General features: G+C 42.6%; 1 protein-coding gene across 1 annotated transcript; it reads left to right on the forward strand.

Moving 5' to 3' along the window:
- Positions 1-21,593: 21,593 nt before the first annotated feature.
- LOC135557769 (rhombotin-1) lies at positions 21,594-49,777 on the forward strand. The gene is made up of 4 exons (XM_064991366.1): positions 21,594-22,443; positions 37,131-37,344; positions 47,465-47,590; positions 49,249-49,777. Exons 1-4 carry the CDS (start codon positions 22,422-22,424, stop codon positions 49,352-49,354), a joined length of 468 nt encoding a protein of 155 aa, XP_064847438.1. The 5' UTR covers positions 21,594-22,421; the 3' UTR covers positions 49,355-49,777.
- Positions 49,778-72,089: the final 22,312 nt, after the last annotated feature.

Consider the following 72,089-nt stretch of genomic DNA (forward strand, 5'->3'; position numbering starts at 1 on the left):
GTCAGTGTCAGAGAGAGAGAGGGCCATGCTGTGCTGTGCTGTGTGGGAAAACCAGCCTGGAATTAGGTTTTAGCATTTAAACACTAATTTCTCCCTGAGGAGGAATAAAATCCCAGAATGGTTTTGGGGTATACAATTCCAGGTATAGACTGGGTATAGTCTCCCATTACAGGTAGATTCTATAGTTTTTAGAATAAGTCTGGTGCAGGCAGAAATATTTCAACATATATCCACATTGCAAGGGCAGGTTGGCTACTTCTCTCTGAATCAAAATAGATAGACAGTGTGTGGCCTTGGGACAGCTTTTGGCCATTTCATGTCAGGATTGTATAGTAGGCAGAAGGGAAAGTATACAGTATCAGTTTGTTTTGTGGATGTTGGAGGGGCTGGGAACTAGTCCTGATCATGTACAGTACCAAGCCTTCCGACACAGACAGATAGGGCCCCCCACACCACAGCACCGGCTGCCTGCCGATGGCTGAGCCTCTGACTAAGCTGTTAATGTTCTGCAAAGAATGTGCAAATTGCAGAAACGAGTCCAAGTGTGGGCAGAAAACACTTCTGGTACTTAGAACCAGCGATGGAACAAATTTGGTCAAATTGGTAAAGTGCCCAAAGGGAGGAGGGAGATGTTCCACGGAAAACCAATTCCAAGCTTGGGTGAACTCGGGATAGTTTGGAAACTCTCCAATCTGGGGGCCTGCATTGAATTCCACGTCAGGCAGAAACTGAAGATTAGAATAAGGACCAAAAGAGCAGCAAAGGTACCACACAGGATGGTTCCTATAAAGTTGCATTACAGTTCCACTGTAGAAGCAAACATACACCTGTCACTAACAGCAACATTGCAAAATCATTGCGTATGGTTGCGTGTAGACTCATTCAGTGGGCAGCCATGGCTGACGTAGATTTAGGTGCTGCTTTGAGGAGTCTGTTTGGAAAGCATCCTGTTTCCTGCTTTGATTTATTCCTGGTAGCACCAATTAAGCACAGCCCATTCCTGCAGGAACTGAAGAGTTGCTGATGGATCTGTCATGGGATTGCATGATCAAAGAGAAAGAGAAAGAGAGAGGGAGAGAGAGAGGGCAAAATCTCATGCAATACCACATTTATTAGGGATTTAAGAGGCTTGTACTACATGGTGTAGCCACTGAAACAGTGCAGCTTAAATCATAAACAGCATAATGGAGACCTTAAAATAAAATGTTCCAACACATGAACAAATTTCCAATGAATGAGCTCCCAAGATAATGTCAGTGAGACCTTGAAGCCTCCAAACATGCATTAACCCCCGGACCCCCTCAGTCCCCTCGGTCCAGCTCATAAGAGTCACTGAAACCAGATTCTGATTTATAAAATCATTAAGTTCCTGGGTTGTGTCATATCCCTGCGGCTTTTTAAAATATACTGTACATTTTTAAGCACTGATAAGCCAAAGAACCATTTCAATGTGAGTCAAAATTGAGAGGATGTAAATTATTTGGCCGGATATCATGTTTTTTTCATAAGCTTAAAAAGATCTAGTATACACACTCCCCCATGCACGTGTGTAGGCCACCAGGAGCTAGTGTAGAGGGCCTGATTACTAAAGCCTGGTGATATGTAATACCATGTTCTACCTTCCACTCTACCATCCCCATCAGGACTACAAACAGGGGTTAATAGACACAGGGACAATGCACCATTCAAGACAATAACATCCTCACTCCCCCATTATTAAAGAACATCTTTAAAAAAAAAGTGATATGAAAAATCCTCAGACAACAGCAATAGCAATGCACAGTAGTACACTGTGTTGTATAGTGCTATGTTGCAGGTTGAAGTTTGGAAAGGCAAACATAAAGGTGAGGAGTATGGGGGCTGGGAGGGACACGTTAAATATAAAGTGCGTGGGCCCTAGAGTTAGCATGCCACCCAACCTCCCTCCCCAACTTCTGTCCTGGTGCTGCTTGACTGAGACAGATGGGGAAGGTAAATCAAGGCATCTGAGTGGAGAGCGCTGGTGACAGCGCATTAGGGCCCCTCTGAATGAACTGTCACAAGTGCACGGCGAAAGTAAAGTTTGATCATACGTGGCCGCCGTCCTGTCAGACATCCTTAAAAGCAAATGGGGCCTAAGTGCAGCACAGCTCCGCCGAGGCTGAGATGACAGTTGGAGTCGGAGCAGAAAGGGGGCATCTATGCCCCATCCTCTCCTCCATCCCAGGGAGAGGAGAAGAGGACAATGAGGTGAGGAGGAGTGGGCCAGGATCTCTCTCACCCTGTACCCTGTACCCTGGCCCTCCCAGTAAAAGCATCTGACAAAGTGTCAGCCTACCACATCATCATCCGTATCATTAAGGCCCAGGACCCAACTTTTATGCTGCTCTCGCAAACCTTCAAGGATCCGGACAAATTTTCCCCCAGCATGTGCATTTTCTTGCCAACACTGGAAAATCTAATTGGAAAAAGGTACTATTTTATTCATCAATATGATGGAGCTCTGAGTCAGAGTTGTCAGAGAGTGGCTCTAGGAGTGAAGCACTGCGTGCTACTGGAGACTGGAGAGAGGCAGCACTGGGGGAATACTGTACATTAAATTCCATCCAGCCCATGTAAATGCCACTATATGTAAGTCCTATACACACAAAGCAATTACAGCTACTTAAGAGAAGAGCTCAGCTACATTACAATGATGGCAGTGACTGATTATACAGCAGTTGGCAGATCTAACTCATCTAGCGGACCACCATAATGAACGCAGGATTAAATAACTGTACAACATCAGTCTCGTAAACCCTAGGCAACAGTGACTCTTTTGGCATGGAGGAACTACGTCACTGCCAACGTCACAGCTTACATTTTTACGAGTGCATTTCGGAAATGGCTATTTTTCATCAACTACCTTCACTAAAACTACTGCAAAGGCTTTGTCTGCAAACTTTAGTTTTGAATCACGATTCATTGGGAGAGTTGTTTGGACCGACCCAGGAACAAATCTTTCCTCTTATTGAAGTTTCCAAAAAAGTCCATCATTTTACCTAGACCCTCGTCACTGTTGCCTAGCATTTGGATTTTCAAGACTAGTACAACATGGAGGCCAAGCAGAACTCCAATTCAGATACGACAGATGCCTTGTTACTCCCAAAACGTCATCCATCAGGCTAGAAAACAACATAATGTACAGTAGGAATCATTATGCAGGTACAAGGCACTGTCCCTTTCTATATTTTATGACTGAGTTCCAGGCCCCCAATCAGTCAGTCACTCAGACCAGGCAGCGATGGGGAACATGTTTACCTCACCCCAGTCCCTCACTCAGATGCAGCTCCTTGGTGTTTGCTACTCCACTCTTCCATTAAACCGTGTGTAGAGGCCCGTGCCCACTGTTTAGACTGGCTCTGAGGTGCTTCTAGCTGTAAGAGACTGGCCTCCCCATCCCCTCAAACCCACACTCACTGGGTCCCCTGTGGACCAGCACACCTAATTTCTGATGCAAAAGAGAACTTTCATAAGATGAGAGAGAAACAAACAAAGAAATATCCAGACATAGATTGAACTTTGTTGTTCTCAACCAATTTGTTTGGTGGGGGTTAGTGGGCAAATGGGCTGTTTTACAAATGGAATGCTTTAGACACTTAAAAATGCACTTGATGTGTGGGTAACGCTTGCGTATCCAATGTGGGATTATCATTAAGACATAACAAATGCATACATTTTCAGAAGCCATTTAGAATCCCTGTTGAACCCATCGCTTGTTGTAGTTGGTACCTTAAAATATGACTTATGGTGTAATATACTGTAAGTACTAACCTATATGAGATGATTAAACTAAATAAACAGACTAAACAATTTTTTGTACAGTATATGATTGCACCTAAAGCTCCCAAATCCAGCTGATGCTAACTCAAAAAGGGCCTCATCTCCTCTGGCTTTCCACAGCAACACTCAGTGGACGGGCATCGACCCAGGTCTAACAGTGTGTCTGGACCATCACGGACAGCCATTAAGAGCAATTCAAGTGGACGGAGGAAGCGCTTGACAGGTCCAATCTCAGTGACAGATGTCATTATAACCTGTAAAATGTGATACTGGCACTTTAAGGTTATATCACCTTACCCCTCTGCTCTGGTAGTGCTAGGCCCATCTGCTGGCTCTATAATAAGGCTGGCCTCTTTGTTGTGGGTCTAACAGGCAATCTCTGTCCTCCTGAAGAAAAGACTGACCATCCAGCCCTGAGTGCTTGATATACTAAAGCGTAATGAACATCTCTGCTGAAGAGCTAGAGAATAAAGACAACAGGATCATTGACTTCCTGACGGGACGCCCCCAGGTAGTAAGAGTAGGTAACAACACATCCGCCACGCTGATCCTCAACACAGGGGCCCCTCAGGGGTATGTGCTCAACCCCCTCCTGACTCCCTGTTCACTCATGACTGCACGGCCAGGCACGACTCCAACACCATCTGATCACCGACAACAACAAGACAGCCCATAGGGAGGAAGTCAGAGACCTGGCCGTGTGGTGCCAGGACAACAACCTCTCCCTCAACGTGATCAAGACAAAGGAGATGATAGTGGACTACAGGAAAAAGAGGACCGAGCACGCCCACATTCTCATCGATGGGGCTGAAGTGGAGCAGGTTACTTCAAGTTCCTTGGTGTCCACATCACCAACAAACTAACATGGTCCAAGCACACAGACAGTTGTAAAGCGGGCACGACAAAACCTATTCCCCCTCAGGAGACTTAAAAGATTTGGCATGGGTCCTCATATCCTCAAAAGGTTCTACAGCTGCACCATCGAGAGCATCCTGACTGGTTGCATCACTGCTTGGTATGGCAACTGCTCCTCCTCTGACCGCAAGGCACTACAGAGGGTAGTGCGAACGGCCCAGTTCATCACTGGAGCCAAGCTTCCTGCCATTCAGGACCTCTATACCAGGCGGTGTCAGAGGAAGGCTCTAAAATTGGCAAAGAGTCCAGCCACCCTAGTCATAGACTGTTCTCTCTGCTACCGTTTGGCAAGCGGTACCGGAGCGCCAAGTCTAGGTCAAAAAGGCTTCTAAACATCTTCTACTTCTAGCCATAAGACTTCTGAACATCTAGCCAAATGGCTACCCCCCCCCTCCCTCTCCACACCACTCTCTGTTGTCATCTATGCATAGTCACTTCAATAACTCTACCTACATGTACATACTACCTCAACTAACCGGTGCCCCGGCACATTGACTCTGTACCGGCACACCCTGTATATACTGTTAATTTTTTCTGCTGCTCTTAAATTACTTGTTACTTTTATCTCTTATTCTTATCTGTATTTTTTTCAAGTGCACTGTTGGTTAGGGGCTCGTAAGTAATCATTTCACTGTAAGGTCCACACCTGTTGTATTCGGCGCATGTGACTAATAACATTTGATTTGATTTGAAAGAGAACTGTTAGTGTGTAGATAAAGATGCTCTCAGACCAGGCTAGCTCGTCTTCTTGGGTCTCACGTTTATTCAAATGGAAGGTTCGGAAGATCAAGGTTATTTCCTCTCAGAATAAATCAGAGTGTATTGCACATCCCACTATCTTTGAGAGATACACACACACGTTTATTAGTTGCCAAACACTTGATGCGTCACCCCATCGCCCCGGGCCCTCCAAAGTCCTTGAAACGAGGAGCTGTTAAAAACATACTTTAAGTTTCATCATAGCCACAGTTCAGATGACAATTATGGCAGCCCAGGTTTAATCGTAGCATCAGGTAGTTCATTTTCTCAATGTCAACATGAAGCCCTGTCAAAAAATGAATGCCCTCTTTCTCTGGGCAGATAAGCAAGCTTCAGTACACCAGGCTCATTCAGAGGAAGAAAACATGCAAGTCGCTGCCTTGTGACGGGCAAGTTTTCATTTTTTTTCTCCTCCCCCTCTTCTTTTTCAGAAAGCCACCCAAGAAGAGATTAATCATGAAGGGAAAACTCAACTTCACCCTCTAGCTGCAGGTCACAGTTCTTATTTCGTGTGGAATTGGCTTTGGGAAAGCAGAAGGCCTGCCGGGGGGCAGGGACCTGATATGAGAGGAATTTGAGAATGAAGCAGAGGGGATTGATTAGCCCACTTCATATCCCACACTCCGTAAGCACACTCCAGCTGCAATCTAACACACCGCTGAGCTGAATAGACAAGAGAAATTGGATTCCTTCCTAATATTTAACCTTCAAGTCAGCTCTAACAGCTGTTGATGGGTTGCTCTCCCAGGTAGTTACAGGAGCACATTTTACACGCCGCATAAGAGAGAGAAAAACAGATATGTGATGACTTTTCTAGAAGTTATTCAATTACAATGGTGCAAAGAGCTGGCATGTGGTGGATACAGGACACCTGCAGATGACTAACTAACAAATTGATGCTCTAAATAATTATTCCCCTAGAAATGTGTGAATGTATGCAGGCATACGAGCACAGACATTTCAGTGCGTGTGTAATTAATACCAACAGTTAGGATAAAGGACGGATCTCACATTGCTGTAATGACCCTGGTTTATGTTCTTCGAATGGGCCCATTTTTAGACTGAGCACAATGCTTTAGAAAACATCTACTGTGGCATTCCAACCAATCATCACATTTCACTGACAGATATCAGAACAAAGCATGATGGGATCTCGCCCCCTCACTCTTTAGTCTCAAGTGTAACTACTATTTAAGTCTGATTTCCAAAGGCATTGTACATGAATTTGACTTTGCCCAGATAGACTTACCTCATTCATATTTTGATTGATCAGCAGTGCTATTCGTAGGCACATTGACATATGGGGGACAACAATTGAAATCTAGTGACTTCATTTAAAGTTCAAAGAGATGCAGTCTATTCATATCCCCCGTAACGTTCTCTATGGCAGCCTTTAGAATGTGTTGACGGGAGTGGAGGAGGTAATCATGCTCTTTTCTCAGCTCATTAAGTCAAACAGTTTATTCCAAGCAAAGTGTTGCTCATTTGAATGGGCACAAGAGCGGATGTCTTATGATAATTTAGTGCTTAGAATGGCAGAATATTGAAACGGATTCATTAGTGGAGTCACACGTTTTAATATTAGCACCTTCTGTTCTATTACTGCAGTAATGCCTGAAGACATGGAGAGAGAGGCTCTCCTTCTCCTCAACCAACACTGCAGGCCACATAATCGGGGCAGGGATGCAGTACTGCTCTCGGCCTGTGGCACAACATGGATTACCAGAGTGAATTTGAAGTAAATTAGCTATTAACTGACTTTTTAATTCCCTAAAATGAGTTTGTCGTTTCCATTTTTAAAAGCATATTATAAGTGTGAGAAAGTACTTCAATAAAGTGGTCTGGTACAAATCTATACTTAAATGAAGCATTACATTCAATTACAGTTCGGCTTTTATCTTTGCCTTTAGTTGATATAACCAATTAATCATACTGAGATGTTCTTAATTCATTATGGGTTCTCTTCTCTATGTTTGTCAGTGTGTGTATGCGTTCACGTGCGAGAGAGAGAGAGAGAGAGAGAGAGAGAGAGAGAGAAGAGAGAGAGAGATATTAAGGCGAAGAAATGGATAATGATCTAAGTTCTGAAAATAAGATGTTGACAACGTGTTGCAAAATTTCTTTCCCTACTTCACCTTTTAACAATGACTCTCACTACATCCATTACTTAATTCTACTGAGTATATCAAATAAATGCTAACTCTATCTTGTAGAGACACTATTAAGGTTTTGCGAAGGAGGATGCTCATCCAGACATGAGCTGAGTGCATAACAGTAACAAAGCAAAGCCCAACAAACAGTCCCCTTTTCCTGGAGTTTCCAAACAATGACTATCGAGCAAACACACAAACACCAACTCACTGGGGAGCCTGGGCACCAGAAAACTATCTCACAACACAAATTAATTGGAGAAAGAAAATACTAATTCTGACGTTCCCTGAAGAGAGTCTTTCATCTTATAAATAGTGGCTGCAGAGTAACACAGCCTAGCAGATGATGGGAGTCATTTCCCTCGGTCCCAGGGGCCCAGCATCACAAAGAACACTTGTTTAGCGACTTGCCGATTGGGTCCCAACACAGGCTGTGACTGTGCCCAACTTCACCTAGAAACCTGCTCTATTTACATTCTGCATCTCCAGACGCCCCGCGCCAGGCGCCTTCTGAGGGGATGCTACATCCCAGACATGGCATCAGAAACACACACATAAATTAGTCTCTCTCCCCTATCTCCCCCTCCATCTTTGTCTGCTCCTCTCATCCCTTTAACCCCCTCATTTGTCCCATGGCTTCTTCCTCACATCACAGTTCACGTGGAGGAGAGACTCTGATTCAACTTTTAAGTTTCCTTGTTTAATTACTCTCTGTATTTCTATTTCCTCAGGCTGAAGTGTGAGCTATGCTATGTTCTTTTAAGTCCTGAAACTTACGTTTAATTGAGGGTTGGATACGTCATTTTGAATAAAACAAGAGTGTAAAATAAAGTTCACTTGAACTTACACTTGAAATCCCAGAGCTGCATCCATTTTATAAAACGTAGTGATGTTTTGAGTTGACCTTACGTGTGGTATCGTCTCTGACTCTGCTGAGGCGCTCTGTCAACCTAATTTCCCTGTCACATTCATAGCACATGTTTTGGATCTGCTCCTGTGCCTTTCATTCAGTAGACTAGTTGCAGTAGACTGGTTGCAGTAGACTGGTTGCAGTAGACTGAAGTGGAACGGGCCCAAAAAGAGGAAGAAAAACTGTGCCTCCCAATCTGCTCATCTGTGAGAGGGGAGAAGACATAGCGACACTCCACGGTTGACTCTTTAAACTCTGGCCCCCAACCTCTCCTCTCCTTGTCTGTCCAGACAGTCACACTCCATGCTGGCACATCATTTGCTATCGCTCCAAATGCCCTCATTCATTTATCGTCCCCGTGAAACCTCATATACCAATCACTGACATTTATTTTATTTTTCTAATTAAATATCATTTTGAAGCTCTTTAAATCCAGCTTCATCCAAATACACTATCATTTTTTTCATTTGCTTTTGTACATGATATAAGACATCAACTCAATAATTTATTAAATTACTTTTCCCATTCATTTCCTTCTATCTATAATTGATCTCTTCAGTCGAAATTCTGTTGTTCCTCTTACTCAGCCAGTCTGCGGAGAGGCTGCGTGATATCACTGTGAACACTGGACCGCCAGCCCCCCTCCTGTAGCCCCACCTCACACAGAAACACTCCATTATTCTGGACCTCTGTTTGTATGGCAGGGTTAGGGATGGGCCTGGGGCCTGATTTAGACAGGGTGGTCAAATGCAATGGATCTACCCCTCTACCAATGTTACTCTTTCGGATATGAAAACACATTGGAAGATATCTTCTATAAAGTCAAATAGTCTGAGGTGTAAATATGGACCAAACCTTGAACTCCAGGAAGAGTAGCTGCTGATTTTTCAGTAGCTAATGGGGATCCTAATAAAATAAATAAAATAATATTATTTTTCAAGCATACTGCAAAATTCCTAAAGAGACACATCATATTAGATACTTTCTCTCCTCTGATTTCACTGGTATTGTCATGCCAACGTATATAAATATGAATAAGGAGTTTTCAATATTGATGTTGCTGCTAGACACTTCTATTAAGTGCTCCCATCCAAAATATGACACACAATTATCTATTTAGGGTTAAGACTCAATCTGGCTGACGGAATAGGAGGGGGGTTGTTATCAACATAGGAGATTTCCACATATCTTCTCCCTCTTTCTCCTCCAATTGAGACCCTTCAGTTGAGAGTGCAACGGAGACAATGTCAGGGAGAAATATCAGGAAATAATAACCTGGGTTGTGAACAACAGCGATGAGTATTAAGCTCTGCCCTGATCCTCTAAGCATTCTCAGCAGCCAGCTTTCAATAGCAGCTGTGTAGAGGAGAGAATTACTATATTACTGAGAGAGAGAGCGAGAGTGAGAGAGAGAGAGAGGGGGGGAGAGAGAGGGGAGAGAGAGAGAGGGAGAGAGAGAGAGAGGGGGAGAGAGAGGGGAGAGAGAGAGAGAGGGGAGAGAGAGAGAGAGGGGATAGAGAGAGAGGGGGGAGAGAGAGAGAGAGAGAGCTAAACAGCCTCTGCAAATTGGGCCATAATTAAATGCTTACAAAATTCCATGCTTAGCTCATTTTAAAATTCAAGTGCTTCTTTGAAGCAATTTCCTTTCTTTAATTACAATTTCCTGTCTAGTTTGACATTTACAATGCAATCTTCTGGAACGTGTTTGTGATTTATTATTCCTGCCTCTATCACAATGTCATTCGGAAGAAATTAGTTTATAAAATAAGAACTCAAATTATTATGGCCTTTGACCAATAAAGCTGGCTCATTATTTCAGGCCGGAGAAAAGATGAACATTTCTGACAACCAAATAGAGGGGGGATCAGTGAGGGAAAGCGATTGTTCAATTTTTCCCCCAAAAAGTGCCTTTTCTAATAAGAAAACGGAAAGTAGGGGATATAAAGCAATCTCTTCCAGGAGAAAAAGAGAGAGTTGTTTGATGGTATCCAAGTTCTCTGAATGTGAATGTCTGTGTGGTTCTCACTACAGCTGGTCCACATTTGAGAATATTCATGTGGTCATGCCTGTAATCTCAGAGAGATCCGACAATGCCTGGATGTTGTGGGAAATGAACACAGAGGTTCTTAGCTCCCCAAAACAATTGGCCCATGTATCCCCCCAGCCAGTGAAACAATGGAGGTTCTTGGGGGATGAAGGCATCTCCCGTTCTCTTGGGTTCAATCTGACTAATACTAATATTTGCCAAGGGTCTGAATATCAAACAATATCTTTCTCTGAGATAATATCCTTCCTTCATCTGAGACTCACTGTGAAGGCCTGAATCAAGGACCAGGGATGATCTCAGCCTTCATCCTCTCTTCACCAGCAACATCAAACCTTCTCCTCAGATAGGCCTAATGACATTCCCTGCCACATTCACTACAGTTGTAAGAGATCTGAGCTCAGCTCCCCATAATGTGTTACAAATCTCTTCACAGGTGTTAAATTATATTAAGAAATTTCCCTGAAAAATATTAGCTCTTAAATACAGTAAGTGAAGCTTTCCCATAGTGGATATCCATAGGAATAACCCTTTTCAATTAAAGACAATTCCTACTCTAAATAAAGAAGCTTTGCCAGTATTTCCTATTACGTCATGTGGATGTGAACTGCCATCATGCAAAGTGCATGTAAGAAACAAACAGGTGGGCTTATCTTCTTCATACAAATCAATATGGTCTCTCTCTGAGTCGCTCTGGTAGTGCAGTTTCCTGTGGACTTCCCTCACTCTGGACTATGGCTCATGTTTTAACGCCACACACATCCATCACCAGCCTAAGAATCATATCAATACTCGCCCATTTTCCCATTTGTAGGAGGATGAGTAGATCAATTCATGTAAAGAGAGCCAGGGCTCGACATCCGTTTTAGAGATTAGAACATATATTGGCTACTTGTCTAATGGAAGGCTGAGGATTCATTAAGTCAATGGAAACCTTAATCAATAGGTAAACTTCAAGTAGCCCTCCTAGTTAGTGCTGGGCCCAGCTGACTTCCTACTGCACATCACAACCATGCAGTGAGACTAAAATGCTCTGCATCTGTCTTACAGCGTGCTCAAAAGTTATTCCTTTAATTTGCCATAATGCACCGATGATGGATTCTGATGTATGATTGTCTCTTGTTTCAACTTCTAGTAGAACAATGTCAACTACCGTTCTCTTTGAAGGACACTGATTCAAAATAGAAACAAAGACAGATACAGAAACATGACAAGTCCTCTCTGTGAAGGATAATGAGAACTGCTGGGTTTCACAGGCCTCAATCAACCTAGTCTATGTTAATCACACAAAATATATTTTCCTTCCATTTCTCCTCTACCACATTCTAACTCAATGCCACATTCCCCTGTGATTCTTGAGTGTCACTTGTGTCCACCTGAATTATTGTTTGTGTGTAATGCAGAGGAAGGGAGCTGCGCTATGCCCAGCATGCAGAGGGAAGTGGCCATGCCCCCTGATTGATTGTTAAGTGTTGTCCAGGAGCCCATCGCCAGGCTCCACTTAACGGCCTGCACCGCAGAAAGCAATCAGTGGATGTTACTGAGAGTCTCGTGGGGACGGCCTCAGCCATGATTGATCTTCAGCGGACCTCTGTGGATGTCTGAGAGAGCTGGGCTACGCTGCAGCCTGCCGTCCCTCCATCCGGCCACAGTGGGTCCAGAGTAGCACACCCTCAACCAAGTGATAGTACACGGCAGCACAGCATGTCTCCACTGATGCCTGGGATTCCCATACCCTGAATCAGTGTGAATGTCTGTGGTGTCTAAGAGTATTATTGGTCTTGTACTGCCATACTTGTCCTTGTGGACGTATGTCTCCAGGCACTGTACCTGAAGGCACACCTGAGACACACACACAGACACACACCCCAACTCTCCAGCGGAGTGTCACAGTGTGCCATAGTATTCAGTGACCACAACGTGTGGTGTTAGTCTCATTACAGAGAGTGCAAAGGGACATGGGCAGTAGGGACACACTCTGGCCCGCAGAGAAATGGCTCCTCTTCTAATCTCAAAGGTCACGTTTGGTCATTAAAATATAAAACTGCATTACATCACGGCGACCCCTATGACCCTGGGAGATTTCTCCGGCCTGTTGTTTTAGGTTAGGTCACTGTACTATAGTGGGACAGCTAAAGTGAACTAAAGCTTAGTAGAGGACATATCAGACCTGGACCACAAAACATGTGCTTCAGCAATGTCATGCTTGAGAGAAAAGAGAAACATTGTATTAGGTTTGATCATATCTGGGGTTTGACTTCAAAATCAATATACTCCACGTCCATGAGTCGGTAAATTGAAAATGTGGTAACAACATACAGTTGAAGTAGGAAGTTTACATACACTTAGGTTGGAGTCATTAAAACTAGTTTTTCAACCACTCCACAAATGTCTTGTTAGCAATCTATAGTTTTGACAAGCCGGTTAGGACATCTACTTTGTTGTTTACAGACATATTATTTCACTTATAATTCACTGTATCACAATTCCAGTGAGTCAGAAGTTTACATACACTAAGTTGACTGGGCCTTTAAACAGCTTGGAAAATTCCAAAAAATGATGTCATGGATTTAGAAGCTTCTGATAGGCTAATTGACATCATTTGAGTCAATTGGAGGTTTACCTGTGGATGTATTTCAAGGCATATCTTCAACCTCAGTGCATCTTTACTTGCCATCATGGGAAAATCAAAAGATATCAGCCAAGACTTCAGAAAAATAATTGTAGACCTCCACAAGTCTGGTTCATCCTTGGGAGCAATTTACAAACACCTGAATGTACCATGTCCATCTGTACAAACAATAGTACGCAGCCATCATACCGCGTAGGAAGGAGATGCGTTCTGTCTCCTAGAGAAGAACGTACTTTGGTGCGAAAAGTGCAAATCAATCCCAGAACAACAACAAAGGACCTTGTGAAGATGCTGGAGGAAACAGGTACAACATTATCTATATCCACAGTAAAACGAGTCCTATATCGACATAACCTGATAGGCTGCTCAGCAAGGAAGAAGCCACTTCTCCAAAACCGCCATAAAAAGCCAGACTACGGTTTGCAACTGTACATGGGGACAAATATCGTACTTTTTGGAGAAACGTCCTCTGGTCTGATGAAACAAAAATAGTACTGTTTGGCCATAATGACCATTCTTATGTTTGGAGGAAAAAGGGGGAGGCTTGCATGCTGAAGAACAGCATCCCAACTGTGAAGCACGGGGGTGGCAGCATCATGGTGTTGGGGTGCTTTGCTGCAGGAGGGACTGGTGCACTTCACAAAATAGATGGCATCATGAGGCAGGAAAATTATGTTGATATATTGAAGCAACATCTCAAGACATCAGTTAAAGCTTGGTCGCAAATGGGTCTTCCAAATGGACAATGACCCCAAGCATACTTTCAAAGATGTGGCAAAATGTCTTAAGGACAACAAAGTCAAGGTATTGGAGTGGCCATCACAAAGCCCTGACCTCAATCCTATAGAACACTTGTGGGAAGAACTGAAAAAGCGTGTGCGAGCAAGGAGGCCTGCAAACCTGACTAATTTAAACCAGTTCTGTCAGGAGGAATGGGCCAAAATTCAACCAACTTATTGTGGGAAGCTTGTGGAAGGCTTCCCAAAATGTTTGGCCCAAGTTAAACAATTTAAAGGCAATGCTACCAAATACTAATTGAGTGCATGTAAACTTCTAACCCACTGGGAATGTGATTAAATAAATTAAAGCTGAAATAAATCATTCTCTCTACTATTATTGTAACATTTCATTTAAAATAAAGTAGTGATCCTAACTGGCCTAAAACAGGGATTTTATCTTGGATTAAATGTCAGGAATTGTGAAAAACTGTGTTTAAATGTATTTGGCTAAGGTGCATGTAAACTTCCGGCTTCAACTGTATGTAGCTACTGAATTTCCAACATGTATTTTCAACAGCGACATTCAGGCTGGAATGAGGTCAGCAAACCATAGAGCATGCTCTTTAACTCTCCAAACAGATCATCGCACTGAATTACTCCATTACAAAATCGACTGCTGTTGGATCGCAGGATTTTCTTTGTATGGTTTTATGCTAGCCAAGTGGATGGCTGGTATTTGAGAAGAGAAGTGCAGCATGGTCTTATGCTGCCCAGTTTCTGTGTGCCATGGAAGGCTACCTAATATACACAACCACTATCCTAAACAATGGCCCCAGGTCAGAGGTTAAGCAGGGCAGAAGTAGAGGGGACCAGGAACAAGATAAGACCTAGGGACTTCCCCTTCATATGCTTCTTCTATAATAAGACTGTTACACAACAAAGAGAGGAACGGAGATGCACCTTAGCATAGGCGATGGTGAACACATTCATGTTGGGGAGAAAACCCATTACATTCATTATAATAATAACATAGATGACTTTGCCAAGCAATTTTGTTTTTAGTTTACAATCATGTGAGAGAACCATTGGATAATAACACTGGTGGTAATAATAGCAGCAATGCTAACAGCAGTTCCTCAGGATCCCAGCAGCTGTTCTGCACTCTATATTGGCCGGTTCTTCAACGGGAGAGAGAAAAAACTACCTAGATGAGAATTTTGTGCTTCAGTGGCTATTGAAAGATGAGGCAATAAACTGCTAAACTTGAGTAATCACACACTCCCCGAGGAATACCTCAAATGGGGATGGTCAAAAACCTTGAAATTCGAGCCCCTCGCACGCGGCCTGGGCTTTAACATTTGATGAGATTCATTATTGTCGGGAGCTGAATACAAGTGTCTTCTCATTACAGAACCCTCCATTAAAAGGTCCCACCAGTGTGCATTTCCATGGTGGAACGTCAATGGGATTAAAATCTCAATTCACCCCAGTCAATTCTCCAGTAACACGATTTCATTAAATGCAGGCAGGGAGGAAAATGGACTCAAAAGTATTGAAACAGCTGGAGTATAAATTATAAAAATGAGCTTTCTGCTAACTGAACACACCTTCAGCTTGCAGATGCATTATTATTTAATGTTCAGAAGAGCTGGTTTTATGTAAATTGGAGTCTTCCTTTCTCTCTTGTCCCCTTCTCAATGCCAGGTACTTTGAAACCATGCACAGGGAGAGATTATGCAAACCAATTAACATATGAAAATAACCTATTAATATACTGTCTGTGAACTGTATCCAATCAGTTCCTTTTCACTGGCGTGTGTACAAAACAATTAAAATTAAATTTATACTGCTCTTCCTTAACATATTCTGCAGCAAATGGAATCAGTAAGCAAATGCTGACAAAAGTTTTACAGGCCTGTGTTCTTCCTTAAAGGCACAACGACTATTTACACGAGCCCACGCTAATAAATTCCTCCCTTTGTTTCTCCCTAATGATGTGTGCATTTCAAACAAAGCAGTGAGATCCATACAGGTAGCAGGTGTTAATGAATGACTTACATTATGCTGTCCACTAATTATTGACGTACCATAAATAAAACACAAGACAATCAATTAGTGCAGGACTTGTGTTTGTTAGTCATGGGCAGCAAGTTCCTCCAGGCCAAAGCTTTGCTACATGGGGTCTCTTCAGGGTGTAATTTTGAAATGGGCAGAGTGAGTTCAGATAAATCACATTTCGAATTTTGTTACTAAAAGCTCTTCAGGCAATCCGCTTTTACTCGCAAGGATTACAAGTAAATTAATACCTATGCAATTTCAACCCGAGAGTAGAGCAAAACATTAGCGTAGAGCTGAAATTCCTTTTCCATGAGCGCATGTTAGACAAAAGAAACAGACAGGCAATCATCCCTGCTTTTTAGAAGGACTTTGCAAAAAGCCCTTCTCTTCCAATTCATACAAAGATCCTCCAGTTTCCCAGTCACCAATTGACTGACATATCACACTTGATTTTGACCAGAGCAGGAGAAATCAGTGCATTAACACTGCATGTAGAAGGTACTAACTGAATGATCCTAGCATTATGCAGCCTATGGCCTGGCCCTATCTGCCTAGATGATGCATAATTTGAGCATTAATGCAATTTACATTTTAACACAGGCACCAAAGTAAACTGATTAGTAGATCGTTATCTGATAATGTACTGAGAGGACCCACATGTCACTTGCATGCAGGCAGAGAGACAGGATTACACATGACAAGGTTGGCCTCCCAGACAGACAGAGAGTCGCCCCAGCCCCAGCATCAGCCCCATCCCTGTAGCCCCCGCCCCATGCAGCCCCATGCAGCCTCAGCCCTAGCTCCAGCTGCCTGACCTGCCCAGGAGGATATACACCAGGGAGAGTCCTCCCTTCAGATGTAAATGACTGTCATTCAGGTTTGCCAGTGTAACAATTCTGTCTAACAGGATCCATCTTTATTCTTTAGTCTCAAGGACCTTCAAACAGATCATACAAATAAGAGTGGAAACCTTAATGATAAATCTATGGGGTATAACTAGAGATGGAAGAGGACGTGAGACACCTCAGTCGCTGTTTTTATGGTTCAATGAAAGTCAATGAACTAAGTAGGTCAGACCCAGCTGCTATTGCAGCCATATCTATCGGAGACACACCCAGTGAAGTAGACTGAAATTGACAAACAAAAAATGATATGGTAAGCGGCCTGAGAGAACTATCATAATTTATCCACCATCTTTGGTATAACTAAGCCTGCCTGCTTGCCTCCATTTTGTTTTCAGACATGAGATCACATGGTACATTTCTTCAAGAAAATTAATGAATGCATAAAGTTTGGAGAGCAATTACTCATCAGAGACGTTTTAGCATTCAGTCTGGCATCAAAATAAAAATCTTTAAAGTATTTCTAGTCCGTCAAATGTCTTTTATCTCTGTCCCGGCAGAGTTCCCTCTTTTTCATGGGACAAATTAGTCCTCCAGAAGATGACAGAAGCCCTTTAAAAAAGTGCAACAGAGTTGCAGTCCCATGATGCAATGCTCCCAGTGGTTACATCTGCTCCATTCTTTCATCTCTCTCTATTGTTAGGCGGGAGCTGTCACATTAGGAGAAGAATCATGGCTCCTTCCCACCCCCAAGTCCCCCTTTTCTCCCATTCCAGCAGTTGGCAGGGTGGCAGGCCCATACAAAGGAGCATGCACCAGGAGCACAGAGGGGAGCACCGTTAGAGGGAAAACAGTTTGGGAATTAAGGTCATTAATTTTCCACTTTCAAGGGCTGCCACACAGACGGAGATAAAGTCAGCATAAATATTCTGCCCAAGTTTCTCCTGTTTTTCTCCTCTCCCCTTTTTCATTGGCAGCCCATTTATCTCCATGCTGTCAATTAGAGGCAAAAGCAAAGAACTAATTAGGAACTGTGCAATTTTAATTAGCTGTTTTGATAATTAAACTAATTGGTTCCCTTGTGTTTCTGCAATGTGTGCCGAGCACTTTTTTGATATCTGGGCTGCAGATTTCCCATCCGTTGGTTAATTAGTCACTTTTGCATTAAAAAGGAGCCTTTCTTAATAGCCTTAATTTGCAGTTGAAAAGAGAATCTACCGTCAATAATTTGTGTAATTGGTAACCGTTTGATTGTAATTTAGAGGCACGGCCGGACAGCTCGGCATGTCTAATTCCTAATGACTGGGATTAAAGTTGGATTAAATGTTTGGGAAAGGGATTCTCTCTCCCCTACCCCCACTCCTCAAATGACACCTCATCTATTTTAGATTGGTTCCTAAATTCTAAATGAGTAGGTGTACAGAGGTTTTAACTCACTGTGTATTACTGCTGGCACTGTCAGTGTGAGAGTCACGTTACCACTCAATGTGCCCATACTGTGTGAATTCCTTCCCTGAACATCTTCTCCCAGCTTTAGAGCTCCCAGGACAAAGTGGAATGTGGCTTTAAGTGTTCTCAGGAAACTGCAGAGTGAATTCAAAACATCCTCAAAGACAAGTTTGTGTGTAAGAATCAAGTGACAATATACAATGTTCAGCCACTAGGAGGAGCTGCACCTTAACTCTCTTCAGAGACCAAAACAAATGTGGGTTATTATGGTTCTGTTAAAACGTTTATTTGAATGACGTGCATTTTTCAAACATGATAAAGTATAACAACTGCAACATACCGTGGCAGTGAACAAATCAGTTCAACATCTCACCAAAACACCCCGTTCACTAACACCTGCTGGAGTAACTAAACCCAGCCTTGCCCTGGAGGCCCCAGGAAAAAGGTAATCTATTTACAGCATATGACTTTTGTATTTTATACCTTAAGTGTCTTTCTATGAGTTGATCGAGCATACAACCTCAGCAACATAACAGTAACCAATCCATACGGAGATGATGAGAGCAGAAGGATGACGATGATCTAAAATGAGGTAGGCCTACAGTAGGTTTCACAATCTTCTCCCAATCTTAAACATGATGTAGCTAACCTCTTTACTGCTTTACTGAACAAGAGAAAAACACATTCCGGATGCGCTGGAAGTGTTTTGATTAAAAACGGTTCATCCCACCTAGACAATTTCAAATCAAGGGCCGGGCCTTTAAAACCACACCCCTGAAGCCTTACCCCATCACACATAAAAGGAGAGCACTCTCCATTGAGGCCAAACTGAATACCATGTTTGATATGAGGTTTTAATCTGCTTAGCCATTCTGAACTAGAGAATGGCTCATCCTCTCTCTGAAACCTCCATCCAATGGCGGTGTGCCTGAGGACGAATGGGAACACAACACTGCTCCTCTATCTGATTAGGTGGGGTTAATTACAGAGCAATGTTTTGTAGTGGCTGCATGTGAGCTGCCGGTAAATAGATGGGGCCCGGCTAATGCACATTCAGAAATGAATTTTAATTAACTCTGTATCTGAGAAGCGAGCCACTCAGGGGCTAGTTCCCAGCCATCACTGACCCTGCTGTTGGCGCTGGAGTAGGAAGAGTCTGCACCGTAGCCCCCCCTGTAGCCCCCTGGAACAGAGGAAACAATAGAGTGCTCCATTGCCAGGTGACCATTATTACATGGGGAAACATGATCTGTGTCATAGCACAAATGCAAGTCATTCATAGGAGAGCTTAATCAGGGGAGAGCTGTGGCGTATGGGCCTGTGCCTGACATGTCCTTCATGCCTCCATCACCTGATTAACGCCAAAGTGGGAGCTGAACCTACCTGCCAGTCACATATGTCCTGTGTCCCAAATGGCACCCTATTCCCTACATAGTGCACTAGTTTTCTGGTCAAAATAGCACATATAGGGGATAACAAATCAAATTTGTTACACGCACCGAATACAATCGTGAAATGCTTACTTACAAGCCCTTAACCAATAATGCAGTTTTAAGAAAATAGAATTAAGAAAATATTTACTAAATAAACTAAAGTATAGTGTGCCATTTGGGAAGTACTATGGTCTCAGCAGCAGCCTCATTGTCTATCAGTGTACCAGTGTTTTGTTACTTGTCATGTTTTGTTTTTATGTGGACCCCAGGAAGAATAGTTGCTGCTACAGCAAAAGCTAATGGGGATCTGAATAAACCAATCCACCATGGTCAGTCAGTGGGAATCATTTCAGCAGTAGCCTGACCACAACACCGTGTCATTACGCAGTACTAATATGTTAACATGGAAACACATGTACAGTTACTGTGATGTGATAAATACTTGTATCATTCCAGTCTCTTCATCTCTCTCTGTGACACACACATACAGACTAATAACATTCTTCTTTCCGAATGTTCTTTTTATAGTGAAGTGTTTCCACATTCAAATGTCAAATGGTTATTTGAAGTCAAACGCTGATGACATTGAACCATGTTTTTCCTTTTCGTTCCCTTTTTTGTGTGATTGGATTAATTATGTGTCATTCACTTTTGCTAGAGGTCAGCAAACATACATTCTCGGTCATAAGTCATCAATCTATATGACTGCGAAGATGAAAAGTCAAGCATGTCAACCAGGGAGCCAGTGAGAGAGGGATCAGGCCATTGATTTCAGGGGCAATGCAATATCTCCCCGTGTTCACTACAATCTAGCGCTCTGTGGAGGAAACCACTGTATATTTCACAAGAGCCATGTAATATCTGTAATACATGATTATGTGAGTGAAGTTGATGAAACACAATCCATCTCAAACACACACATTACAGGATCATTTCCACACAATGTAATTTAAATATAGCTATGGGCTTCCAGTAAAGGTACACACCTCAAGCCATCCACTACATTATCACATTCAACGTGCTTTACCATGTCATTTTCACTGTAGATCACTTCTATTTCACCTAGAAGGATAGAAGGTACTGTAGGCTTCCCAAATCAGATCAGATACTGCAGGTGGTCAAGCTATATAATAGCTTATATATATAATTTCCCATCAGTAATGAATTACATTGTAATAAAACAAAAAGTAAAGGCAGACTGAGCATAAACCTCAGGCAAGTAAAGCCTGCTGACAATTCAGTATTGTTTTAGCATACTCCACTCTAAATGACTAATCTTGGTTGGATCGCCCCCTTAATTGGTTACCAGTCTCCGCAATGCAAGTGAAAGTACTGCTATTTAAGGTTCCACCATTAAGCAGTAGCAACACTTTCTTTTTGGCAATAACAGCCAACAATTAAATTAGCGGATTCGAAACTGAACCTCCGATCTACCCACTAATCAAAACGCAGCCCATCTGTTGTGCTGTTTCTTATAAAATGACTGTTTATCTATGTATGATAAGTGGGTCTGGACCACACACTAATCACGCCGTTATATTCCCAGAAATATCCAGATAAATACAATAAGTTATGCGTTTTGTATTCTATCCTGAAAATAATGGATAGGGGAAGCAAGAAATAATATGCACGTGTAGTGCGCAAAATTAAAAATATTGCATAGTAAAACTGTATGTTTGTCTCCGTCTCTGTCTTGCTCTTTCCTGTTCTCTCAAACACACTCACAAACACGCGCACGCAAGCATGGACATACACAGGCATACGCACGCTGGCACCCTCACTCACACACACTGACGCATGCACACGCACTCACAGACAGACCACTCACACCCGAGCGCGCACAACACACACACGGGACACACGCATGCACACTTTCCCTTAGCTGTGCTTTTGTGTTTTGTCAGAATTAATGAGAAAAGTTCCCTTGCCCTAGGGGTAATTAGTGTCCTTGGAGTTAAATAAGCTAATACTTAGACACCTCTGGCACAAGCAATTATGTTTGTGTATTGAATAATTGATTCAAAGAGGGGGGAAGGGCTGCTAATCAGATCTGAGCATAATGAATTGATTTAATTAACAGGGGAATCTGAGGGTCTCTGGGAACTGCGCGCACTTATTCCGTAGCAAGAGCGGGCGCAGCACATAAATTGGAGAGAAAGGCAGTGTGAGTATGCTTTTAGCAGTTGGCAGGTCTGGAATTGGATTTCTTGAATATAGTTACAGTTTCGGAGCAAATGACAACGGGGAGAGAATTTCACAGCGCGGAGGGCTCTGTCGTCTAGTCTAAGCGTTTGATACGAGTACAGTTAGATTCAGGAGATTTTACTGCTTTCCATTCTTTGTTTGCGTATGGAATTTACGAAGACCAACCAACATTGTTTTACGGGTGTAAATTGCAGTTTCGTCCGGAGAGGCAATTTTCTGTATTTAGTAAGAGTAAACTGAGCGCGGACACTTTCTTTCACGATACATTATATTATCAATTGCCTAGAATAACATTCACACCCGCGTTCATGTTACAAAGGTTTCCGTTACTAACGCAGATACAAGCCAAGCGTTCGTGAATTTTCAGCTTGCTGAACACATAAGGACGATTCGGTCGCTGTTTCAAAGCTCATTTCTAAGAGAAGCCTTGCGCACACCGACTAGTGAAGCCTGCTGGAGCCGAGAACGGATCGTCTGGAGCCGGACTCCTCGTTCCTCAGGACGATGGTGTTGGACAAGGAAGAGAGTGAGTAACACCCCCGATGATGGTTATTTCAGCTGGATGTCACATTGGAACAGTGTTTGTTTTTGTACTAGGTAGATAACCCAGCCTACCTCAGGATATATGTTAACCCACATTCCCCGTCTACGAAAGACCCGTCTAGTAGACTTATTTGGATAACCGGTGGTAATTATTTGCGTTTTTTTGTTGTCGTGAAGAACCTTGCTATTTTACTTCAATATCCATTATAAGTTCTCAGCACTCACATACATACACATACGCCTATTTTTCTGAAAGACTACATGTCTTCTGCAATTTGGAGCTTTATGTGATGACTGTTCACATGATGGGCATTGCAACCTTAGCAACACAACTCGGCTGTAAAACATGGTACCACTTTCCCTCTGCCTAAAGTGCTCCTCGCATCCTCTGAAGTTACAGAAGCAGCTCTTTGACATCAGCACAGGATGGGAGATGCAATTCGAGTGCTTTTAACTTGATTGCAAATTTTGGACAGCACCATGCAACAGGGATGGCAGTTCCCTTTCCTAATGCAATACCTGTCTATTTTGAAATAGGCTATGTAGTTTAATGAACAAGTAATCCCATACATTTTTACTTTAGAGCAAACCTGTTTCTCGTGGCGTCCTATTTTGTGTGTAAGTTGATATTTAGTAGCATATTTCATACAATGCATACAAAAAGATAAAGCTAACCAAAAACCTCAAACTTGGAAGAAACTGTTGTGAAACTGGATCACTTAACTTCTGTTATCAGTTTGTGTATAAGTGCTATCCAAAGTTTTTTTTCTATCACTTGTGTAGCTGATCTATGGTGAGGTCTGTATTCTTAATAGGTAGGCTACTTAATACCTTCCCTCACAGCCTTCTAGGACCTAAAATAGGCTATTCTTGTCATATCTCAGAGAATACTGTCATCACACATTTGGTTTTAGCCAGACCCCCCCCCTAAAGTAATGTCTTGCAATTGTGACCCATTATTTATGTTTGAAAATTGATATTTCATATCTCTTAGCCGAGCATCCTTTCACTTACCCATCTAAAAACCAATAAAGGGATTGCAGTAGAAACATACATTGGTCTGTCTAGCTGAATCCATGTTGTGCTAATGTACCCAGATTAACTCAACTGTAAATTGTCTCCTTTTGATGTCTGTCTTACTAAAAGTTTCCAATATGATTCATGATTCAGATGCTTTTAACAACTATTGGCTAAGCAATATGGTAAATGTACAAGGTGATGCAAATGGCATTAGTGGGAAAGGATGCACAGGAGCATGTAATGCAGTCAATACTACATTAACTACTGATGCCCAATTACAGAACCAGGGAGAGTGGCTTTTAGGAGCATTAGGACTTGCAGAAAAGCTGAGATCACCTGCTGCTCATTGCCTAAAAGCTTCACCCTTTGCTTGCTGGGGCCGACAAAGTGCGCTGGCATTTTGGCAGGAATGGGGAGAGAGAGAGCTGCTTGGATCTGTGCTTTCCAATAGCTAGAGCAGGCTGTTAGTGATCCATTGGCTCAGAGACATTGCCTGCATTTTACAGTGTCCATACTAAGCATAAAGCCATTTAGGCTACTGTGTGTGTGGGCTACTTGGCAGTTCAGCATACTTCTTAAATGCTGCATATATTAGCCTACAGTAATGTGATAAGACCAGATCTTGTTTTCTACCTTGAATCACATAAGTTGGAAACTTATTCTCATGATTGCATTTTTTCTTAGGGAAAAAAGGAGATGTTGAGTCTGTGACAGCCTGAGTTTTATTGAAACACTTTGGCTTTAACAGTGCTGAACTTGTGAATATGTGTGAAGTCTCTAGGAGGTCTGATGCCTCACAACGATCTAGGGAAATAACCAGACAGCTCTCTCTCTTCTAGAGAAAAGCTAATCTTGTTTCCCACTTTTCAAATCTCTTTTGAGAAAGTAGGATACAAATCAATTCCCTCTCCACCTATTTTTAAACACTTACACATTTTACATTCATGTTTGACCTACTACAAGGCTCAACTTCACATTGACATGCAGCTCCAGTGTAATAATGGGTTACTTGGAGTTGTAATGAAATTGATTGGTTTAAAGGTTTTTACCATTTCCCCATGTATGAGCTGTGTGTGTGTGTTGACATTAAATGTGAAAACAGTGATGGTGGACTGGAACCACCTGCTCGTATCACTAACATGTAGTGCTATACCAAGTGGGTCATGGATATCAACTAGGCTTTCTGTCCACCTCAGACATTCTGTTCCTAGCTAAATATACCACCTCCCCATAAAACTCTATTGACAGATTAACCCAGTCTGAAAATATAGTACTTCTGGTATTCTGAAGATGTGTAGTGTGGAAGCACCACATCCTGAAATTACTTAATATGTATGTCTCTAGAAATGAATGGCACCACCTTCCCCAAATATTCCAGGTGAACATTTGTATTTTTGCCCTCTAATATAAAGTTTCCAATTGACTTCTAATTCTAGTGGAAAAAAGCAATTCAGCCATTTTCTTTCCTTCAAGGTATTAGGAACTATCAGCTGCAGCAGAAATAATTGGGTCCTCATTGTAGACATGTCTTTGGCTGATCATTCGCACCACTGGGCTTTCTAAGAACCTGGGCTGAGGAGAACCTCCAATCCTAAAACATGATGATAAATTCTTGGTTACCTTTGCACTTTAATTTACGACCCCGTGAGCAGCCTGTCCAATGAAAGGTGTACATTCATAAAGCAATGTTTTTCAAATGAATACAGAGACGTGATCTGTCGGCTACTGTAATAAAACTTGGGCTTCAGGCTCCGATTTTATTTTGAAATAATAAGAATTGCTTCATTCTTTACCGGAGTTACCATGGTAATTCTGTCTTGTAGCTATGTCATATTGATTTAGAAAGTGGACATTTATTCCCTTTCTGCGGTTTGATTTCTAATTTCCAGTTGGAGATTACTTTCATACATTTCTTAAGTCGTTTACTTTTTCTCCTCAGGAATGTAATTTTCTCTCTTGTATTTGCTACTTTTTCAGCTTATTGGCTTGTTCTTACTCTAAATTAAACTTGCCAATTTCAAATATTGAAATTGCACCTGTATCCTTTGCCCAGGGCTCTAAACAATGTTACAAGTTATTCCAACATTTCATATTGTGTGGTCACATCTAGTTATTAAGACGGTTTATCATGCCACCTGCTTCCTTATTGGAACACATCTCTCCTCTTTCACTTGAATACCTTCCCAGTCCAGTGGGGATATCACTGACGTATCAGTGGACAACTGTCTGGTAAACCTTGCTTGGTCAAATGTCTTGCCATTCTACTATTGTAAACCTGAATGATTCGTTATTATCACTAATGAAGACATGTTATGCAATGGCTCATATGGACAAACAGGCCATGTACAGTTTACAAAGGGATATCATTCATACAACAGTTATAACTCAATTACAATGTATGAACTCCAATGTGATGTAGGCATGGAAAACACCCCACACATTCACACCTCTCACTCGCTACTTGTGCCCTCTACGCTCTATGCATATACTGCCATAACTGTTCTCTATCTGTTCAATATGCAACACGACACTTCAACAAAAATATTAACTTCCAACATACTGAATTTGATGTCAGTAAATTTAATTTCACCACTTTTAAACAGTGAGTGCTTGATTCAGTGTGATCTACTATGATCTTGCATACACACAGTTCTCACCAGACCCAATGATATCTCCCACCCCAAACCAGATCCCTATCAGAATTGTTTCACATCAGTGACTGCAGAAGAAGCATGTCCTTTCCCATAATTTCAGTGGAGCTCAAAGGGCTGAATGGGGACTGAGACACGTGTAAAGCAAGATCCTAGTGCACCCACCTTCCTCTGGTCCAAATGGCTGCTCTCATCAGAGGCACACTAACTCAATGAAGCACTCCTGAGCTCTTCGAGCATCCTTTTATCATATCCAGAGGCCACATGCTCTCTCGTTATATTACAACTTCTTACAACTAAGATTAATTTTCCCTATGCATCATGTAAGAAAGAGTGACAATGTCTATGTTTCTGTTATTGTTAGAAATTCTTCTCAACCCGCACTATTATTCAAAATAGTGCGTGGTGGAGGGGGGTGCAAAACAATGTCAGTAAACACGGAATTCTCTAAAGCTCCAAGGATACCTACTCCAACGTTACACAGAGAACCTTTTTAGATGAATGATTATTTTAGACCAACTTTTATGACCTCTCAAAACAACCTTATTTCTCACCTTGAGTCTTGAGATGAATGCAGACATGCTCAGCATTCCGACATAGCCCTTCTAGTAATTTAATAGGATCTCGATGTCATAAACCCCAAGTTCCAAAATGGGGTGAAAATGGCAGCCATATTTATCTGGGAGAAAAATCCAAACCAGTCGAATTGGAAAGAATGCCAGTAGACACATAATCCAGATTTGATTTATGCAGGAAAATTAAAGTATCAGAAGTTGTGTAATGGAATTATTGTCATATAATTACGAAGTTTATATTGGTTTTATAACACATTTCTGTATAAATAACCTCTAAAATACAGTGCACAAAACATTAGGAACACCGTCCTAGTATTGCATGTCCTTTTGCCCTCAGAACAGCCTCAGTTTGTCAGGGCATGGACTCTACAAGGTGTGAAAGCATACCACTGGGATGCTAGCCCATGACTCAATGCTTCCCACAGTTGTGTGAAGTTGGCTAGATATCCTCTGGGTGGTGGACATTCTTGATACACACAGGAAACTGTTGAGCGTTAAAAAAACAGCAGCGTTGCAGTTCTTGACACACTCAAACCAGTGCGCCTGGCACCCACCAAACTCACTTAAATATTTTCTTGCCCAGTCACCCTCTGAATGGCACACATACACAATCCATGTCACAATTGTCTTAATCAGTCTCCTCCCCTTCATCTACACTGATTTAAGTGGATTTAACAAGTAACATCAATAAGGGATCATAACTTTCACCTGGATTCACCTTGTCAGTCTGTCATGGAAAAAGCAGGTGTTCTTAATGTTTTGTACAACAAGTGTAAATGTAAACAGACCATAAATGTCTCTATTTCAGTTTTCTTGGATAGCTGTGAAGGCTATATGATACAGTATCAGTACTTGTTGCATTTACATCTTGTCTAAGTCCCATCAACTGATTTCAACCAGTGTATGGCTGTGGATTGACTGAATGGAATGTTGGCATAATGGCACCTCATTTGAGAAATGTATGGAATCATTCCTCTAAAGCTGGCTGGCTTGCCAGCTAACGAACATATAGTGCAGATAAATTCATTATTTTACACAATCTTATCACAGTGCTGGCAAACCATGGTTGACCAATTCCCTTACCAAAATGTTTGCCCTTTATCCCATTCTTACTACATTTGCACACACTGTATGTAGACTTTTCTATTGTGTTATTGACGGTACGTTTGTTTATCCCATGTGTAACTCTGTTGTGTCGCTTTGCGCTATCTTAGCCAGGTTGCAGTTGTAAATGAGAACTTGTTCTCAATTGGCCTCCCTGGTTAAATAAAAAATCACAAGGTTAATGTCCATTCTAGTATTGTAAATCCTAATTCTAAGACGGAGGTAATGCAGACACGCTCTGTGTTCAGAGGTAATGTCCCAGTCATACATGCTTGCTGACCTTTGATTCATACACAAGTAGTGTTATTCTGCTTCACATTGTGGTCCTTTGAAATCTCCGTGATGGTGTCTCAAGTAGCCCTGCAACAGGAGCCTAATGGTACATGCTGTGTATGCTCTACTGAGAGAGGCTATACAGTTCCATATTGATGATTTTACAGTTGGTGGTTTTTAATTGACTTTCTCTGGTCTTAAAAGTGTATACTATTCTCCCGACTCGTCTGGTTATAGCAGGAATCACTGCAAGGCTGAGATGCCTTGTCTGAGGTGGACTGCTCTTGCACAGATACTCTTGCACAGTACATTGGTTTCGTGTGTTACATTTACTGGTAAATGTTGTCTTGTATTGTCACTGCAACAACCTCTCTCTCCTTGGACTTTACAGTAACAGGTTGTTAGTTCACAATGCAGTGAAAAAGGTCCAAAATAGGATTTGAAAGATATTTAGACATACAAAAGGAATGCTGTTTTGTTGAATGTTTAAATGAGCTAGTGATCGCTGTAAAGAATAATTTGTGGGAATTGAATACCGCGGTGTAATTGTACCAGTCTGTTTGTACATGCACGTTTCCATTTTGAAGCAAATTGATCTGCCGTTATGCCTATTAACTGCAAGACCTTGTATAATCCCTCCTGAAATAGTCCCCTGATACGTATTGGTTCATGTTTACTTGGCGTGTGTGTTGCTCAGTAGGGGTGGAGGCCTTTGGCGGTACTCATTAACTCAACTGTATTTCTCTCTTCCAGGGAGATCTCAGTTTTCTTGGAAGCTGCTAGGGATTATTGAACCCTGGGTTGTGTGGTGACTCAATTATGGCTCAGGTACTGCTTCTCAGTTGAGGATGTGAGTTCAATTTGGCATTCTGATGAGGGAGGTGCTTTAATGTTTTGGGACATTTTAGCTTCTGAAAACGGTAACCCTTCAGACGTGCTCCTTTAAAGGTGTTGCTGTACTGATACCATTTTCATAATGAAAGATGCGCAGCACATTTGGCTGCCTCACATTTGAGGTAAATTGTGAAGGATAAGGAGGAGGCATGCAGTGAGTAGAGGACAGGCTAAAGAACAACCACTTCCAACAGAAGTACTTAAGATCTTAAAGGCAGATATCCTTTTATTTTCTGTTCCGGCAACTAAAGCTTTTTCACTTCCAAGTACTCTCAAATAGAGTCTGTGATACTAATCATTTTAAATGTAAAGCCTATAAGTGACTATTGTTGGCCAAAACAATATGTCACAAATGTATTCAGGTCAAGCACTTCAGAGACATAAAATCTACAGTACACCAGTCTACACCGAAATGGAGGGCAATGCTACTTAAAACACAAGAGACAAATAGCAAACAGCATAGAGTGCTTGCCGAGAACTAACAATATCTGATTGGTTGACCTTCAATAAGTCAAATGTTGAATAACTAATTAAAGGCTGTGATTGCAGGTTTATTTTCCCCTCCTGAAAGCGGGGAGATTGGGCAGCGGGTATTGAAGTTGAGGATTTAATCATGGCTGACAATGAGTTTGCCTACACAACCACAGTTTGATCCATTAGACGTGAGTGGCAGCTGAGATCCATGTACACTTACTATTGTGGTCAGCTTTAATTGAAATTGGTAACGGAGTGTGGAACATAATAACCCCCTGCGTCTATTCATGTACACACACGCTCAGACATAACGGATGCACACAAGCATGCTCGCGCACACACCTATCCTCTTGCAGGCAAGGTTTTTCTGTCCCCGTAACACCAACACGTGACAGATTCCCCTGGACTAGACAACCCAATAATGGAGTAGGCATTTCATTTAACTCAAGAGTTGTGCTAGGGTTTTAAAAATGGCATTGAAGAATAAAGATCAGAATGGCAGGCGTAACACATCTAAGATGTCGACTGTGATGAAACAACATTGGCTATTATAAAGACATCTGGAGAAGCTAATATCAATAACTCCTACAGCATTCCTAGCCTGCGAACACACCACCGCAGTAGGTCAAGGGCCCTGCCTAATGCAAACCCTACCATCAGTGTGTGGACTGTCAATGGCGACCAACCTGTCTTGGTTCCCCTTACAATCCCGGGGCCTTTGAGGCCCTACACTCCTACCGTACATCTAACCTGGCGCATTATTGACCCCATAAGGAGACAGAGCCATGGTGTAGGAGTGAGGGCTGCTTAAATGACGTTGGAGGCCCGTTCCCCGAAACAACTGCCCCTGTGGCGTATTCTCATTATTCAACATTAAACGCCCCTCATGGCTCACCACAGTGTGGGGTTCTTTTTCCCCTCCGTTTCCGACTCACCGCGGACCCTGAATGGCACACCTGTCTCCTGGCATATCCTTTGAAATAATAAGTGTGCTGTAATTGCAGGGGAGTGGGGATTTCATACATCACTTCCTGACCTTGGGAGTGACACAAACTTTAGAGGCTACATTTATGCCTCCTGAATGCATTTTTAATGTGGGCTAAAATGTGTTTGGGCATTATTCTGTGCCGGATGGCGGAAAGCATCTGTGACAGTGCTAATGGTTACATTTTGCCAGGAATCATGAAGTGGCAGATACGATTGTCCCCTTTTATCAAACTCTGAAAAGATCTGGTTGGAGAATAGATGGATTTATTGCCTTATTCAAATGCTAATGCAATCGGTGAAAAAATGAATTGAATTCACACATATGAAGATGCATTCATCATCCGGGTTATTGACAGCCCTGCTGGCAGTCGCCCTAATGGAACTGTGGTGAGGTAGATGGCTCAGAGCTAGCCTGAAAGAGGCTCAGTTAACAGGTTAATGGACATTGAGTTAGCAGATTCAGAGAACTAGCCTAACAGAGGGTGAGTTAGCATGCTAAAAGAGGTTGATTTAGCTGCAGGCTAATAGGGGAAAGGGGGATACCTAGTCAGTTGCACAACTGAATGCATTCAAACAAAATGTGTCTTCCACATTTAACCCAACCCCTCTGACTTAGAGAGGTGTGGGTGGGCTGCCTTAATCAACATCCACGTCATCAGTGCCCGGGGATCAGTTGTTGGTTAACTGCCTTGCTCAAGGGCAGAACGATAGATTTTTCCACCTTGCCGGCTTGGGGATTCAAACCAGCGACCTTTAGGTTACTGGTCCAACACTCTTAACCACTAGTCTACCTGCCACCTTTAAGAGGTTGCCTATCAAGGTAGCTTCTAGAGGTTGAGTTAGCAGCAGGCTCAGAGAGCTAGCCTAACTGAGCACTAAACAAACTGACACTGCAGGCCCTCAACAGAACCGGCCTAACAACAGTTGATTGGCTGGATACAAGGTCAGACCCCCCACTCACTCTCCAAGCCTCAGATTGTTCTCCTGATCTTTCTTCTACGGAAGTTCTTGGAGCTAACCCTGCATAACGAGGGTTAGGAGCGATGGGCGTTTCTCTATTTTATTCTCGCTCTCTTTTGTGTGAGGGCTGTCGACAGCTCACCTTCCAAAGCTGTAATCTCACCATGCTCGTGAACAACCAAGTGTTGGAACAAGTTGGCTTCTGTAATAACTCGGAAACCCTGCCGGTTTCTCGTCTCAAAATAAGCAGTAATGAATATAATTAGAAAGCTGTTCCATATCTCTCTGATACATTTCTTTTTTAATTAACCCCATGTGAATACATTTAAAATAATAGGGGGTGAAAGTGTGGAAAAAAACTACCTAATGAAGTTCTGTTAATTGGGATTGTTTCTGCAGCCAAACCACAGTGAGTTGGGGCCACCAGGAGCTAACAAATCGTGCTGTAAGCATCCCTGCCTCCACAGAAAAGGGCCCATGCTGACTTCAAGTGTAAGAAATGCACCTCTGACGTGATGGAAATGACCGGCGGCCTGGAGAAAAGGCAGCCCTGTTCCAGGCCGCTCTACTGAGACTCCCCACACCGCGCTTGAAGCCGGGCCAGTGTTATTGCAGCCCTAATGCGGTCGCCTCATTTGGAGCGGATCAGGAGTAATTATGGTGGGGAAAGTGGCTGCTGACCACGGGGGTCAGGACACTTGTAACGTGAAAAGAGCAATTATTTCAGAAGACAAAACTCTCCCTTATCCCGGGCAGGGCCAGGGTCAATGCAAGGGACGGCTAGGCTCAGTTTCACCGGGGCTTATTAGCCACTGCAAAGTTTGCCAGTGTGCATCTCGTTAATGAACAATCCCCTCATCGGCACCAGGCCCTGCTCTACCCCACTTACCGGGGCTGTTAATTATGTCATAATCAGAGCATGCAAGCCCAGCAAGCACTTCTCACAGACCCAAGCATTCATAGCACAACCGTCTGGAAATGTGGCTGTACTGTAGTACACTGTAAGAGATCACACCCAGACAGAACCCACAGGATTAGTCTAAAACATGCTGAATATAAACCCATGTGTCATTGACTGTATTGGCCTGTGAACGACTACTGCATGTGTTTATCCTGTCTTGGAGCGATATGCTCCAACTGCGGAGGGAAATATGAATCCTACAAAGTCTTGATTATGCTTATCATTTTGAATGCACTCATTTGTCTCCTTTCAGCTGGCCTATATTCCAGCTGATATTATGACCAGATGTCTTGTGTTTTGTCTTGGCAATAGAGGAGAATTGGTGTCTACAGGCTTAATTACAGTAATGATGTGAGCTGATTGAAAGGGGCTGATTCATGCAGACAATGGCAGGACATCTGCCTGAGATCCCCATTAACCTCCATGGCGGCTGCCTCGGCCCTGTCTGGGACAACATTCTATTCTGGATTGCCATGGCCACAGCGTTTAAAGTGAGAGGGAACACAAAACCCTGGGTTTACAGCTTCAGCCTCTTCCAAGCCACTGCAATATTCACTGGAAATTCTACTTGAACAATGCCACCACTGGTTAAGCAGCTCAAATGGTTAGGCTACACCAACAGGACTGAACATCGCTTTTACCAACCCAGAATCTAGGATTTCATTGTGCCCACTCAACATAGTAGAAAGAAACGCCTAATAATAAACACTAGATTATAATGACTGAATTGAAATGCTGTCCAAGAGAGCATGGTTAATTTTCCCATTATGGAGTTGATCTGTTAGATGGTTTCTAAAGCCTATCATATCCTTATTGAGCAATGCTTAAACAGGAATCCGTGTATAGATTCATAGTGCCTGAATTAATATGTCCGTCTGTCTTCTGGAGGAGTCAGTGAGTCACAGATGAGATGATGAACACCGTTGTTTCACTTGAATGCAGTTGTTAGTAATGTAGCATGTAATTTCTCGAGGCATCTCTCAGCGTCTGTCATTGTGGTTACCAGTCTCTTATTTACTGCAGTGAGCTGGGAGCAGTAATTATATGGGCCCCAGAGATGAGGTCCACTCAGCCCAGCCTCCCCCAGAGACAAGACGCTCCCTGAGTGATGCTATTCTACCCCCTTCCCTCCGCAGGAACCTAGGGAGCCTGCGTCACATCAAGGTGTCCCTCCACCTAATTGATGAAATGTATTTAATTCCAGAGTGACTCCACCCACCAGGTAGTGATGTTCTGTAAGGTACGCAGCACATTTCTATTCAGATGTGCTTATTTAACAGATTAGCATGCAAGCAGATGTATGATAGGAGAAGGAGAAAAGGGGATTGGAGGGCAAATCCTCCCCTATTTCTCTCTCTCCATCACTCCTTGTCTAATCTGAGGATGTACCATGCAGATGTGATAATTGCATTTCAATGCTTTAAAACGTTTCCTTGAGTGCACCGAACAGCTTATTTTCCTTTTAAAACGTTAAGTACATCAAAAGGGTTACCACATAGATTTTATTTTTAGATAGTGGTAAAAACTGATCTTGAAATGGGCTTACATAGAAATCGGATGCTATCTCTATAATGGAAAGTACATGGTCTGACCGTTTCAACGAAGAGGAAAAAAACATAACTGTACATATTGTTAACAGATAAGGTCTTTTAAAAAAGAAGAGGGTGGAAAAAGACTGTCAGCCCTTACACCAAGTATTAATGGCAAATTTATTTATTTATCAGGGAAAATATTTGGCAAGGCGAGAGCTCCCTCTTTAAAAGACAAATGCATTCCCTGTTGAAATATGAGTCATGGTCTAGCAAGGTGTTTTTTGGGACACCAAACGACACAGGAAGGTCAGTGGCACTTGTATCTGTTAAATGGATTGGATTAAGTGGAGGCTGCCTCTTCGGCTGCGGCCGTTTCCTTTTCTAATGTAACTTTTTGTTCTCTGAGAGGCGCAGGTTGGGAAGGCGCTGTTCCACTCAGGGATTTCACATGGTACTAAGTGTGGTGCAAAAAACGATTCTCCTGGTATTAAGGAAATTGACATGACATTTGTTTTATACATTCATTTATTCTGTCACTACTCTTTGTTTAGGAAATGCTACATGCAGTGTAGTTACTACTGGAGTTTGAGGCAATTTTCCACAGGCTGTTTTGGTAGATGACATCAAGCACGTGTTTCTTCCCTGAGACAGCAGGATCTGTGCAGTAAGCATCCTGGCTTCCTAAGGTATCTGAGGCTTTTCCTCTGTTCAGGCAGCACTCTCAGGCCCATAGAGGGAGCACTGTGTACATGGTGGTGGGGAGGAGTGTCAGACTCACTGCAGTTTCAAGTCTGGGTTAGGGAATAGAACATTGCCACATTGATGTTTAGGATGCCTCTCAACATAGGGAGAGCTCCAAAGAGGCTGGAACAGGGACGTGCTGTACAGCCCTTCCACAGAAGGGGTTAAACCCCCTCCCTTGCAGAGTTGATGTAAAGCACACATGTTATGTAACAGGGTGGGTAGATGGTATGTGGGGGGGCGGTGGTCGAAACCAATTATGAGTTGTTCTCTGGAGGTGGGGAACGACCTTTGTGTATAATTAGTTATCTTATTTAAAGCAAAGATTTTGGGTAGAATAACTAATTAGCAGTCATAAAAGGCAAATTAAAGATTTTTGTGTGATCCCTGAGGGAATTGAGGAAACCCCATTTTGTTTTGCTATGCGCATGCACAAACCACACGAGCACGCGCGCACACACCGCACTCTCTCTCCTCATTAAGACTGTTTTTAGTTCTGTGGAAGGCTGACAGGCGAGCACTGTTGGCATAAGTGCAGAGAGCTCCTCTAACAAGCCATGAGATGCAGGTAGAACAGACCACCCTTAGCTAGTGTGGCTTCAATTTGAAGCTTTTTAGCTTCATTTACACTCAACATTGGTATTTATAGCAGGCTTTGTGATCCTAATGCGCCAGCTTCTAGGGGCCCGTTTTGGGGAGGGAGGAGGTGAGGGAGCTGGAGGGTAGGCAGAACACTAATTGATGGTTCCCATCACCAGCGCTGGACCAATTAGCCTCCTCTTTCCACTTGTGATAAAGAAATGGGGCGAAGGCTGAATACCACCAGAGCTCTTATTCACATACAAACCAAAGCCATCAATTTAACTAACAAGCTCACCCTTTCCCTTATTTTAAAAGGAGAGATGCTAATTATATTACATTCACAGTATTACTGATGGTCAGAAATTGCTGAACAAATCTGGATCCAATAAGTGGTGTGTGTGACCGAGAGGAAGAGAGACCGGAACATGTGCTTTGGTATTCAGACGAACAAAGTACTTTGACAAAGTGCTGAGGTTTTTGTGCAGGGAAAAGACGACATGCTCAGAGAGGAGAATCAGGGGCATTGGGTGATACACTGCCTAGCTACCAGCAGAGGCTCTGTTTATCATGGAAATAACGACTATGGTTCCAGTGAAACTACAGGGTGGCTGCACAACACCACTGACATCCAAACACAACTACAGAGGACATCAACACACGCATTAGAGCACTACTCTCCTGTAACTGCCATCTCTCTCAGACAAATATACTGTAGGTCAATACAACTGTCTTTACTAGAACACAACACCTCAACAACAGATCACACCTCCGAGGATAAAGACAAAACATCTAGAAAATGTACTGGTTATCTAAAAGCTATCAAATTCAAAGAAAGCCTCCCAGCATACCATGTCTTTAAACCATCGGGCATTTGCCGTTTTATTGGCACCCACATACAAAGCGATGACCGTCCTTCCTCCCTGTGACGCAGGCTGCGTCCGGTTTTTGAGAGAAATGTGTTTTGAAAGCAGAGAGGCGAGCGGTGGCCGTCGTGTGTTCTATTAGACAGATCAATAGCTCAGTATGTGAGAGAGTCTTAAGAGCTGTTGTCCTGTGCTTTCAGCTGTGGCAGACCTGTTAGTGCTATGGAGGGGTGCCGCCTGCCACTGCCTCTGTACCAGTAGTGGCCTGAGGGGGGCTTTTAGTCCAAACACAAATGTCAACCACACATAGACTATTAGTGTTTAGTGCAGTTATTAAATGGACTTTATTTGTCCTTTAGGAGGCTAAAAGGCGCACTTTAAGGGGACCTGCGTGACAGCGGGGCAATTTGCGGGTTTAGTTACTCAGGCTCGCTCGTTGCTGACACATGAGTACAGATAAGTGTTAAAGAAGGAAAGGCTGTAATGCAGTGAGCCTGGTGTGTGTCTGTGTGAGTGCGCGCTGAGAGGCACTTAGGCCATAACATATCTCACTGGGGTCTGCGAGCAGCGTTCATGTGGTCAGAGGCGTTTTAAAAGGTTAATGTTAATCTATACCAAACAAAGCCCATGAGAAGCTTTTACAGCTGTGGACAGTTCAGAGCAATGAGCGCTGATGAAATGGTAGGTGACTAACATAATATACAGCATGCTGTAAATACCACGGTAAGCAATATGACTCTGTTACGAGTACAGCTAGGCCTGCCTGCGTAGTATGTTCCTGTTGCATTGTATATGGTTTACCTGGTGTAATATAACATCTGTTTCCATGGGAGCAGCAAGTGGAGTGAATGTAGTCCAATGTGACGTGTGCCTATCTGAACGGAAGAGTGTTCATGTTAATGCATATGAAGCAGAGAGGCAGTGCACTTTCTCGTGAGGCTCTGCTGCCTCCAGACACCGCAGCAGCAGCCTTATCAAAAAGAGAACATGAAAAGTCACTGGTGTTCCTGGGCAGTGAATCACGCCGCGGCGTTTGTCTCCTTATCGCTACAGGTGTGCCGATGCTCTCCGTCCAGCCCAAAGGGAAACAGAAGGGGTGCGCTGGCTGCAATCGCAAGATTAAAGACCGCTACCTGCTCAAGGCCCTGGACAAATACTGGCACGAGGACTGTCTGAAATGTGCCTGCTGCGACTGTCGCCTGGGGGAGGTGGGCTCCACCCTCTACACGAAAGCCAACCTCATCCTCTGTCGCAGGGACTACCTGAGGTAAGAGAAGCCACAGTCAGTCGCCCCTCACAGAACAGAAAGGCCGCGCCCCACCTAGGGCTGTGTCATTAAAAAGTGCTCTCACTACCGCTAGTGTAGCGCCACCATGAATGTCTATGAACCTGCCTCTCACTAGAACTGTCTAATTTGGGTCCATTTGTATGTGAACCAGTGTTTGTTTTTTTCCTCAAGCTTTTAGAAGACATTTCCTCCCAGGCTGTTTTAGTAGATCAAGCGCCTGTTTGTTCCTCATTATAGGATATCGATGCTGACTAGATGTGTGTCAATTAAGCCTGAATCCCATTATGCTCATGTGCTGACTCTCCCCAGGCTCTGATCTGAAGCCTTGGGAAGGCAGAGCGGAAAGTTTCCAGTTCCATGTTTTAGCTCTTTTTTTTCTGTTTCAATTTTGTTGCTTGTTTACATGAACACAGCACTCTCCCCTCGCGGTACAGACCTGGTTTCAGTAACAGTAGAGATGGGTCATGTTGTTCTGGGAAGACTCCAGGCAGGCTAGCTTCAACCTCCATCTGCGGCTCAATGTTTTCCCCCTGTACTCTGCCATCTGCTTGCTAAATTAAACATGATCATTTCCTGGGCGTTAAGTCACATTCCCTGGGGCTTCCGAATGAGATCCTACCATTTATCCCCGAGACCATCCCCTGGGGGCCAGCCTAGAGACCTTGCTGCCCCTGTCTTTCCCCTCCCTCTCCCACCCTGCCCTACCAGCAGGTCCCAACCGAGAGGGGCTTAGGGACCGGGCGTTGAGAGGAGCCATTACCATCCATCAGCTCCCACCAAGAGTTAATGCTGTTAAGATGCAGTGAGAGAGGTTCACTAAACTGCTGCTGCCCCCGGAAGGGGCAGATGGTGCAGATGAGGTCATAATAAACAGCGCAAATGACAAGAGAAGGCAAAAATTATTAAGCCAAGAGTGGCACTTTTGATATGGTTAAATATGATCCCTTAAAAGGGCCGGCTTCTCCCTCCCTCTATCTGATTGATTTCTTCTCCCATTATGAAGGCCTTATCGTGGACATCAGCTCCCTGATGAAAATGTGTTCCTATGGCACAGGCCAGAAGGGGCTAACTGGCCTGACAGGCAGCTCTGCAGAAAGCAAACTCAAAGCAAGACCAGGTGAGAGAGGGAAGAAAATGAGGGGCAGAGGGGGCTAGAATGAGAGGGAGGAAGCAAGGGAAAGATGGGCTTTCTGTGTTTCTGCCTGGACCCCGATGGCCTAATGAAATCCAGCCCACTCATCTGCTCTTCAGCCTGAGACAAATGCCTGCAACTTAATGGCTGGAGATGTTTGAGATGAATTCTATTATGGAACAAATTAAAAATGTTCCCTTTCTCAGCAGCAAGGGAAGAGACCGTTTTTAGCTCATAGTTTTAAAGTAGGTGACGCAGGCTCCATACGCCTTGTAATCCCCTCACAGAGCCCCCGTCCTGCACGGAGAGGAACGCTTCCCCTCACCTCCATTAATGAAGTGGAATCCTCCTGTATGGAGCTGCAGTTCATTAGGGACATGCAGCCAGGGTGGATCAAACACTATTTATTTCCCTGGGTTTGGAGCCCTGCCATGCGCACATTAATTATGATAGGAGCTCCGTCTGTGTTCGTCCTTCAGGAGCACCGGTAACATCTTGTGCACGCCCCCCTTCCCCTCGCTCTCCCCTGCCTGGCCTGCCAGCAGCGTCTTCTTCTAAAACCTCAGATCAGAAGTTTCTGAATTCACTTGACATTCTATTCCCTCCGTTGTAAAAGACTGGGTTGGTTTAATAGCAGTTTTACCACACTTTCATTATCACGGAGAACAATAGATTAATTAGGTGTTTCATTTTTGTCTGGGACTCAGGATCTGGCGACCTCGCCAAAGAAGGTTGACAAGCCAGTCATGCTTTTGATCGGCCAAACCCCAAGCCTGACATTGTTTTATCTTCTAACTGACAAATATTTTAGGGGGAACAGACTGTATCAGTCATCTACTTATCAAAGTAGAGCGCTTTTAATTGAAATTTTAAAAGCACTTTTTTTTCAAGCTAATGGACATTGTAAGTTATGCAGTACCAACGGCGCTGCAATGGAAGTAGATATTAATAAGATGTTTTGATGACAGTTACTGTGGATGTATTCATGTATGTCAAACTTCTCTGCCACCCACCGGAGAGACTTTGAGAAAAAAATATATAAACTACAAAACGTCCTATATAAAAAGAAACGTCCTCTCACTGTCAACTGTGTTTATTTTCAGCAAACTTAACATGTGTTAACATGTGTTAAACTTAACATGTGCTTTTCGCTGGCCATGGCAGAACACTGACATTCCTGTCTTGCAGGAAATCACACACAAAACGAGCAGTATGGCTGGTGGCATTGTCATGCTGGAGGGTCATGTCAGGATGAGCCTGCAGGAATGGTACCAGATGAGGGAGGAAGATGTCTTCCCTGTAACGCACAGCATTGAGATTGCCTGCAATGACAACAAGCTCAGTCCGATGATGCTGTGACACCCCGCCCCAGACCATAACGGACTCCAAATCGATCCCGCTCCAGAGTACAGGCCTCGGTGTAACGCTCATTCCTTTGGCGATGAACGCAAATCCGACCATTATCCCTGGTGAGACAAAACCGCGATTCGTCAGTGAAGAGCACTTTTTGCCAGTCCTGCCTGGTTCAGCGACGGTGGGTTTGTGCCCATAGGTGACGTTGCTGCAAGTGATGTCTGGTGAGGACCTGCCTTACAACAGGCCTCAGTCCAGTCTCTCTCAGCCTATTGCGGACAGTCTGAGCACTGATGGAGGGTTTGTGCGTTCCTGGTGTTGCCATCCTGTACCTGCCAGGTGTGATGTCCGGTTGTACCGATCCTGTGCAGGTGTTACACGTGGTCTGCCACTGCGAGGACGATCAGCCGTCCGTCCTGTCTCCATGTAGCGCTGTCTTATGCGCCTTAAACTACGAACATTGCAATTTGTTTGCTCTGGCCACAGCTGCAGTCCTCATGCCTCCTTGCAGCATGTCTAAGGCAAGTTCACACAGGTGAGCAGGGAGCCTGGGCATCTTTATTTTGGGGTTTTTCAGAGTCAGTAGAAAGGCCTCTTTAGTGTCCTAAGTTTTCATAACTGACCTTAATTGCCTACCGTCTGTAAGCTGTTAATGTCTTAACAACCATTCCACAGGTGCATGTTCATTAATTGTTTATGGTTCATTGAACAAGCATGGGGAAACGGTGTTCACTTTCAGGGTGAAGATCTTTGAAGTTATTTGGATTTTACGAATTATCTTTGAAAGACAGGGTACTGAAAAAGGGACATTTCTTTTTTTTGAGCAGTGAATATATTATTTTTCAGTTTTTGATTTGTTAAAGTTTGAAATATCCAATAAATGTCGTTCCACTTCATGATTGTGTCCCACTTGTTGTTGAAAAAATACAGTTATGTATGGTTTGGTATGTAGGTATGGTATGTATGTATGGTATGTATGGTATGTATGGGAACACTTAAACAACACAATGTAACTCCAAGTAAATCACACTATCCACTTCGGAAGCAACACTTATTGACAATAAATTTCACATGCTGTTGTGCATATGGAATAGACAACAGGTGGAAATTATAGGCAATTAGCAAGACACCCCCAATAAAGGAGTGGTTCTGCAGGTGATGACCACAGACCACTTCTCAGATCCTATGCTTCCTGGCTGATGTTTTGGTCAATTTTGAATGCTGGCGGTACTTTCACTCTAGTGGTAGCATGAGACTGAGTCTACAACCCACACAAGTGGCTCAGGTAGTGCAGCTCATCCAGGATGGCACATCAATGCGAGCTGTGGCAAGAAGGTGTGTAGTGTCCAGAGCATGGAGGCGCTACCAGGAGACAGGCCGGTACATCAGGAGACGTGGAGGAGGCAGTAGGAGGGCAACAACCCAGCAGCAGGACCGCTACTTCCGCCTTTGTGCAAGGAGGAGCAGGAGGAGCACTGCTAGAGCCCTTCAAAATGACCTCCAGCAGGCCACAAATGTGCATGTGTCTGCTCAAACGGTCAGAAACCGACTCCATGAGGGTGGTATGAGGGCCCGACGTCCACAGGTGGGGGTTGTGCTTACAGCCCAACACCGTGCAGGACGTTTGGCATTTGCCGGAGAACACCAAGATTGGCAAATTCGCCACTGGCGCCTTGTGCTCTTCAGATGAAAGCAGGTTCACACTGAGCACATGTGACAGACGTGACAGAGTCTGGAGACGCCGTGGAGAACGTTCTGCTGCCTGCAACATCCTCCAGCATGACCGGTTTGGCGGTGGGTCAGTCATGGTGTGGGGGGGCATTTCTTTGGGGGGCCGCACAGCCCTCCATGTGCTTGCCAGAGGTAGCCTGACTGTCATTAGGTACCGAGATGAGATCCTCAGACCCCTTGTGAGACCATATGCTGGTGCGGTTGGCCCTGGGTTCCTCCTAATGCAAGACAATGCTAGACCTCATGTGGCTGGAGTGTGTCAGCAGTTCCTGCAAGAGGAAGGAATTGATGCTATGGACTGGCCCGCCCGTTCCCCAGACCTGAATCCAATTGAGCACATCTGGGACATCATGTCTCGCTCCATCCACCAACGCCACATTGCACCACAGAGTGTCCAGGAGTTGGCGGATGCTTTAGGTCCAGGTCTGGGAGGAGATCCCTCAGGAGACCATCCGCCACCTCATCAGGAGCATGCCCAGGCGTTGGAGGGAGGTCATACAGGCACGTGGAGGCCACACACACTACTGAGCCTCATTTTGACTTGTTTTAAGGACATTACATCAAAGTTGGATCAGCCTGTAGTGTGGTTTTCCACTTTAATTTTGTGTGACTCCAAATCCAGACCTCCATAGGTTAATCAATTTGATTTCCATTGATCATTTTTGTGTGATTTTGTTGTCAGCACATTCAACTATGTAAAGAAAGTATTTAATAAGAATATTTCATTCATTCAGATCTAGGATGTGTTATTTTAGTGTTCCCTTTATTTTTTTGAGCTGTGTGTGTATATATATATGTGTGTGTGTGTGTGTGTGTGTGTGTGTATATGTATATATATGTGCAGTGAGGCAAAATATTTAGTCAGCCACCAATTGTGCAAGTCCTCCCACTTAAAAAGATGAGAGGCCTGTACTCTTCAACTATGACAGACAAAATGAGAAAACAAATCCAGAAAATCACATTGTAGGATTTTTAATGAATTTATTTGCAAATTATGGTGGAAAATAAGTATTTGGTCAATCACAAAAGTGTATCTCAATAATTTGTTATATACCCTTTGGCAATGACAGAGGTCAAACGTTTTCTGTAAGGTTTTCACACACTGATGGTATTTTGGCCCATTCCTCCATGCAGATCTCCTCTAGAGCAGTGATGTTTTGGGGCTGTTGCTGGGCAACATGGACTTTCAACTCCCTCCAAAGATTTTCTATGGGGTTGAGATCTGGAGACTGGCTAGGCCACTCCAGGACCTTGAAATGCTTCTTACGAAGCCACTCCTTTGTTGCCCGGGCAGGGTGTTTGGGATCATTGTCATGCTGAAAGACCCAGCCACGTTTCATCTTCAATGCCCTTGCTGATGGAAGGAGGTTTCACTCAAACTCACATTACATGGCCCCATTCATTCTTTCCCTTACACGGATCAGTCGTCCTGGTCCCTTTGCAGAAAAACAGCCCCAAAGCATGATGTTTCCACCCCCATGCTTCACAGTAGGTATGGTGTTCTTTGGTTGCAACTCGGCATTCTTTGTCCTCCAAACACAACAAGTTCAGTTTTTACCAAAAAGTTATATTTTGGTTTCATCTGACCATATGACATTCTCCCAATCTGCTGGATCATCCAAATGCTCTCTAGCAAACTTCAGATGGGCCTGGACATGTACTGGCTTAAGCAGGGGGACACGTCTGGCACTGCGATTTGAGTCCCTGGCGGCATAGTGTGTTACTGATGGTAGGCTTTGTTACTTTGGTCCCAGCTCTCTGCAGGTCATTCACTAGGTCCCCCCGTGTGGTTCTGGAATTTTTGCTCACCGTTCTTGTGATCATTTTGACCCCACGGGGTGAGATCTTGCGTGGAGCTTCAGATCGAGGGAGATTATCAGTGGTCTTGTATGTCTCCCATTTCCTAATAATTGCTCCCACAGTTGATTTCCTCAAACCAAGCTGCTTACCCATTGCAGATTCAGTCTTCCCAGCCTGGTGCAGGTCTACAATTTTGTTTCTGGTGTCCTTTGACAACTCTTTGGTCTTGGCCATAGTGGAGTTTGTAGTGTGACTGTTTGAGGTTGTGGACAGGTGTCTTTTATACTGATAAGTTCAAACAGGTGCCATTAATACAGGTAACGAGTGGAGGACATAGGAACCTCTTAAAGAAGAAGTTACAGGTCTGTGAGAGCCAGAAATCTTGCTCGTTTGTAGGTGACCAAATACTTATTTTCCACCATAATTTGCAAATAAATAAATTACAAATCCTACAATGTGATTTTCTGGATTTTTTTTTTCTTCTCATTTAATCTGTCATAGTTAAATTAAATTACAGGCCTCATCTTTTTAAGTGGGAGAACTTGTACAATTGGTGGCTGACTAAATACTTTTTTGCCCCACTGTGTGTGTGTGTGTGTGTGTGTGTGTATATATATATGTACACACACCTTAGCCAAATGCATTTAAACAAACAAATTCACAATTCCTGACATTTAGTCCTAGTACAAATTCCCAGTATTGGGTCAGTTAGGATCACTTTATTTTAAGAATGTGAAATGTCAGAATAATAGTGATTTTATTTCAGCTTTTATTTCTTTCAACACATTCCCTGTGGGTCAGAGGTTTACATGCTACCAAATACTAATTGAGTGTATTACCTTTAAATTGTTTAACTTGGGTCAAACGTTTCCGGTAGCCTTCCACAAGCTTCCCACAATAAGTTGGGTGAATTCTGGCCCATTCCTCCTGACAAAGCTGGTGTAACTGAGTCAGGTTTGTTGGCCTCCTTGCTCGCACATGCTTTTTCAGTTCTGCCCACATATTTTCTATGGGATTGAGGTCAGGGCTTTGTGATGGCCACTCCAATACCTTGACTTTGTTGTCCTTAAGCCATTTTGCCACAACTTTGGAAGTATGCTTGGGGACCCATTTGCGACCAAGCTTTAACTTCTTGACTGATGTCTTGAGATGTTGCTTCAATATATCCACAATTTTCCTCCCTCATGATGCCATCTATTTTGTGAAGTGCACCAGTCCCTCCTGCAGCAAAGCTCCACCACAACATGATGCTGCCACCCCTGTGCTTCACGGTTGGGATGGTGTTCTTCGGCTTGCAAGCCTCCCCCTTTTTCCTCCAAACATAACAATGGTCATTATGGCCAAACAGTTTCATTTTTGTTTCATCAGACCAGAGGACATTTCTCCAAAAAGTACGATCTTTGTCCCCATGTGCAGTTGCAAACGGTAGTCTGGCTTTTTTATGGTGGTTTTGGAGCAGTGGCTTCTTTCCTGCTGAGCGGCCTTTCAGGTTATGTTGATATAGGACGAGTTATACTGTGGATATAGATACTTTTGTACCTGTTTCCCCCAGCATCTTCACAAGGTCCTTTACTGTTGTTCTGGGATTGATTTGCACTTTAAGAACCAGAGCAAGTTCATCTCTAGGAGACAGAACACGTCTCCTTCCTGAGCAGTATGACTGCTGCGTGGTCCCATGGTTTTGATACTCGTGTACTATTGTTTGTACAGATGAATGTGATACCTTCAGACGTTTGGAAATTGCCAAGGATGAATCAGATTTGTGGAGGTCTACATTTTTTTCTGATGTCTTGGCTGATTTCTTTTGAAATCAAGCAAAGAAGAACTGAGTTTCAAGGTGCCTAGCTTGAAATACATCCACAGGTACACCTCCAATTGACTGAAATGATTTCAATTAGCCTATCAGAAGCTTCTAAAGCCATGACATAATTGTCTGGATTTTACAAGCTGTTTAAAGGCACAGTCAACTTAGTGTATGTAAACGTCTGACCCACTGGAATTGTGATAGTGAAATAATCTGTCTAAACAATTGTTGGAAAAAGTATTTGTCACGCACAAAGTGTCCTAACTGACTTGCCAAAACTATAGTTTGTTAACAAGACATTTGTGGAGTGGTTTAAAAACAAGTTTTAATGACTCCAACCTAAATGTATGTAAACTTCTGACTTTATCTAGCTATCTATCTAAAATTTCTGTTAACATTGAGATCTATATAGGACGCTTTACACCTTCAAAGATACAACTGTTGAGGAAGGTCAAAACATGCCTTACGTGCATTAATACAGTAGCTCTCCTTTCTATATCAATCACAGAGCCCAGGGCCCACACTGCCATAACACTGAAACATAACCTACATGATGGCTTTACATCACTGACATGTCCCCTGGGAAGCATACAATACTGCATCCATATTCACAGGGCCAGTCAAGTAGCAGGTCAGCACACACAGAAGGACAGACTAGGTCTGAGTCAGACCACAGAGATGATAATAGCCTGGTTTAGTTTGAGCTAGAACTGATGCAGATTTTTTTTAAATTTGACCTTTATTTAACTAGGCAAGTCAGTTAAGAACAAATTCTTATTTTCAATGACGGCCTAGGAACAGTGGGTTAACTGCCTGTTGAGGGGCAGAACGACAGATTTGTACCTTGTCAGCTCGGGGATTTGAACTTGCAACCTTCCGGTTACTAGTCCAACGCTCTAACCACTAGGCTACCCTGCCGCCCCTAAACAGACAGATGCTGATAATAACAGAATCAATACAGAAGACTGAGTCCTTCTCATCTTTTAATTTTTTTAAGAGGAAAAATCACTATATCTTTAATAAATCTAAAAGCCTGACAACAATCATTTTACCAAGTGGGTTTGAGCAGCAGCACCTCGTCCGGGTGGCATGGAAAGCTCAGCGTTCCAGAGGTCTATATCAACACACTTTACTGGAACAGTAACCAGTTCTAACAATGACTTTGTTCAACACTTCGTATCTATTAGAACCAAACAGCTCTGTCTCGCTCTCTTTCTCCTAGTCTAAGGCACCAGCAGCAGTCCTCTCCTCTGGGGCAGTGTGCTCTAATTAGACCCTGGGTCTGCTGGAGGGATATGTTTTCTGTGACAAGGGGAGAGCAACCGACAGAGACTAATATGGAGAGGGAATACCAACTTGACTATTCTCTCCGTCTGACTCTGAGCCCACAACTTTGGGAAAGTGTTTAACATACTGTCAGAGTGGCAATCTGCTGTCGCCTGCCTGATCCCCTCTCACAAAGCTGTGGCGCTGTCCCCTTTTCCTGCATGCAGAATGTACAAGTCTATCTGATTCAAAAATCTTTAAATTAAACATAAGGGCAGGCGCTTGGAAAATGTGACTAGGGGCTGCAGGCTTCGGAGTAGAGTTGCCTTTGCTTTGCTTTGCTTTGAGGAGAAAGATCTACACCAGTGCCTCTTGCTCTGCTTGTGACCTTCATCGTTTGCCTCCTATCTAATAAGCTTAAACAAACAGCAGTGAAATGTGAGTTGTGCGTCTGTTCAGTGTACTGCCGAACATCTAGTTCCCTCTCCAAGGTCTCTCCGCCATTCTCCCAGGCAGTCTCTGAATGAAACAGGGGGGGATCAAGGCAGTATCCTTGCAACAGGAATCTTTTGAATGTTTGACTACATTATAGAATTTAGCCTCTTGTGTAAAATCCAGCTGGCTTTGGTTGGAGCAAGTCTCATTAGGTACTTTGGTTTTAAAATAAGAACTTTCAACAGTTCAATTGGTTGCCTCAGACCTGTTTTCATTGCTTTTGCTATGTGCTAGGAGAAAGGCTTTGAAGAAGGGGATTAGAACCATGTGACCATTTTAATTAGATCATTAGCAAAGAATTAACATCTAGGTTTGTAGCCCTCATTAACAAAAAATATCAAGTGTGTGCCAAGATAGATTTGTGTATTACATGAGATGTTTTCGGATTTGTCTGTTTTTCACCGTTCATTCTTTTTTTTTCTTGGCTTTTACTTTTTGTTCGCTCCTCTGTTGCATGAAGGCTAAGGAAGGTACGTTAATCTTTGTCTGTATTCTCTCTCTCTCTCTCTCTCTTCCAGGCTCTTTGGTACAACAGGGAACTGCGCTGCCTGCAGTAAACTGATCCCAGCCTTTGAAATGGTGATGAGAGCCAGAGATAATGTTTACCATTTGGACTGTTTTGCCTGTCAGCTTTGTAACCAGAGGTAAGGAGAGCGAGAGCTCACAACTGTGTCATGAGATTTTTCAAATATGTAATGCTGTTCTGAAATGGCCATTACCTCAAACTAGTTAGCCATTTAACAAAAAACCTGCCTCTTGAGGTGCAACAGATCTGTTTTAGGGTCAGAAACCTAACTCTGACTGTGGAAATCTAGATTTTTTTTTTTTTTGTCTTCCCATTTTGAAAGTACACGTGTTGCATTTCATTAGCAACACTGTTAATTATGTTCTATGTTGATCCTGCTATTAGTTTTGTTTTGTGACTAGAAACAACTGGGATTATAAACTCGAGGGGAACAAAATTTGCTCATGTATCAAAAGTGGTACAGCTGCCAGACCAGTGCCAAGGCTGATCACACTCAACACTCACAATGTTTTAGTTGAAAGGTTCACTTTAAGCCACAGCAATAGACTTCCAAGAGGCCACTCTACAGGAACATGCCTCACTAGTTTTGGTACCACACTACAGGGTAGTGGAATTAAACAGACAAAATTGTTTATTTTCTATTAATACTGTATGCTATTCAGTCCAGGAATGTTAACTAGACACCTTAGTGACCCACATGGGCAAAAGCCTTGCTCACTCTGTCCTAGGTCCCGACCTCTCCTCACTTCTGAGCTCTACACTATTACATCCATACATACTCTCCTCACAATGCAACAATCCCATAACCGTGGAGCACAGCGAATACTCTGCTAAACATGAGGCATTGTGACCCTCTCCATCCATACAGCACAAGCACATTAACCTTCCACGGGGATGAGTCAGTAACCGTGGTGAGCATCTGGCTGGGGTATGGGAATTCTGGCTGCAGCCACTCATGGGGCCAGGCTTTTCTGGCTCACTGATACCACAGCCATTGCCCCTCTGCCAGCCCTCAGCCTGCCCAACACATTACTGTGGCCCAGCCTGATAAGCAGCCCTGCCATCAGTACGGCTGCTCTTATCTTCACTCATTCTGTCTATGAAGCTGTGTGTCGTACAGTCCATAAGCACCACCATTTAAAAGGATGCCCTGAACAAGGCAGTTAACCCACTGTTTCCCGGTAGGCCGTCATTGTAAATAAGAGTTTGTTCTTAACTGGCTTGCCTAGCTAAATAAAAATCAAGGCCTACTTGGGTGTGCGTTGTTTTTCTTCAATTGACTTGAAATCTAGAGATAAAAATTCGTACAAGTTGGCACCCAAACTGGTGTATGGAAAGCTCGCCCTGTGGCAGGGTTTCCTTGGAAACCGGTGTGGTGCTTTTCTTGTTTTCCAGCCTGGGAGGGACTGCTTTCATTGGATGTCAGTCGCATGATTTGAAATGAAAGTTTAAAAAAAATGTTTTAATCTACTTGTATTTGAAGCCACACCTTCAGTGACCATCATAGGGGCCTTTGAATCACACACAAGGAACAATGGCATTTGCAAACAAGCGACGTCGCCAAACGGGTACAATCAAAGCCCAGAGAGCAGCAATGGCCATCGCCTTTAACAGCTGATCTCAATCAACCACATTCTTCTCCGAGAGCAATGCTATCATTATCAGCCTGTCAACACAAATAACTCTTGTCATATTGTCCTCTACTAATCTCCTTTGTCTCCCCACGTTGTCCTCCTTTATATTAATGCTTTGCCTTTGTGTTTTCTTGGCTGGCAGGTTTTGTGTGGGGGACAAGTTTTTCCTTAAGAACAACATGATTCTGTGTCAGATGGACTATGAGGAGGGCCAGCTGAACGGCAGCTTTGAGACGCAGGTTCAATAGCCGGGCCTAGTGGCAGCGACCAGGACCCTCGGCCCGCCGTACTTACACATGATGCCATGGATGTTCGGCTGCACTTGGAAAGAGGAGCGTCTGTCTGCTTGCCTGCAATACTTTTTAAATAGCCCTTTATCAGTCCATAAGGACTCTATTGTAAATGTACTACTTTTTGCCCCTCCCCTTCCCACCCCAACACTGAGCAGTTACAAGTTTTGATGTACAGTTGTGCCTGCTTAGCTGAGCACTGTATTGCTTGTATGTTTTTGTGACGTTTGTTTTGGGTTTGTTTATTATTTTCCCCTTTCGGGAACGTTTCCTTGGAGGGTATGTACAGTCGGTTTTCTCTGTATATATAAACTGGAACATTTATTTTATGAAATGTAATGCAATTTTATTACTAGTGTGAATTAAAGATTCTTAAATGTTCATAGTGAGTTTTTTTGTTCATATACCAAAACCAAAGTTGTTTGAGGAGGCTGGCCCATGTGTTGATATATCATTATCATCTCAAACCACAGAGCTGTAAAAAAAAAAAAAAAAAAAAAAAGCCTTGAGGGAAAACCTTTTTTTTTTTTTTTAAAGTAATGGAGGAAAAAAATGAAGTTTTATTACATTTTGCAAAGAGTGCTGATGGAATTAGAAATGCTGTTTCAAATGAACTAAATAAGATTTTATTTGGAATAAAATAATGACATCTCCAGACTGTGTTGTTGTACTGAGCGTGCAGGTGTCATGAAAGAAGCAGTGTTTGGATGAGAACACAGAGGGAGCGCAAGAGAGCGTCTGCACCCACTGAATCATGCCTCGCTAATTGCCATCTGATTATGAGTGTGAATTGGCTGGGAAATGAAATGCACCAGCAAATAACAAATGAGATAAATGCTCATTGCATTTGAGTTTATTCTAACTAGATGTGGAGCTGCAATAACCAATTTAGGTTGGTGGCACCGTCTCTATTTATCTGAGGGGAGAAGGCAAGGAGCAAAACTCAAGACTTTGTTATATCATTATGTTATGAAATAGAATTGTGTATATACAATGTAGTATTCTGGAATGATAGTTTTATTAGTTAATAATGTTTTAGCAAAAAAGATCACTTGAAACTGCCAATCAGATAAAGTAACCAAAAATGTGAGACATTGCATAGGATGCAATGTTTGAGTCTTAAAATAAGGCACTGTCCACTTTAAGGGAGAATTGAGTGAAAGCAAAGCTTGCCTTGAACATATGGGGTATTAAAAGAGAGCGGAGCATATTCAACAGATCTGAATAGCTTTTATGTACAAAGGCATTGCAATTAAGGGATTGCTACTTAGGTGACACAATCCTTTGTCGTACTACTTTTGATTTTCATCGGTTGGTGGTAATTCTTGTTTCTATGGGCTCAGAGCCACAGGAGACCTGCTTTGCAGCGTTTCTGCCATTTTAAAGCAATTTGCTTCATCCTGAGGAAACCAGTTGGGGTCTTTGAGCATATTGCAATTTCATTTAAGCATGTCTAACAACCTGGGTAAGAAAAAATATAAAACAAACTCAAAATGTATTTTAATGGACTCTAATGTTACTGCAAAAACGTAACAATGTTTTTCAAAAGTTAACAGGTAATTAAAGAGAACAAACATCCGTCTTCTTTTTTGTTGCTGTAAAGGCATATTAAAAACTCCACAAATAACATTCAATGTATTGATATTTTTTGTAGACCTATATTCTAAATGTACAGCTTTAAATTGATTTCTTTTGAGTTTTCAAATCTGTTCCTCAGGCAATCGCCTTGGATTACTGTGCCACAATGACATCACGTTTTGATAGTGATGTCAGAGCTCACAGTCGTTAGTGGGACTTAACAAGTCTGGAACACGCTATAGCATATAGTCTCACTTCCTAGTTCCTACCGCCACACCACATGCAGTAACAGTACTGTACATACAGATGATATAAAACCTGTGCTCACCCAAACATTCACATCAAATATCATTAAACAAATGTGATACCTCAACACAAACCCAGAACGAAGACCCACTCTGCACAGTGTCACAAGGCATAGAGCTGGGCCGTGTCTGGTCGGTGCAACACCCAAATGGAGCAATCAGTGTAATCATAATAAAGGAGGTAAGGCTTTTAATGGCAGTAATTAACATGCTGTAGGTTTTTACAGGTGCACACAGAGAGCACTGTGTGTTAGGGGTATACATGAGGGTGACTGTGGGCAAGACAGCGTGTGACTGGAACTGTCTGTCAAGGTTATGGGAAAGGCAGAGAACAATTGCCAAATGATCATAAACTTTTAATGTTTCTCCTCCACCTGCATAGCTGTGGCATTTCCAGCTGGATGTGGGGAACACATGCAAACTGAACTTTCCAGTTTCTGCAGGATGCACACAACTCCTATTCAGCACACCCCCGGTCTTCAATTTCCTCTCTGCTTATGTGGCTGGCTGTACCTCAGATTCTGGGCAGAGTGTGACATTCTGGAAGCACTTTATTCCAGCAGAAAGCAGACCAGCGACATAATTTGCTAACAAATAAATTAAGTGTGGAATGTGCATTAATTAGAAATTCATAAAACATCCAGAATCACCGGCAGGTGTGCAAATAAAGGATTAGCAAGACATCAATTACACCACATAAGAGTACCTTTTAATTGCAGCTCCTGGATTGATTTACAGAGGGAGACAATCAGGCTCTGTGCAAGATGGCTGATTGCTCATTTTCTGGAAAAATTATGAGAAAAAGACTTCACCAGGTTACATTGTGTCCTCAGCTACACACACACACTACACACTCTCTCTCTCTGCTGGTCTGCATTCCCATCTGCCTATGTTGGTGAAGATGTTAATAAGCATGTTGAGCAGTTATGACTCAAGTCTATGAATGAATTCTCCAGCCTACCTCCACTGTGTTCCTGATTATGGCATCTGCTTAATTAGCTGGGCTTGTGTCATGTGCTGCACACCAGAGGGAGATGGATAAATGCCCTTCACTCCAGCTCAGTTAGTATACCTGCCTTCCTCACTACATATGATCTACAATACCTTCTCCTGTGTTACATTAGATCTTACTTTTACACTTTGCATGCAGTAGTTTGTTTCATGCATTCATCTACAAAGGGTTTCTCTCACTCTATCCATAAACTAAGCCAAATTAACTGTCGTTGTTAGGTTCCAAAATCCTCTCCATGACTATTTGAAAAGAGTTGGCGTTTCACTATGGTACGTTAGTCTAATATGATGCTCTTTGTCACAAGGTGTCTGTCTATCCATGTGACCAGTGTGAAAGCCCTCCCTATGTGTTAGGACAGGAGTGGCCTGGGCCTCTGTCTTTCTGCAGCTCATTCCCTGGGCCTGGACTATGTTCACCAAATGAGCTGCCTGCCACTGGCATCACCACCACACTGATGGGTCTCTCATTACAGATGTCTGAGCACAACTGATGGATCAACATAAAAACACTGCTGTGTGTGTGTGTGTGTGTGTGTGTGTGTGTGTGTGTGTGTGTGTGTGTACGTGCGTGCATCAGTCTGTTCCAGTCCAGAACGATGTTGTGTAAGGGTATAACACTCAAATAGCACATTTAACAAAATATGTATATAATAATGTATACACACTTTCATACAAAGCATCTTACAGTGACATATGGATGGTCCCAGGAATTGAACCCACTATCCTTATGTTGCAAGCACCATGAATTACCAACAGAGCTAAGGAGTATTCTTTTTTTTCTCTTTTAGAATTTGTCTAGAACTATAAAACCTCTGTTCATGAGTCCACACTAAAACAGCCAGCCTTTATATACACTAATGATAGTCAAACAACTGAGTGCTATGTACTGTAGTAGCATATCTTAGAGCTACATACAGTGCATTTGGGAAGTATTCAGACCCCTTGACTTTTTCCAAAAACATTTACATTACAGGCTTATTTTAAAATGGATTCAATTGTTTTTTTCCCTCTCCAATAAACACACAACACCCCATAATGGCAAAACAAAAACAGGTTTTTTGAAATGTTTGCAATTTTATTTAAAACAAAAGGATACTGAAATATCACATTTACATAAATATTCAGACCCTTTACTCCTTGTAATCGCACCTTTGGCAGTAATTACAGCCTTGAGTTTTCCTGGGTATGACGCTACAAGCTTGGCACACCTGTATTTGGGGACTTTCTCCCATTCTTCCCTGCAGATCCTCTCAAGCTCTGTCAGGTTGGATGGGGAGCGTCCCTGCACAGCTATTTTCAGGTCTCGCCGGAGAAGTTTGATCAGGTTCAAGTCCAGGAGTTTCGATACCCTTCCCCAGATCTGTGCCTCGAAACAATCCTGTCTCGGAGCTCAACAGACAATTCCTTCAACCTCATGGCTTGGACATGCACTGTCAATTGTGGGACCGTATATAGACAAAAATTCTAAATCATATCTAATACATTTAGTTTACCACAGGTGGACTCCAATGATCAAGGATGATCAATGGAAACAGGATGCACCTGAGCTCAATTTCGAGTCTCATAGCAAAAGGTCTATTTCAAAAAACCTGTTCTCTCTTTGTCATTAAAATCCAATCAAATAACATTTTATTTGTCACATACACATGGTTCTTTGTCATTATGTACTATTGTGTGTAGATTGATGAGGATTTTTTTTGTATTTAATCCATTTTACAATAAGGCTGTAACGTAACAAAATGTGGAAAAAGTCAATGGGTCTGTATACTTTCTGAATGGAACATTATTCATGTTCTACATACAAACAGCCTGTGCCAAGAAATGCATATAAAACTGAAATAAATGGCTACAGATGCGTAAACTCGCCCAGATAGAAGTTTACTTATTTTATGATCTCATTCTTAAATGAAACCAATTTGCCTAGAAAGATCTACATGAAGAGTTCTGTACATCAGCCCTGCCACACATACACACACATACACTTTCACAGTCACACTGCCTCCCACCCTTCCCTCGCTGCAAATCATGTTTGACTTTGAAGTGCTAATTTTGGAAGTTTAGCCAATTTTTATTTGCTGCTTTGAAATGTATCCTCTAAGCTGCTTCACCAGCAATGAAATATACAGACCTTTACAATGAGGGATAAGTGACCAAAATGAGAAGCGCCTGGTTTTCTCCTCCACATTATATAACTGTGAATAATCTGCACATTGCATTTGCACCTATGGCATTACTGAATTACTGACTCAATTTATTTCCCCAAACATTATGCAGACACTCACTTCTTCCTCATTTGATAAGCTACCTACCTTCAGAGCTCACTGCAGGAACACTATGACGTTCATGACAAACAAACTTATTTATATGTAAGAAATACTAAACCTAGAGACTTACAGTACCAGTCAAACCTAGACTTACAGTACCAGTCAAAAGTTTATACACACCTACTCATTCAAGGCTTTTTCTTTATTTGTACTTTTTTCTACATTGTAGAATAATAGTGAAGATGTCAAAAGTATGAAATAACATATGGAATCATTTTAGTATCCTTAAAAGTGTTAAATAAATCGAAAAATATGCTATTTTTGAGATTCTTCAACGTAGCCACCCTTTGCCTTGATGACAGATATGTATACTTTTGGCATTCTCTCAACCAGCTTTATGATGTAGTCAACTGGAATGCATTTCAATTAACAGGTGTGCCTAGTTAAAAGTTAATTTGTGGGGTTTCCTTTCCTTCTTAATGCGTTTGAGACAATCAGTTGTGTTGTGACAAGGTAGGGGGGTATACAGAAGATATAAGAAGCCCTATTAGGTAAAAGACCAACTCCATATTATGGCAAGAACAGCAAGAACAGTCCATCATTACTTTAAGACATGAAGGTCAGTCAATACGGAACATTTCAAGAGCTTTGAAAGTTTCTTCAAGTGCAGTCGCAAAAGCCAAACGCTATGATGAAACTGGCTCTCATGAGGACTACCACAGGAAAGGAAGACCCAGAGTTACCTCTGCTGCAGAGAATATGTTTATTGGAGTTACCAGCCTCTGCTTCACAGAGTTCAAGAAACAGATACATTTCAACATCAACTGTTCAGAGGAGACTGCAAGAATCAGGCCTTCATGGTCAAATTGCTGCAAAGAAACTACTACTAAAGGACACCAATAAGAAGAAGAGACTTGCTTGTGCCAAGAATTACGAGCAATGGACATTAGACTTGTGGAAATCTGTACATTGGTCTGAGGAGTCCAAATTTGCAATTTTTGGTTCCAACTGCCATGTCTTCGTGAGATGCAGAGTAGGTGAAAGGATGATCTCCGCATGTGTGGTTCCCACCATGAAGAATGGGGGAGGAGGTGTGATGGTGTGGGTGGTGCTTTGCAGGTGACACTGTCTGTGATTTATTTATAATTCAAGGCGATACGCCGTCCCATCTGGTTTGTGCTTTGTGGGACTATCATTTGTTTTTCAACAGGACAATGACCCAACACACCTCCAGGCTGTGTAAGGGCTATCTGACCAAGAAGGAGAGTGATGGAGTGCTGCATCAGATGACCTGGCCTCCACAATCACCCAACCTCAACCCAATTGTGATGGTTTGGAATGAGTTGGACCGCAGAGTGATGAAAAATCTGCCAACAAGTGCTCAGCATATGTGGGAACTCCTTCAAGACTGTTGGAAAATAATTCCAGGTGAAGCTGGTTGAGAGAATGCCAAGAGTGTGCAAAGCTGTCATCAAGTCAAAGGGTGGCTACTTTGAAGAATCTAAAATATACTTTGATTTGTTTAACACTTTCTTGGTCACTACATGATTCCATATGTGTTACTTCATAGTTTTGATGTCTTCACTATTATTCTACAATGCAGAAAATAGTAAAAATAAAGAAACATCCTTGAATGAGTAGGTGTGTCCAAACTTTTGTCTGGTACTGAATAATACATAAGATGAATTGCTCAATCACTAGAAAAACAAAGCAATATAAAATAAAAATTTGCACTTTTTTGTGCAAATGAGCGTAACAGAATAATATGATACGGCAGTAATTAGGAGACAATCTGTCTAAACCCTCAGGGGGAACCTTTGTGCTGCGAGGTCAAGGGACAGGTGAGTGTCATTCAGTGGTGGACACTAGGGTGAATCTATTCCAATCGGGAACATCAGCACTATTGTGGTTGGGAAATGTCATTACTGTAATCAGCCTTAAGGTGCAGGCCTCTGTTGTGTGGAAAACAGATCCGCACAATGAAAATAGACCTTGGTAATGGAGGAGCCTTGAATTCCACTTCATTTACCCCACTAATGGATGTATTGACAACCTCAATCACAATCCTTTTTTAACCATATTCTCTGGGAGACGGGCATTATGTGGTAAAATAAGTTGATCAGATTGGCTCCTCACAAAACAGCCCAGCTAATCACACGGCAGGCAAAAAGCTGGAGGGAGAAGAGATTTGGAATGTGCCCCCCTTCCCAGACCCATTTTCTGCTTTGCCACGGCTCTGGACTTGGCAATAAATTGCTTCGGTAATCAGCTTTTTGAAAAGCTTATTTACTGCTTGTTCTCTGTTTATTGTGGTTCTCAGAATGAAATATAAAATTGGATTTCATTAGATGTGCAATTTTCTCTTCTCGTAAAGAAAGAGAGAGAGAGAGAGAGAGAGAGAGAGAGAGAGAGAGAGAGAGAGAGAGAGAGAGAGAGAGCACATCACCTTGTTGAGTATAGAGAATGGATCCAGACAGAGTGTATATTATTGTTGATTGAGTCACTCTCTGTTTTGATTCAGTCTCCTCCTGCTCCTACTGGGAACACAGTCCAGAGAGCCAGGAGAGGAAAGCCCAGGACTAAAAGGTAGGTAGGCAACAGTACTGTATGTATGGTTCTGGGGCAGTCTCCTGTGTGTGAAAGCCTCAGATAGACAGTCTGTGAGGGGTGTGAGTGTCTCTGTCTGGCTCTCAGCCTGTATGAATAAAGTGCGGGTGCACAGAATAATTGCGTGCTGATTGACTGAGCACAGCTCTGATGCAACATTCATTTAACCACAACTGTACTTAACTAATGCACAAACGATGTACTTAATCATATTGGAGTCTTGTGAGTTACACAGCGTTAGTTAGGAGCACTTCTGCACAGACTACTGTGTGAGCCTCCAGGGCTTTTATTTTTCTGATGTTTTAGTCTGGTTCATTTCTGGTCCTATGAAGAGAAATAGCCATACGTCTCAATGGTTCTAGGCCACGGGAATGAATAGGAGAGGATGCAAACATTAAAAAAAGACTAGAAACCAAAATTGAGTGGTCAAAACAATTTGTGTGGATGACTAAAATTGAATTTTCAGTGAAACATGTTTATTCTGAGTGTTATTTCAAAGCAGTAACATCATACATCATCACAAAGCCGATGTCTATGGTCAATATCCTAAGATGTATTACTTTGTAGATGAGTTGGATCATTAAGGAGTTATAGAATAGTATGACAATAATTATGGTTTTGTGCAGCCATACATTTTAAAACAGCACCATCTGCAGGCTAGAGGGAGGTAGGATCACGGTCCTACTGAGGGAGAGACGGAGGACACTGAACAAGTGTCTAGCCCTTTGGATACACCATCCATGGACTACATGACCATGTCACATGCTTCTGACCTCTCAGGACCCTAAAATCAGTAACAGCCTCTTGTTCACCTCACATGACAAAGGAGATCATAGTGGACTACAGGAAAAGGAGGACCAATCACGCACCCATTCTCATCGATGGGGCTGTAGTGGAGCAGGTTGAGAGCTTCAAGTTCCTTGGCGTCCACATCACAAACTAACATGGTCCAAGCACAACAAGACAGTCGTGAAGAGGGCACGACAAAACCTATTCCCCCTCAGGAGACTGAAAAGATTTGGCATGGGCCCTCAGATTCTCAAAAGGTTCTACAGCTGCACCATCGAGAGCATCCTGACGGGTTGCATCACTGCCTGCTATGGCAACTGCTCGACCTCCGACCGCAAAGCACTACAGAGGGTAGTGCGTACGGCCCCAGTTCATCACCAGGGCCAAGCTTCCTGCCATCCAGGACCTCTATACCAGGCGGTGTCAGAGGAAGGCCCTAAAAATTGTCAAAGACTCCAGCCACCCTAGTCATAGACTGTTCTCTCTGCTACCGCATAGCAAGCGGTACCGGAGCGCCAAGTCTAGGTCCAAGAGGCTTCTAAACAGTTTCTACCCCCAAGCCATAAGACTCCTGAACAGCTACTACTTGCATTCCCCCCCCCCTTTTACGCTGCTGCTACTCTTTGTTATTATCTATGCATATTCACTTTAATAACTCTACCTACATGTACTGTACATTTTGCCTCAATTGACTCAACTAGCCGGTGCCCCCGTACAGTGACTCTGTACCAGTACCTCCTGTATATTGCCTCGCTATTGTTATTTTACTGCTGCTCTTGAATTATTTGTTACGTTTCTTTCTTTTTTTTCTTTTCTTAAAACAGCATTGTTTTTAAGGGCTTGTAAGTAAGCATTTCACTGTAAGGTCTATCTATACCTGTTGTATTCAGCGCATGTAACAAATACAATTTGATTTGATCTGACATGTCTGAAAATAAACATATTCCAAGAAGAATATAAAATGCCCATTACATTGTCTGGAGAGAGAGTGAATGCTTGGTGTTTGGGGGGCATTGGCTCCGTGTGTGACAGAGTGAGTGAGTGTGGTGAATGGTACATGTAAGGGTTGCTGGGGCCTCACTGCCCCAGGGCCCTACGGCCCCACACACACACACACAGCTGCAATGTTTACCAACACACCTCCCTGCTCGGCCCCCCTCCCCACATTCATACCCACCCCCCTTCTTTATAATCCTTTAAACATGCTTCATGCAGCTTTCCTGGAAATGTAATTATGTTTACAAGGTGACAAGACTTTCCAAAGTTGTATGATTACCTGGGTTGAACATGCTGCCTACTCAGCCAAACTCACGCAACAGACCAAAGGCTAGGATTGCAACACTGTCCTTTTTGGCTGAGAGAGTCTGGTCTTTCTATCATGACTGCCACCTATCACCACCTTCACATCAAGGAAGATTGGGGGCAAAGAACAGTCTTTAAAGAGACTTTTCATTTCATGACTCAAATACAAAGCTGTTAATATTTGGGGGGAGTTGAAGGGGGGCAGCTGTTTACCCCCCACCTGCACAATGCATCTAACTCCCGAAAAGCACTTGAGGAAAACAGGTCAATACAAGCTACAACATGCATTTTTAGAGAGAGTTGACATGGCTGTAGGTTTAATTTGCGAGGCTCGTCTCCTCTCAAAAGATCTTGGATGCTTACAAACCTCTCACAAACTCATGAAGCCAAACTATGTTGACAGGCAGCTTTTCATTGATGTTTTTTGCCGTCAGTGAAACTTAAAAGCTAATTATAAAGTAATTTCACTTTGAAGCAGATGTGCCTTTCATTTCTACAAAGACCTGCACACAATATGCATATCTCACTGTTTATATACCCCCAGGTATACAACTAAGAGCCCACTCATAATACCCCCAGAATAGGCATCAGTTACACTGTTGAAAGAGTACAAAGACAGTGAGGAGCCTGTCATTTAGGCACAACCAGAATAAGTTAGGCCTAGCCAAACAGCACCTACGCTTTACAGTTCAAAGTTTATAACACAGTATGTCCAGCAGCTCTCTACAGGCTCAACTTATTCATATTCAGCTATTATTCTGGTGGCAAGTAGCTACAATGAAATCCAAATGAGATCTCGGTAGCACTGACATACTTTTAGCTAGCAGGTACAGGATGCCTCCTATATGATTAATTAATTGCGGCAGCCTGCCATCTGTGTTTTAACTGATTAAATAGCTCACAAAGTGGGATGCACCTTTTGATGTGAACCTTCGGGGAACAGGCTCACTCTTTGTATTTCTACCTTGATTAACCACAACACTCCTGCACTTCCCCCAGCCCTCAATTTCAAAGTCTCTTTAATTTGGGAGGAAAGGACACAATGGCATTTGGGGTGCTTTATAATCCTGCCCATCTCCAGCAGCAGTCTGGGGGCTCTCACTCTCTCTCCATAAAGTGAATGTTTCACACGGAGCTGAGCACAGTGCAGTCAGCAAGCATCCAGCCTTCGGATAAAAATTGATTCCAGTAAATTCTCACCTGAGATCCATCACGGAGAAAGGCTGTAAAAGGTCACACATGTAATAAGTTCCTATGGTCTCAGTCACTCCAATAATGGGCCTTTAGTCTGCTGTGGAAGACTGGTATATAGAAATAATTGAGTAATCTGTGGACCATTCAATTCAATAGTGGGACTGGGGGACAGTGCAGGGGCTGGTGGGGTGCTGAGAGGTTGAACTGGGGAGTCACTGTACCGAGGGAAACGGTTTGTCCCTGGAAGCCATGCACCTCTATTCCATCTCAGCACCGCCACTGTGGATCACTGACATTTAAAGGCTCTCTCATAGGCCTTAAATGCACTGAATGGTGTCAGTATTTCAGATAAGAAAGAATACATATTACAACTATTCTCAATACCGTTTTAATTAGATATAGAAGTGATAGATTCTAATATTATATTTTAAATACAAATGTGATTAACATAAGGGATGGAGACATAAAGCCTACATAAACACATACAGCTACTGTAACTATACAGATATCAAATGTTTAGGGAGCTAACACAAGGTAATGCATATTAACTCCCAAGTGAAATGCAAAATGTAAAATAATAAACAGATGATAATAAAGCAATAACAGTCCCCAGTGAGTTCAGAATCATACAGAACGGCATTTGAATAATAATTTCAGAATGCTGCGGCCCAATATGAGCCCATGTGCTCCTAAACTAAGGTCCCTGCATGAACCATATCACTCAACACCCAATCTCTATAGCAATTTCTACAGATTACAGTCCTGAGATAGCTAACTGACTGAGGACAAGCCACAGTCCCCCAGAATTATGGAATTTAATATAGTGTGTGGAAAACATTGTAAATGTATAATTTATGCTTGATACATTCCACAGGCAGCAGCCTGTATCCTCTTTAGCTTCTATTATTACCATCCTCAGATGAGCCAGACACTCTGTGGCCTTCTGATTCTGGGAACACGAGGGACAAGCCTGCTGCTTTTGCCAAGCCAATCCAAATGCTTATCACTCAAACAAGCTGGAGCATTCCAACGATTGTTACTGTTTCAAGTTGAGCTAAAAGTAGAAACCTCAGTCTTGAATACAGCAATGCTGATTTGTCTGACATGTTTGTTTGTTCAAATGTTATTCAACGTATTGTAAAAAAACAAAAAAAGAAACAGTTGCCATTTAAATAGCCTCTGTCTCGTTGGTGAATACTAACACCACTCAGGTATATACAGTGGGGCAAAAAAGTATTTAGTCAGCCACCAATTGTGCAAGTTATCCCACTTAAAAAGATGAGGCCTGTAATTTTCATCATAGGTACACTTCAACTATGACAGACAACATGAGAAAAGAAAATCCAGAAAATCACATTGTAGGATTTTTAATGAATTTATTTGCAAATTATGGTGGAAAATAAGTATTTGGTCAATAACAAAAGTTTATCTCAATACTTTGCTATATACCCTTTGTTGGCAATGACAGAGGTCAAACGTTTTCTGTAAGTCTTCACAAGGTTTTCACACACTGTTGCTGGTATTTTGGCCCATTCCTCCATGCAGATCTCCTCTAGAGCAGTGATGTTCTGGGGCTGTTGATGGGCAACACAGACTTTCAACTCCCTCCAAATATTTTCTATGGGGTTGAGATCTGGAGACTGGCTAGGCCACTCCAGGACCTTGAAATGCTTCTTACGAAGCCACTCCTTCGTTGCCCGGACGGTGTGTTTGGGATCATTGTCATGCTGAAAGACCCAGCCACGTTTCACCTTCAATGCCTTTGCTGATGGAAGGTGGTTTTCACTCAAAATCTCACATTACATGGCCCCATTCATTCTTTCCTTTACACAGAGCAGTCGTCCTGGTCCCTTTGCAGAAAAACAGCCCCAAAGCATGATGTTTCCACCCCCATGCTTTACAGTAGGTATGGTGTTCTTTGGATGCAACTCAGCATTCTTTATCCTCCAAACACAATGAGTTGGGTTTTTACCAAAAAGTTATATTTTGGTTTCATCTGACCATATGACATTCTCCCAATCTTCTTCTGGATCATCCAAATGCTCTCTAGCAAACTTCAGATGGGCCTGGACATGTACTGGTTTAAGCAGGGGGACACGTCTGGCACTGCAGGATTTGAGTCCCTGGCGGCGTAGTGTGTTACTGATGGTAGGCTTTGTTACTTTGGTCCCAGCTCTCTGCAGGTCATTCACTAGGTCCCCTCGTGTGGTTTTGGGATTTTTGCTCACCGTTCTTGTGATCATTTTGACCCCACGGGGTGAGATCTTGCGTGGAGCCCCAGGTCGAGGGAGATTATCAGTGGTCTTGTATGTCTTCCATTTCCTAATAATTGCTCCCACAGTTGATTTCTTCAAACCAAGCTGCTTACCTATTGCAGATTCAGTATTCCCAGCCTGGTGCAGGTCTACAATTTTGTTTCTGGTGTCCTTTGACAGCTCTTTGGTCTTGGGCATAGTGGAGTTTGGAGTGTGACTGTTTGAGGTTGTGGACAGGTGTCTTTTATACTGATAACAAGTTCAAACAGGTGCCATTAATACAGGTAACGAGTGGAGGACAGAGGAGCCTCTTAAAGAAGAAGTTACAGGTCTGTGAGAGCCAGAAATCTTGCTTGTTTGTTGGTGACCAAATACTTATTTTCCACCATAATTTGCAAATAAATTCATTACAAATCCTACAATGTGATTTTCTGGATTTTGTTTCTCATTTTGTCTGTCATAGTTGAAGTGTACCTATGATGAACATTACAAGCCTCTCTCATCTTTTTAAGTGGGAGAAATTGCACAATTGGTGGCTGACTAAATACTTTTTTGCCCCACTGTAGATAACTACAATCAGTCCACTGTTTGATGCCTTACTGCTTGTTACTTACTTCCATCAGCATACTAATACAGAGCATACTACAACATGATGTGACAGCTCGTACCACCATTTTGTTTTCAGGCAACCTCTCTTCTACCCCATCAAAGAAGTTCTCTCCACACACAAAACATGATATATTTGCAAATATGACTTAAACCAGAACAGATGGCCTAAAAAGTACAACACAGTAATTCAATCTGGATAATGGAAGGCTAACCACAAACTGCTCCATTCTCATTTCTCTAACTGAGAAACTCTCAGCTGAATTGTAATTTGGACTTTTGATGCTCAACCCCTCCATCATAGTGTGTTTCTATGTTCCTCATGCATATTATAAGATGTTTAAAAGGAAAATATTGTATATTTACTAGACAGGCCTCACCATGTGCCCATAGAGGAGCCATTAGGGCCCAGACAAAAGAGGAAATGTATTGTAATTGATTGTTATCAAAGATTTCCCCTTCTCAAGAAAGCATCTAGCCATTTCAGGATCACATTTGATGGCTAAAAGCACTGTGCAAAATAAAGAAGCTTTTTCGGCATCACACATTCCTGCTGACATGCAGCTTACAAAACAATTACCGCACTTTGTTGCTTTGCCTCAAAACCTGACTAGCCGAGTTCCTGCTTTGGATCTTTCTTCATAAGTGTGAGCACAGTCGTTCCCCTGCCATGCAAGTCCTGTGGCAATTATATGGCTGAATCTATTGACGCTTCCTTCAAGGGATCTCCCGTCAACAGCAGATGCATTGCACGTTCCCTAAAGATATACGACAAACTGTCAAGACGAGAGCAGCTTGCTACATGAAAATGAAGCAATTAAAATAATTCTGCATTATGTTTCTGTCGAAGAGTGGCATCTGTTTGTACGAGATCAGATCTCACCAACATTCACTTAAAACAATGAACCTAGAAATGATTGAGGTTGAAGTCGTTGTTTAATACAACATCATTTAGATGTGCTATATGTACCATGCAGTGACTATATAGAATGTGTTGAGTGAGGCCATTGGAGACATGCCAAACAAGCAAATCACAGTAAGGATTAGCAGGAAGCCAAGGAGGTTGAGTGAACCATATACATCTCGTAATGACAGAACATTGCAGGGCCTGTATTTGATTCTGTTTCTGTATGTTTATGAAAAGATATCCAGTAACAGCCAGACTATTCTCTTATGAGGTCTCCCTAATTATCCACCGAATCGGAATATAGTATTCAACTCCATAAACAGAAAGATTCCACAGTCAATAAAGAACCTCCAGCAGACTGAAACAGTTGATTTGAAGGGAAAGGCATCTGTGTCCATTTAAGGATAGTGTGGCAGTGTGTCTAAATAGGCGAAACACAGAATCTTGAAAATCCCCAACAAGCAGAAAATTGGTTTCTGTGGCTGCAATATAGCTGAGGCATTAATATTCAGCCCTTTGGAGGAAATATATTAACCTGGTGGGCCACGTGCTGAAACTCTCTAACCTTTTTGTTGACAGGTTTTATGAACCTAATGCACTTTATGATGTATAGCATAATAACAGTTTATGACTGTAGGGCCTTGCTCTTAATATCGGCTGGCTGGTGTATCAGGCAAAATTATTGTAATGAGACCAAATTTCCATACAACAGCAAAATGAGTTCATTACTCTAAGTTATATTGGTGAAGAAACCAAAAGAAATTGATGCTTTTATTTGGCCGGAATTGGATTTCAGACATAAATAGAATTAGGTAAACTTGCAGATAGCAAAATGTAAGAATTACATTCCAGTTATCGAAAAGGTTATCACAATGCCCCCCACCACTCTTTAATCACTGCTTTCAGACAGAGGTGCACTTTCTGTGCTGGGATAATTCCAATTTCCTTGGCCTAAACATGCTGATTGAAATTCAGTGGCATGTCCAAATTGACAGTTGGACATTACACTGTCTGAAAACACTACAGGAATGCACTGTTTCCAATCATGTTAAAATTGTCCGTTTTCTTACAGGCTTCCTTCTCAGTCAGATAGTCTTGCATATTTACGATTCAAAGACTGAGTATGCACTGCACATTGACAAGTTCCTTCTCTAAAATGCCTCAGATTACTGCATGGCTGATGAGAAGTAAGTACATTACCAGGAGACTAGTCTAGCATGGCTCTGAACTTGATGTTTGGGAATATTTTGGCTCCTGTCAAGGCTACAGCACAGATATGATGTACACCACAGCAAGTTATCCCAAATACATATTCCTTATGCAATTTATTCATTGCTTGCTTCACTGGCAAGGTGGAGAGGCTTGTTCCGACAGTAAAACTGAGCTACAGTTGGATTGGCAGGCGGTCTCTTCGGCCCAATAGTTCATGACTCTGTGCTTCAATACATTGAGCAGTAAAGGTACACGACAAGGATGTCCCAGCTACCATATATCAAAGTGTGTCTTTACACCATCACCACATTAATATCCCAATACAATGATCATATACTGTGGAATAGATAGAATACCACTTTAAACTGCAGTACAGTATGTACAGAGAGTTGTTGGAACAGTTCATGTGAATGTGCTTACTAATGCAATGATTATCAATAATTATAGGCCTGTGTAGGTACTGTAGTATATAACAAGGTGCACTGTAGTTACACTGTGCCTTCCTATATATCCAAGTGTTCATGTAATACAACAACAATTCAGAAACACTTAGCCTAAAGCTGAACTGAAAGCTACATTCCCCTGTTTATCCTATAGATTTATCAAACCAATTATAAATTGCATTCAGTCATTTCAAGGTTACCTTAACAACATCCTCATCTCTCACAGTAGCCTAGCTGCACTATTCAGTGGTCTGTCCATTCAGTGTGTATCCTCTTCATCAGCTGATTATACTATCTATCAGTCCCAGCTGTCGCTGGCCATTTAAACCTTTGTCAAGTCCTCCATGTAATGCAACCACCTGGAACCCAGTTGATTGCTGTTTTGTAACCAACACCTCCAACATGCCTCACCCTTTCTCAAAAAAAATGCATCTTATAAAACCTGAAATCTAAAAATACATAAGGTGTAGGAACGCTTTAAAATGAAACATTTGGGTTCAGCTCTGTTGATGAAGGAGGGGGGAATACCATTTACAAGCAAATTGCCATGGAAAAAAACATTGTTTAGTTTTTCTCTGTTTACAAAGTTGAAATGAAAGGAGAAAAAAAACATGCCAAATGCTTTTCCTCGTTGCCAAAGCACGCACAGGATGCTGGCAGCTACAAAGATTCAATTATACAAAGTGCAGAAAATAATTAGAAAAAATAATAGCACTTGAAAAAAATTGCCCCTCCAGAAATTGCGTAGAACAATAAATCTGTTAATTAGCTCATTAATATTCAATTGGGGTCAGTGGACTTAATGGAACCTTTTTCATGGGCCAAAGAAATGTTTAACACTCAGTTTTCCCTCTGCCGGTTCTTATTATCAACTATGCACAGCCAGGCCTTATCAGTCCTCCAGATGGCGAGGAACAATGCAGCGCCATTATCGTCTTACAGCAGCGTGTGTGCCTTGTAACCGGTGTGTGCCTGGGACAGTGAAGTATAGATACTGAGGCGTTTAGTGTAATTGATATGTGGTATATATCGTATTGTTTAGGCATGTTTGTTTGCTCTGCTGGTATTCAAGGCGAAAGGAGAGGCGAAGATTGATTTTCACTGCAGTCGTTCCTGCTCTCTCCACAGGTCACAGATAAGTTGTCAACGAAGGGCTGGGTCCGGTGTAAAATACATCAAGGCTAAACTCTCGGCCATTCCGGAAGAGAGCGGGTTTCATCTCGACAAACAGCAGCACAGCATCTGCCATTTCCTTCTGCTATGAGACCAATGTGTTTTTTATTCAAGAAGCTCAGGGGGCAGGGAAGGGAGCTGTCCAGGCATAGAGAGCAGAACAGTCTTTAGCTTCTTGGCTTTGTTATGTTCCTTTTCAAACCATTCACAGCCAAATGAACAGGACAGTTTTCAGCCTTTTTATATGCTTTATGTAGGGAAAACAAATATTCAAACTGAGTCAAACCAGGCAATGGCTACAGCTGCTTAGAACTCATAGGTACAGTACACAAGCCAATTAAACTCAATTGATAGAATTGGACTCAGTTTGGGCAGCAGTTCGTACACATACTGTGCTGCGTTACACCTACTGTACAAAATACTCTTAATGATCTACCATTGTTTTTCTTGTGAAGTCAATAGGTATGAAATTGATGTCATTATCCAGGAAGTAACCTTGTAGTTTTGTCAGCTTTTTGAATGGTATTCAGCGCAAAAAAAACGTAATAAAAGGCATCAGGCAGAAGTAAATTAACCCACAAACCAAAATCTAATTTTAAATATAACTGTGTTTTCAGTCATTTTGAATCGCCAAGCCCATTCAAAAGATTAGGGGACATGATACGGAAGTAAAGTGGAAGAGGGGGTTACTTTCACAGGGTATAACGTTCTGTAGCCTAACAAACATGTGCTTTACCACATGGGCTCTTTCCTAGGTATGGCATCCTGTTCCTATATATATATCCATACAGTGGACTACTACACATGATGGTTCTTATGAGCCAATTGATGAGTACATGAAAGCCAGCTCCCCCAAAAGTCCCTGCAGTACAGCCAGTGTATATTTCATCAGTGTATCTTATAGAACCATTTCTTTTTTGGTACTTGCATATTGAGCAAAAAGAGGAGAGATCCTCCATGCCGGAGCAAGAAAAAGTCATCTTTATGATCCTATCACCAACTTCAAAAACAGGGGTTCAATCCTGGAATCTTCAGTCACGCCACCAAAAACTGGAGGCGGGTAACCAATCTTTGATTAAGCTTCTCTTAGTGTCACAGAGGTTCTGTGAACTTGCCGGGACCCTGGCTTTGCTCTCACTTATTAAGCTCCTCAAAGATTCAGATTACCTCAAGCCATTTTCACTGGCATACGACTTCAGCCAGCGTCTCATCAGAGAGCAGATTGAGACCAAATCACTCATACATACACACTTGGCTAGGAAATGGTAAGGTCAAAGACTATGGTAAAGCCAAGTATAATTAATGCAGACATATAGATTAAAAGCCAGGTTGTCACTGCGGGGACGTTGTTAAAGCCATTATATATACAGTACACAAGCCATAGCTTTTGTTAGGATATCTCTCTCACAGAGAGGAAAGCAGGCCACTGAGGATTTTCAGGATCTCAAATTTTTAGAGGAATAAAATCAGCTCAAGAAATCTTATTTTACTGACAGTCAAAGGGGAAATGGTGTTGCTTGCTCAGTATTGCTCAGTATTTATTTTATATCAATATTTCCCACAACACTGTGGATTAACATAGCTTACTTCAAAATATGAACCATGACGGTGTCATTTTCCATTAGCTTATTCCATCTCCTGTATTCATCATTACGTCTACAACTGTTAAATGTCAGCCTTTGAAAGTCATCCTCTCCAATCCCATGCAGGGTCTTGCCTCACTGAAAAATAAGGTGCAACATAAAAACAAATAGAATGTGTTTCTTTCTCTGGTTGAGGTAAAGACTTTATGGAATTTTGCTGAGATAAAAGCTGCCACGTTTGTTCTAAACATGTCTGTTTACTGACACCATTCTGAGAGTACAGGAAGATGATTTCAAATCGCATTATCTTTTTAGTTGGTGTTAAAAATGTTGCTTTAGGTTCATCAGGACATGAAAGATGTCTGACTGTAGGGCTGACCATGGGGGACTTCGAGGAGATTTCCCTTCACAGTCTTGCCCAGGCAATTTAAAACAGAATGATATGAACAGCACAAAAACAACAACATTGGCGTGGGAGACCAATGATAGAGCCTCTCAACAAATATCTAACAGTGGAATACAAAGCAATTGCCTTTGAAGCTGTGGAAGTCAACAGACAAAAGTACTGAATTTGCTGAATCTGCAACAGCAAACCTATGGATCTTGACAACCAGAGGTTATCCCAGATCATGTGTTTAAAGGTTGAAAGCTTCAGAGCCTAGGTGTCATGGATAATACCTACTCAGATATCTTTAGGAGCCTCTTCTATCTCTCCCCTTCTCTCTGTCCTGGCTTAACTTCACCTCTGTCTGACAGTGGAGCTGCCATGCTATCGATCCTCCCACACCCTCACCTCAGGCCCAGACAGCGGGCACAAGGGCAGCCACTAAACCTGTGGGCAAAGAGAAAGAGGACCCCCCTACTGAATGCAATTGGGATTTGATAAAGTGAAACATGTCTCAAGCACAAAATTCCAGCCAGGGCAGCAGAGAGGGGATTCTCTCTCCAGGCTGTGGATGCTCCCCATCAGGAGGTCAGTTCTATCATCACTGTCCCTCTCACCAGCCTCCCTTACCCAGCATCCTCACTGCTGTGGAGCGGCTCAGCTCTCTCATTTACTTCAAACGCTCCTGTCAACACTTTTGCTGCTGCCCTTGACTCAAGAAAGCCAGGTTGAGGTGGAGAAGGATGAAAGTGCAAAATGGAAGAAGGGGGATATTGGACAAGGTGTTGCAGAGAACACACTATTGGCTGCACTAGAGTTGGAGGGAGCCTACCTTGAGATCTTGTATTCTACCCTGCCTGCGGTGACCTCAATGAAACTGATAAATACAAAGTAGAAAACATTCCATTGATACCAATGACCATGAAACATTACCTTGACAGAACAAAGTTAGTCATGATAGTCATAGCTTCATCTCCTGGTCTTGTCCATCCGTACGTTACAGAATCCATAGAAATGGAGCATACGGAGCTGAAAACATGGCTTTTGAAAGCGTAAATGGACCTCTGCTCTGTGAAAACATATCAATACACATATTGAATATGGCGGTTAAAGGATACTCTGTTGAAGGTCACCTGGAACTGAGTGTGAAAGGATAGGAAAGCCCTTTATTCATACATTGACATGAATAGCTTAACTGTCCATACTTTCACAGTCTGTCCCAGCCACGGTTCTAAGGAGAAGGAGTGGGATGGAGAATGGTGAAAAGACTTGCATGAAATGACCGTCAAATGATAGTGGTTTCATGGATCATCTACTGCCAGCTGTTACGGTTGTCACTCCTGTACATCCTCCCCAGTGGACAGCTTATTGACATCCTCACTAGTAAACCTACCAAACATGATTATAACCAAATCCAAACAGTTAGGACAGCCTGTCAAACCCCTTTCACATCACACCCAACATACCATAGATGTCATATTCAGTCTCCAGAAGAATGTAGTATGGATCCACAGACACATGACCAGGAAGCTGACTGAACTACACACAGGTCTCCGGGCTTAAAGGGGGACAACACAAGCTAAATGCAACCATTATGTGGCTTGTCAGAAACATTACTTTACCTTCAGCTTAGCTTTTGCCTCACACCATATTCAGTGCTAAAATGAACTGCACTTACTCTGCACAGCCTAATATAAAGCTACACTACTGCGCCATCGACCTAGCTACAACCCAGCACCTCCTCTGTTGTTCATGAGAGGTTAAGTGCTTTCCTTTCACATCATAGGTTCAATATATGTCCCAGTTTTAATCGCAGATATGAATCAAATGCTGCCAGCTCATCTAAATACCTGACATTAGACTGGTCAAAGCCCTGCTCTATGGATATATAACCTCTAGACGTCAGAACCATGTTTGTACAGAGAGAGGGCTGAACAACAGAGCAGAGGCTTTGGACTGGGGGAGTGCATCAGACACAGGCCAAGCCCAGAGATAAAAGCCTGGTACATCCATTCAAATGTACTCTCACACAGAGTTCAGGTTGTTCAAGAGACAGGTCTTAGTGGTCATTTAGAAAAGCCTCCGTTCATGACGCAACAGGCATAGTGATGGGGCCAGGCAGTTCAACAGCGAGCCCCACAGATATTTACTAATGGAAGACAAGTGGTGTGTTGGGTACAACTACACAGCCATCAACCATCTGCTAAAGGGCTTCCATTGGACTGCTTTATTGAGTCATCTTGACAAGTATTACCGTTCCTTTGACTGCCCTGTGAGAACTCCTGCATGGCCTTTATCTGTACAGACCTTTGAGTCTCATTAAACAAAAACCTGAAGCAGGGAAGGTGGATGTAGGCTGTATCACCACAACAAAAGAACCGTGTTTACATGTCCAAGACAAGCATATTACATAGACACAATGCAGCACTAGGCTCCAGTCCTGCAGCGCTCTCCCCCTCAACACCCCACCCCCTGGGGGTGAGAAGACCTTCCTTCAAAGATTATCAGTTAATCCAAAATGTGCAGGAGCATGAGACGATGGGAAAGGGACCAATATAAGAGGGGGGATGGAGGGAGCTTCGGCTTTTTATTTGTTTGTTGGCTTTCATATTAATCCATTGGAACACAACACATTTTTTCCTCTTTTTTGGGCATGTGTAAATGATGTTTTAGAGCCATTAAATAGAAGATGAAATTTTCAATGGATAGCATGCGAAAGTATTAATTGTAAAGGCCATTATTTGGTGTCCATGAGGCTGAATCAGCTTAGCCACTCCATTCCCCATTTGCATACAAAATGCTTTATTTTGGCAATCAATGAAAGTGTTCCACTGTATGTGTAGCTTATCACATGCTTGCAGGAAATGGATTCCTTAGCCATCTCGTTAAATTCTGTTGATGCAGAACAATTTGAAACATGGCACAGGCTGCAATGACATTTAAAGATGCCTCGGCTTAATTGTATTTTGCAAACATTTGGGGTGTTTGTCCTCAGGGATAAAGTGCCTCCACTACAAAGTTAACTTGTTAATAATTCAAAAATAATCTCTCTTTTTCGCAGAGCACTAATCATTATCTC

The sequence above is a fragment of the Oncorhynchus masou genome, chromosome 2, assembly GCF_036934945.1.
Source record: "Oncorhynchus masou masou isolate Uvic2021 chromosome 2, UVic_Omas_1.1, whole genome shotgun sequence".
Classification (NCBI taxonomy): domain Eukaryota; kingdom Metazoa; phylum Chordata; class Actinopteri; order Salmoniformes; family Salmonidae; genus Oncorhynchus; species Oncorhynchus masou.

Bases quoted from the DNA above. Each gene is read 5' to 3' on its own strand.
- LOC135557769 (XM_064991366.1), top strand. From the start codon at position 22,422: ATGGTGTTGGACAAGGAAGAGA. The intron at 22,444-37,130 runs GTGAGTAACACC...TTATCGCTACAG, and splicing joins GGTGTTGGACAAGGAAGAGA to GTGTGCCGATGCTCTCCGTC. The intron at 37,345-47,464 runs GTAAGAGAAGCC...TCTCTCTTCCAG, and splicing joins TGTCGCAGGGACTACCTGAG to GCTCTTTGGTACAACAGGGA.